At 34.7% G+C, this 72089-nt stretch overlaps 3 protein-coding genes, 2 long non-coding RNA genes and 1 other non-coding gene across 6 annotated transcripts in view; 4 read left to right on the forward strand and 2 right to left on the reverse strand.

Annotated features, from left to right (window-relative positions):
- Nucleotides 1–7802: 7802 nt before the first annotated feature.
- On the reverse strand, nucleotides 7803–9133 carry LOC122194524 (uncharacterized). Its single transcript, XR_006183534.2, has 2 exons — nucleotides 8461–9133; nucleotides 7803–8095 (listed from the first exon to the last, which is right to left on the reverse strand). It is a non-coding gene; the product is annotated as an uncharacterized LOC122194524 (long non-coding RNA).
- A 3404-nt stretch (nucleotides 9134–12537) lies between these two features.
- Nucleotides 12538–13501, reverse strand: LOC111908804 (uncharacterized). Its single transcript, XR_002855989.3, has 2 exons — nucleotides 12907–13501; nucleotides 12538–12819 (listed from the first exon to the last, which is right to left on the reverse strand). It is a non-coding gene; the product is annotated as an uncharacterized LOC111908804 (long non-coding RNA).
- A 15338-nt stretch (nucleotides 13502–28839) lies between these two features.
- On the forward strand, nucleotides 28840–30031 carry LOC111908795 (thioredoxin-like 3-1, chloroplastic). The gene is made up of 5 exons (XM_023904599.2): nucleotides 28840–29274; nucleotides 29382–29456; nucleotides 29540–29606; nucleotides 29700–29717; nucleotides 29811–30031. Exons 1-5 carry the CDS (start codon nucleotides 28967–28969, stop codon nucleotides 29907–29909), a joined length of 567 nt encoding a protein of 188 aa, XP_023760367.1. The 5' UTR covers nucleotides 28840–28966; the 3' UTR covers nucleotides 29910–30031.
- A 225-nt stretch (nucleotides 30032–30256) lies between these two features.
- On the forward strand, nucleotides 30257–30338 carry TRNAS-GCU (transfer RNA serine (anticodon GCU)). The gene has a single exon. It is a non-coding gene; the product is annotated as a tRNA-Ser (tRNA).
- Nucleotides 30339–66817: 36479 nt separating this feature from the next.
- On the forward strand, nucleotides 66818–69006 carry LOC111908785 (uncharacterized). Its single transcript, XM_023904592.2, has 3 exons — nucleotides 66818–67941; nucleotides 68498–68577; nucleotides 68687–69006. Exons 1-3 carry the CDS (start codon nucleotides 67072–67074, stop codon nucleotides 68778–68780), a joined length of 1044 nt encoding a protein of 347 aa, XP_023760360.1. The 5' UTR covers nucleotides 66818–67071; the 3' UTR covers nucleotides 68781–69006.
- A 2034-nt stretch (nucleotides 69007–71040) lies between these two features.
- LOC111908693 (uncharacterized) overlaps nucleotides 71041–72089 on the forward strand; it is a 1218-nt gene continuing 169 nt past the window's right edge. The window contains exon 1 of the mRNA XM_023904496.1: nucleotides 71041–72089. This exon is cut by the window's right edge and continues 169 nt beyond it. Coding sequence (XP_023760264.1) covers nucleotides 71041–72089 — 1049 coding nt within the window.

Genomic DNA, 72089 nt, shown 5'->3' on the forward strand with positions numbered 1-72089 from the left:
AGGCCCAACAATAAACCCAAGTGAAATTAGGGTTTCACATAAAATGATGATTAGGGTTAAGTTTCCTACTTAACCCATTAAGGACTTAATCCATTAAGTCCAATATTGCTTAGATTAATTTCCACCATTGATTATTATTTAATATTCCAAATTATTAAATAATTCTTGTGTGTCCCGATTAATTCCCCAAATTAGGGTTTATTGGCATTATGGTTTTCCAATTCAAATATTAGCCCATTTATCAATTTGTTGGCCTTTTATGTCAATTAGGGCTTTATTGGGCCTATTAAGCCCATAAAATATTATTAAGCCTATAAAGGTTTTATTGGGTCCATTAGAGCCCATTAAGCTTAATTGGGCCCATTAGGGTTTTAGTCCCTTGTCCAATCAGCCAAACGAGTCCAAACACCATCAAAGCACACTGCCACCCGACACGACAGCCGGTGGCGGCAGCCACCACCTCACGGTGGTGGTTTCGAATTTCTTTCCATTATTCAATTTGTAATTTACACTTTACAATGCTGAAAATCAAAATAAACACATACACTAAACAACATAAGCACACACACACACAGCCACCCTATGGTGGTCGGTGGTGGTAGAAAGTGGCAGCCACCACCTCACGGTGGTGGCAATGGGGTCTTTCTTCGGATCTCCGGCCAAGAAAGGCTCCTACAGCCCTAAACTGTCGCAACACACGCATCTACACACCATAAAACGCACACAGCCACCTCCCACGATGGCTAGTGGCGGTAATGAAGAAATGGCAGCCACCATGGCTGGCGGCCATGGTGGTTCTTCGCGGTTGTCGGCCATCGACCACACCTTATGCACGATATACGCGACGGCAGGAGAAGCACATACGTCACACCTGTGGCGTACAACGACTCGGCAGCAACAACGGTGCCTACAGCCGGCGCTGTCGACGGCAATAGAACTCTAGCCATGGCGATAGCGAACTCGACGAACATAAGAAGAAGAACACGGCGGCGCATAGACACGACGTCGATCGTTAGTATTCTCGGCTTCACCGGAGGCAGGAACTACGGAGATGGCATCTCGGTGGTCGTCCCGGTTGCTCACAACATCATCGACAACGAAACTATGGTGGTGGCGGTCTTTGGCAAGCAGTTACGGACGAGGGTGGCTCCATCACAGTGGCGGCTAGAAATTGAAGGTGGAGAGATGACGGCTGCAACCTTGTTCTCGGGTTAGGGTTTATATGGCATGGGTTTTATATGGAGGCTGCACACATGAGGGTGACGGGTTCACCCGTTTTTTTCACAAACTTCTGGCCATTTTGCCAATATCGGCCCCTCCCCACTAGAGTTTTCCCAATTTAAACCTAAATTTTACCTTTTAGCCCCCAGCTTCCTAAAATCTTTACAATTTAATCATAATAATTACCCTTTGAACCCTCACCATTAAAATTCCTTACAAATTAGGTACACAATTTACCAAACAGTCCCCCAATGTCTCAATTATAACATATTCAGCCCCTCTGCCTCATTTCTTTTTAAATTAATTCCCGATAACTACCACAGAGCCCCTGACTTCTAAAAATGTGGCAATTAACTCCTCGAACCCAACACCCTACATATATAATTATTTATTTTAGGCTACCATCCGTTCGTTAATTTATTTATTTATCTAATAAATAAACAGAGTATTACACCTTCCTCTTCTTTCCCTTTCCTTGTCCAATAGTCAAGACAGGAGCAGCGGGTGGATTGGGAGTTGGTGCAACAGACTTGTCCTTGAAGTTGCTCTCAGCGACCCTCAAGAGACCTTGGAGTTTGCTTAGGGTGACGTCCTCTTTGTTCATGTGGTAGGTTATCCTAAATTGATTGTAGCTTGGAGGAAAAGAGTGAAGAACCATGTCGATCGCCAAGTCTTCCCCAAAGTCAACATTCAACTTGCGAGGACGGTTGACATACCTTTGCATCTTTTGCAGGTGCACGGTAAGAGACTCACCATGACCCATTTTAGCAGAAATCATGTTAGTGAAAATCTCATAACGCTCTTGTCTCGCGTTTTGGTGGTATCTCTCCAATAAGTCTTGGTGCATCTCGTACGGGTACATGTCCTCATAGGACTTTTGGAATTCGGAGTTCATAGAGGCTATCATGATGCAATGTACCTTCGTTGCATCTCGCTCGTGAGTTTCAAAAGCGGTCATTTCAGTCGGAGTAGCGGTTTCAGGGTTGATTTTCTCGAGCTTCTCATCGAGGACGTACTCCTTATCCTCATAGCGAGCAATAGTGCGAATGTATCTTATCCATTCGCTAAAGTTCGTCCCATCGAAGGTGACCTTTTGACAAAGGCTCATCAATGTGAAAGAACTAGCAGCAGCGTTGTTTGCGTTCGACATCTACAAATAGAAAGGACAAAGATAGATTAGAATATGAATCCCTAATTATCACCCAATAAGAAAATTAGGGCTAGGATCCAACAACAATATTTACATATGAGAAAAGGGATGCCGTAATCTAACATGCAAACAATTTGAAGGTAAGTGAATGACGATTCACTAATTCTCCACCATGAAAACCTAACTTTAATTTCTAAATGAATTTGAGAATTCCTAGGTTTAGATGAGATTCATTGAAACTTTTCAATGGCATGTTTAAATCTCGATATGCCCCTCTTGTTTGTGACTGGGATGCCGATGATCACAAAGCGGGTGTGAATTACCATGCAAATTCACATGGTGCCTTCATTGTAACGATCACCTATTCGATGTGCCGGTAAACCACACACACTCCATCGAACTATGATAAACAATGAATCACCCTTTCCCACCTTTGCTTAGACCCAATTAGTGTGCCGGTAAACCACACACGCTCCACTAACTTCTTAGCAAGGGTGCAAAGTGTAATTTCATGGGATTGCATCAATTCACTTTTCCCGAAAGTAACTAAGATTGGGAAATTTTTAAAAACATATAGTTACTTTGTATTTCATATTATACTTTTAATGAGAGGATGAGGTTGCCCTATCCTACCCGTTCGGCTAACGACCCTCCACCTATCAAGCAAGCAGTGGGTGTGAGTGTACACCCATTAAGCGCCATTTTATAGGCCACAACCTTATACCCACCTTATAGATCGGCTTCGTGAATGAGACCTACTAACGGTAAGACTAGCATTTTAGTTATACATTTATATATATTAATCTTGTAATATTATATTAGTATAGGGTTGTACTTTAAACTTGTAAAATTCTAGGGTTTGAAATTTAAATTGTCTAAATTAAACTTTTAATCACAAAACATAAATTTCAAAACTTGAGGACAAGTTTTAAACATTTAAAACATGGAGGATCAAATAACAAATAATCTTAATTAACAATTAATTCCATAATTATCCATATTTGATTTATTTAAGATTTCTTGCATAATAATTTACCAATTTAATCAAAATAATTAATTAATTATCACGTAAGGAAATTAAATATTTTATTAATTGATAAATCTCTTTAATTAGATCAAGATTATAGTCATATATATCAAAAAATCGGATTAGGGTTGATCTAATATGATAAAGGCAAGTTTCCATAAGATAAATATCAAAAAATCCTGAATTTGGCCCTTCCTGACGCTCGGACTCGCCGAGTGCACCATGGGACTCGCCGAGTCAGGCCAACTCGCCGAGTCCATGACACAGAAACACAAATTTTGAATTTTGTAGGTAAGATTCAAACAAACAAGCAACAATTTAATAGAAACCAATCTAGTCTCTGATACCACTGATGGGTTTTGGCCATATGAACATTCCTATGTGCACATGCAAACCCTAATGCTTGGATCTAGGTTTCTCTAATTAAACATGCTTTGAATCCAAGACTTCTAATGACTAATTAGGTATAAGAACAATACAAAATCATATCTAGAAGTTTACCTTTGAATCTCTTGTTTTGATCTTGTTGTCTTGGAGCTCTAGAGTCACAATTGTCACTCCTGTAATGGCTTACAAACACCAACTAGCAAGGAGGATGATTTGAGAGATAGAAGAGGGATTAGAAATCGGCCAGGGTTTCTTTGCTTTTGCAGAGGTGCCGATTTCCCTTGCCCTAGGGGTCTATTTATACTTGTAAGGCTCCTAGGGTTTCACCCTTAAACCCTAGTTGGATAATCTTTCCTTAAAGCAATCCAAATCCTTTCCAAAGATAAGCCTTGGACGAATTTGAGGCTATCCCAAGCCCTAAAATTGTCCAACCCTTATCCCTTAAGGATTTACAGCCCAAAGTGCAACTATCAAACAATTGACAGTTTATACCCTCTTATTTAATTAATCTTTTTAAGTCACCAAATTAATACTAATTAATCTATGACTTATATTAATCAAATAACAATATTATTATTCCTTATATTATTCTCATAATATATTAATAATATTTATTCTCTCACAATAAATCATCCTATCAAGTTGCTATGGTGAAGGCAACCCAAAAGGACCATGCATAATCGGGTCAAATACTTGCCTAATATAGTTGCAGCCTTAGACACTATTCCAACAAAAAGTGCCACAAGATCATTAAGGTTAAGGTCTTGGTTCGAAATTGGGAAACTAGCGTTTGGAGATGGTAAATTTTCACCAACATCCAATTAAAACAAAAGACAATGCCAAAGTGATAGGTAAAAGCAAAAGACAACATGTATTTTTAAGCTTCACTGCTCTTGCATCCTTTAGAGTTTGCACGAGAGATCCTAATTTGCTTATTCAAAAGATAATTTTATAGTTTTTTTATAAGAAATGTTCTTAAATTTTATGTAATCTAAAATCTGAATAATTTGAAGCTAGATTGAAGATTAGTACCAAAATTACCCTTGAGAGCATTACACCCATTAACATATGCAGATATCCCATCTGTATTATGGATTATAATGTGAACTCACATCATAACTCATGTTGTTTCCATCTATATCACCCAAGGTTGTAAAACTCGTTTGGCGGTAGCTCGACGGTCGAGTGGTGTTAAGGGATTAATCGGTCTTGGTGGGGATTAATCGAGAATTAATCGGGGACCATAGATTATTAATAAAATATTAAAATTAATTAAATATTAATATATCTTAAGAAAAACAAGTACTTAAAAATTAGAAAATAAGAGAAATTGTAATTTGGAAATTTGGAAATACGAAAATATAAACATTTTGGTATAATATTTAAAATTTTGAAAATTTGAAAATTTTGGAGTAAAAAAAGAAAGTTGGTTTTTTGATTTTTTTTTTTTAAATTTTTTTGACTTTTTTTTTGACTTTTTTTGACTTTTTTGACTTTTGTTGACCGATTAGTCTCGCCAAACCCGATTAATCCTAAATTTCCGATTAGTGCCCTAATCCTCGACGGTTGAAGAACGCCAAGCGGTTAATCCACGATTAATCGCCGATTAATCCTGATTTTTGCGACCATGATATCACCTAAGAAAAAGATAGATCAAAGATCATACGTATTTGATGATAATCCATAGCAATTAGATTCTCATAATTTTAACTTTTAAACAAATGGGTCAACCTTTTCACCTACAATAAATATATTATCGAATTAGAAATCAGTTTAAGAATGGAAAGAATCTCACCCATTGGAAGCTTGTGTAGCAGTTCAAGATACTACAAGAAATGGAGCTTCCACTCATCAAAGAAGAGTGGCATGTAAAATCGTTGTAATTATGTAATTTATGTGAAAAGGATCGAAAATTACATTTAGATTTCTATATACTAGAATTTACTTGAAAATAATCAAAAGCTACATTTAATTTACTTGAAAATATTGAAACCTGAAGAAATTCAAATGTACTCAAAATCAACAAACATGTAAAAATTCAAATGTAATCTGAAACCACCAAACTTGTATTGTATAAAAAAAATCCCTAACATACAGCTAAGCTGGATCCGCAGTCGATCTGATTACACAACTAAGCATGTATCTGGTATTTATAGCTAATTAGGATGGAATGATAAGAAATATAATAAATTTTAAGAAAATGGAAACAAAACCAAATTGAAATCAAGATTACCTCCAAATGTAGCAATGAAATTGATTTGTATTAAATGTTAAAAGTATAATATTCCAATAAGATGTAATGAAAACATGATGTTATTATAAACATATATATGCAAGTATGTTGCTATTTCTTATACTTAACCCTTAAAACGATACCTTACGAATATGAAGTGTAGAATTTTGTGATTCAATAGTCGGAGTTGGTGGCCTTTAATGTTCTCCTCCAAAACCTTTATATCCAACCAATTTGTTAAACACAAATTATACTAAAACCTTTAAGGTCTTTCAGTTCTGACTTCCTTGAGGCATACATCTAGCCACCACACTGGCTTTCTTGCACTTCTACATTTTGATATCAAAGTTTCCATGGCAGGTTGTCTTAGGGTCTTCACTGAACATTTGTATAATAAAACCACCATCAATGCTTTTTTTGAACTTTTTTTCTTAATTAAAAGACCTTATACGTACAGTAATTTGTTTCATTACGAATTGCCTTAGATTGCAAAATTTGGGTAAGGACCAATTTGATTTTGACCGAAGACCAAGATAAATGCCCTTTGACCGTAAACCTTGAAAGTCAACCATTGACCGAGAACTCTCATTGAGCGAGATCGTTGACCGAACACAATGTCAAACAGAAAACTATGATCTGAAACCTTGTCTGACCGAAAACTAGATGTTTGACCTAGTTGTTGACCGAGAACTCTAGTAGCCGCCAAAATCACCCAAGCTAAACCAAAATCGATGATTTTGATCGCAATTTCCAAATAAACGAAGAACACGATGAACACTTATGAGCAGCAAAGGTGATTTTTTTTTTGCCAAAGGAGACCCAAAAACTTCAAAAAATTGATGGATTGTTTTGAAAACTGATTGATACTAAAACAACTTTAAGCCGTTTTCAAGCTCTGATACCAATTGTAAAACCCCGATCTAGGTATCAATCTAAAACATGAGATTAGTGCGGAATCCTAATCAAGTGATAAACACAAAACAATAAATATGAAACAAGAACATAAACATCAATCTTCAATGCACACTATTATTGATTAATAGTCAGGTACATAAGATCAAACGATTTATCTCTAACTGTTAATGCTCTCTAAATCTCTCTCTGATAAAACCGAATGACTAACTCTCTTCACGGCTGACAATAACACATTATATACTAATACATAATTACTAAAGCCCAGCCTAACCGAAAACATCATTAAGCCCACCAAAATTATAGAGATTTCGGTCCTAAACCGAGAAGTCTAAAAGCCTTGAAAAACAAAGTATAAACCACAAATTTATGTCCTAACACTCGTCGATCTCAAAAGCACCACATACTTCTATCTCTTGTACACTTAACATGATTTTCACTTGCGACTACAAACCCTATGCACCATCCATCGTAATTTCTCAGATTTGTCTCTCTTCCCGTCTGCCTCGATGCCCAAACTATAGTCTCCTTGTTCGATTTTAATCTTAACATCATCGATAATTCCCTAATTAATTTAGTCGGTTGCCTTTTTCTGGTACTTTTTAATTGATTACCTTTTATGTGTTTATGAAATTAAGGGGTCGTTTGATAGATGCTAATTGGGTCAGAGCTGATTGGATTAGAAGCTGACTCGGTTAGAAGTTCTGACTAAGTTAACTTCTGACTGAAATTTGTTGTTTGATTTTGCATTTGACTAATTGTGCAAAATGACTATATTACCCCCAAATAACATTTTTTAATAATTCCTTTATGCTTTATCATTTAATTTATAACATTACATTTTTATAAAAATGTTCAAAAATAACAATGAATTTGATTGAATACTCAAAAACAAGATGATATAATATACAAAATGATGTAATTTACAACCATTATTTAAAAAAGATGTATACAAGCACATAACAATTTTCAATACAAATAACCATTAATCTACAATATATAATATATACGTTTGTAGGTTCATTGAGTGATTGAGAACTTCTTGGTTTCTTTGGGACACCATCAACCATATTTGACAACAAAGATGCATATTCTTTTCCTTTTTTTCCACAATGTTGATCAAAGATGCTTCAATCTTGATTGCATTCGGCTCAAAATACAGTCACTTTCACAACAAAAAATCCTTCACTCTCACCACTGAATGGCTTGGCTATAGAGATATCATAATATATTCTTCTAATATAATAAATAAAGTCATATACCTCTAAACAAATATATATGATGAAGGCATAAATGACAGTGGCGTTTTGTCGAACACATAGAAGGCATAAATGCTTTTAAGCACATTTAACTAAAAACATATCTAGGTCTAAACACCAACAGAGCATGAAGCGCATACGAGATTAACAGAGACAAACATGAAATGAAATCAATTGCAAAAATCGATTACAGACCCTACAAAACTCGATTGCAAAAAATTGAAAAGTTTTAACAAAGATACAGGGATCAGAAATCGATTGTAGGACTTACCGGCAGAGATGGAGGATAAGGGCGGTGATGGATGACCTACGATGGAGTATGTTGAGTCCAGATGCGTCGCTGGGTAAATGGAGGAGAATCGTTACGTTGGAGTACGTGGAGGAGGAGGGTTGCGTCGACAATGGTAAAAGGGGGAGAAAATTCCAGAGAATACAGAAACTGGAGAGGGAGAAAAAGTTGTCTTCGGTTGCTTCGTCGGATGAAGAAGACGACTGGACGTGAAAGGTAATAGAAGCAGTCGATAACAGCGAGCAACTTCAGTGGAGGCGTGAAAGAATAGGGCAATATGGGAATTGATTACTTTTGTTCTCGTTCCATCAATAGAAAAAAGGGGACCGAATCTGATGAAAACCTTGGATCGAGTCCATGTTTTGGACCGAGTCCTTGAATTTTAGATCAATATCAAACATGCCAATTGTCTTTTTTTACCCAATCCCTCTTTGGACCCAGTTAGAACATATATCAAACAGCCCCTAAGTGTAGGTGAAGCGGTCTGGTTGCTATCCCAAAACAAAATTCATACACCTCTAGTAAACCTTCAATGCACACGAGGAAGCTACTTGGATCGATGGATATCTTGGAATGGTAGAGTTTGCAAGCATCCTCGTCTGGATTCTTCATCAGTTTTGCATACTTTATTTACATTGGTGGCGAGACGTCAAAGGTAAAGGTGGTAGTGGGTCGATCGACCTGAGTTGGGTTTGGGTTTAACCCATTTAATAATTGAGTTGAAAATTTCAACCCAACCCAACCTCTTTATTTAAATGGATTGATATTTCCAACTCAACCCAACCTTTTAGATAAATGGGTTGTCATTGGGTTGACCTATTTATGTAGTTCTCGACCCAACCTATTAAATAAATGGATTAAACTTGGGTTAACCCATTTAAATCAATTAAATAAATTATATAATTAACTATTATACCAATTAAATTATAAAACGTAAATAAAACTTCATAATTATGACAAAAGCAAAATCCTAATTCATAAATACAACTAAATTGTTCAAATAACATTAAAAATGTTTAGTTTCACAGTGATTTTGGAGAGTGACCAGTATTATCGACACTAAAAAGGATGTAAATTATGATTGAATTTTATTAAACATAGAAAATAATAATGCAACATTATAATTTGAAAATTAATATTTTGATTAATACATGATAATATTCAAATAATATTAAATTATATATATATATATATATATATATATATATATATATATATATATATATATATATATATATATATATATATATATATATATATATATAGATTAAAGTTAAACGGATTGACGGGTTGAAAACGGGTTGATAATTTTTACCCAACTCAACCTATTTAATTAAATGTGTTAGACGGGTTGACCTATTTAAGTTAAACTAGTGAGTGAGACCGTGGTGAACCACAAGTCACTTTATTTATTGGTTTTCTACATTTTCTTCATATATTTGGAATTCTAATCTAAGGAGGACATACATATTAACAATAGATATTACATGAAAAGTTTGTTACATAGGGAGATGGGGACATATTTGTGGAAATGGAAGATGGGGATTACTCGTTGTGTAAGTTTTGCGATGTTCTTTTACGGGTACAAAAAAAATCAAAATTATAGAATTTATAAATTGCTTCATCAAAACATATTAACAGCAAAAAGCATACAATTTGAGGTCAACCCCCCTTTTTTTGTCCAACCTAAGACTTGGTATTTTTTTACCCCGATTGAAAGTTGTACTAGAATCATACAAAAGTAATGCCATTAGGGATGAGGGAGTCATTCCCTCCCACCCCACTCAACCCACTGTCATACCAATTTTTCTCTTTTATTTTTCTTCATCTTTCCCAACCCACAACACACTGAAACCCTATCTTTTTCAACCAATTCAATTAAAAAATACAAAACAATCAAGGTAAAATCTTAATTAGCAATAGAGTTACCGTTGGTACCTCCAAGATACCACTCCCTCTTCAGTGGGTTGGGGGTGGTGGGTTGTTTATTTGGTTTCACTAACCAGCTTCATCCTCTCTCTACTTTCTCTCATTTTCTCTTGTATCATGTGTTTTAAGACTTGTACCTTAGTTGTTTTGTATTTTTTTTATTGAGTGGTTTGAGTTGATTGAGAAAGATAGGATTTTCGTATGTTGTGGGTTGGGAAAGATGAAAAAAGAGAGACAAAAACTGATGTGACAGTAGGTTAGGAGGGAATGACTCATTCCTCCATTAGTGATCACAGTCATACCAGATTACACAAAATAGACATTCAAAGTGCCACAAGATCATTAAGGTTAAGGTCTTGATTCGAAATTGGGAAATTGGCGTTTGGAGATGGTAAATTGTCACCAACATCCGATTAAAACAAAAGACAATGCCAAAGTGATAGGTTAAAGCAAAAGACAACAGGGTTTTTTAGCTTCACTGATCTTGCATCCTTTAGAGTTTCCATGAGAAATCCTAATTTGCTTATTTAAATAATATTTTTTATAGTTTTTAAGTAAATGGGTCAACCTTTTCACCTACAATAAATATATCAACGAATAAAAAATTATTTTAAGAGTGGAAAGAATCTCACCCATTGGAAGCTTGTGTAGCAGTTCAAGATACTACAAGAAATGTAGCTTCCACTCATCAAAGAAGAGTCGCATGTAAAATCGTTGTAATTATGTAATTTATGTGAAAAAGATCGAAAATTACATTCAGATTTCTATATACTAGAATTTACTTGAAAATAATCAAAAACTACATTTAATTTACTTGAAAATATTGAAACCCGAAGAAATTCAAATGTACTCAAAATCAACAAACATGTAAGAAATCAAATGTATTCAGAAACCACCAAACTTGTACTATATAAAAAAAATCCGTAACATGCAGCTAAGTTGGTTCCGCAGTCGATCTGATTCCAAAACTAAGCATGTATCCAATATTTATATCTAATTAGGATGGAATGATAAGAAATATAATAAAATTTAAGAAAAGGGAAACAAAACCAAAATGAAATCAAGATTACCTCCAAGTGTAGCAATGAAATTGATTTGTATTTGGATGACACTATTATAATTGGGTAAAATGTTAAAAGTATAATATTCTATAAGATGTAATGAAAACATGATGTTATTATAAACATATATATGCAAGTATGTTGCTATTTCTTATACTTAACCCTTAAAACGATACCTTGCGAATATGAAGTGTAGAATTTTGTGATTCAATAGTCGGAGTTGGTGGCCTTTAATGTTCTCCTCAAAATCCTTTATATCCAACCAATTTGTTGAACTTAAATTATACTAACACCTTTATGGTCTTTCAGATCTGACTTCCTTGAGGCATACATCCAACCACCACACTGGCTAGGGGTGTCAATTTATGACACGACACGACAAAAATACACGACACGAAACGAAATCGGGACAAAATCAAAATTCGAATTCGTTTTCGTGTTGTGCTCGTGTCAAGTTTAAAAAACACGATGTCGTGTCGTTTTCGTGTTTGCAAATCCACACGAAATTGACACGATTGAGTATGTATTTATCGTGTTTGTCGTTTTTATCGTGTTATATATGATTAAATACGAATTAAATAAAATAATAGTTATGTAACATTATCTTTGTCGTGTTGTCATTTTTTAATAAGTTCGTTTTCATGTTAATGAAAAAAAAACACGACATCGTGTCGTGTCGTGTTCGTGTTACAAAAAACTTTGTCGTGTCAGACAAAAACACGATACGACGGCCTGATTTGACACACCTAACACTGGCTTTCTTGCACTTTTACATTTTGATATCAAAGTTTCCATGGTGGATTGTCTTAGGGTCTTCACTGAACATTTGTATAATAAAACCTCCATCAATGCTTGTTTTGAACTTTTTTTCTTAATTAGAAGACCTTATACGTACATTAATTTGTTTCATTAAGAATTACCTCAGATTGCAAAATTTGGATAAGGACCAATTAGTGTTGATCCAATGACCTGAAGTAGAACTCCACAAAGTCAGTAGGTTCATATTTTTCCAGTAACTTACCTTTTTTTAATCACTATAAACATAACCACTTCTATAGGAAGAAAACAATGGACAACTATTGACTCATATAACAAATATTCAGAACAAAAATGACATCCATCCAATACAGTCATATTAATTGGTTATGAAATGATAAGTTATAGGTGAACTATTATGACAAAATGGAAGAAGTGGCCTAAGCATTTCATCGAATAACTGGTGGGCAGAACTTTAACCCTATAGTGAACATGTTACTCTTATCGACAAAACATCCGGCTGTCATAAATGAAATGAATATCATATCATGGTGTAATATTGAGGATACTCGCACCCCTTAAGAACTTCACATTCCTGAAAACATAGAGAATCGATCATTCAGTTCAAATTTAGTTCGATTAAAGTCATTGGATATGCAGAGAGTTATACACATGTACATACCTGGAACAATATGTCACCATTTCCTATCAGAAGATATATAAATCAAACAATTTACTTAAGAAACTCCAAACCAAAGACATTAATACGAGAACGGATGGAAAGACCAACAAACATATACAGTATGTGATAATAGTAAAAAAAAGGCAACAAAACTCCAAAAAAAGACAACAAAACATCGAATTCCACAATTTCACTTAGAACGGATGGAAAGACTCAGACAACGGCGATCAAACACCGATATGGCTGCAAACACCGGTTGCATATTCCGGTCGGATATGCCTTCCGAGTTGCTCTGCTCAAAAACAATGATGGATCTGAATTTTTTTCGGAGATAAAACTCATCATCGCCTCAATCTTGCTATAGAACAATCAAAATCGGAACCCATCAATGGAGTCACAAATCAAATACATCATCGCCTGGTAAAGAATAATCAAAATCGGAACCCATCAAAGGAAGCAATCAAAATCGGAAGACATCAAAGTATACAATATTTTGGTTAATTGATTTTGGCTACATACCGAAGAAACCAAAATCCTGAGAAACAAAGAACGATGGAAGAAGGAATTAGAAAATAAGAGAAAGAGGAAGCGAGATACAAACATGAAGCAGTCAATTGCTGATGCAGACCTAGAATTAAAGACGTGTGTCCCCATTGACGGACGAAGACAGACGAAGAATGAAAGGAAACACAACTTAATGGTGGGGTGGTCAAAAACTAAAAGGAAAGAATCAAGGGACTAAAACTTATAAATCAAAAACTACCGTGGCCAATTTCCAAAGTGCACAAAATGCACTATTCATAAGCATTAGGGGTTTAATATATGTATATAATGGGTTGAAAATCTCAACCCAACCCGTTAATTTTGGGTTGGGTTCGGGTGGAGTTGGTGGATTGGGTCGATTTTTGTCGGCTCTAGTCAAAGGTATCCAATCTTTTCTCTAAACTACTTAGTTAATCCTGATCTCCTTCTTTGCACAAATCGTTTGATATTAGATTTCATATTCTCTTCTTGATCTGTTGACTTTTTCCCTTTTTACTTTTGAAAAGCTCTGGAAAAGATTTAGTGCAAAAACTACAACTGAAACCAACCTTCTAGCGGAGAACTGGAAGTATGTTATGGGCTTAATTTCCAAGGTCTTATTCTTCTTAATATTGAATTGATGATATTTTTTTCATCATTTTTATGAAATTGAGCGGGATGACTGTATCAATTAAACAAGTTCACCAATCAACTCTTTTATTCCTTACCGTTTGGTGGATAGAACAGAACAGAATGGTAACAAAATTTTTCAAATGGCGTTTGGTAGGGATAGAATAAGCAGAAAAGAAGTTTTAGTCCTACCCAAAAAGGTGGAACATAATGGAACTAAAAACGATAGACAAAAATAGGGAAAATGTCTTAAAAGCCCAACGAAGTTTCCAAACCATTAAAAAAACCCAATCATGTTTTTTTGTTTCAAAAAAATCCAACGAACTTAACATTTTATCTAAAAAGTCCAACAAAGTTCCAAACCGTTCAAAAAATCTCAATTTTGTTTTGTTTAAGTTTGTTGGGTTTTTTTTTTAACAGCCAAAACATGATTTGAGTTTTTTAAACGTTTTGAAAACTTTGTTGGTCTAACAAGTCATTTTCCCGATACGGTAATAAGCCACGTCATCTGTTTCTCTTATTTGACTTTCAGGATAGCGTAACTTAGTTGGGCTTTTTAGACAAAATGTTAAGTTTGTTGAGTTTTTTTGAACAAACAAAACATGATTTGGGTTTTTTGAACGGTTTGGAAACTTCGTTGGGCTTGTAAGTCATTTTCCCGACAAAAATACCCTACAGTTCTATTATCTTCATCATACCGTCCATCATTATTTCCCCCTATTTCGTTATTTATTTTTATTCCTTTTTTGCTGCATTCTGCCTAATCTTCATGTTAACATATTCAAGCTTGATGAAGATAATAGGGGGAAGATAATAAAATAAAAATAAATAACGAAATTTTTGTTATTGTACAGGTCTTTTAGCAAAAAAAAAAGAATTTCACAATAGAAAATAAAGACCTGTCTATCATACCGTCCATCATTCTTTTTTTCGTTGGGCTTGTACAGGTCTTTATTTTCTATCGAGGGTCTTCAACGTTCTTTAAGTGTTGAACACGTGATATTGACTTGGTCTAATTCTTTTCCTTTAAGTATTAAGTCCCTAAAAAGATTTCACAAGAGAAACTATGGCATTCCAAGATAATGAATAAATCCAAGATCTTGGACTTGTTCGGGATGTTAGTTCAAGTTCAAGATGTAATAAGTTAAAAATTCTACCTATAATAATTGCCCTTAGAAATCTCCAATCCAGGAGGGATTTGGAGATTTCTTGGTTTTGGAAACTTAGTGATCATTACACGCTGAAGCGATGGGTTAACTATTTGATTTCCCAGAAGATTTGAATTTTCTCCGGTTGATTAGGTATATTCCTATACTATAAATTGATTTTGGAGGTTTCTACTTTCTAACGAACAACTTATTCTTCTAGGTGAGTTTACTCATTTCTTTCTTTTGTTCAGTATCATAGATAAAACTATTGTTATCTCTAAAGCTGATAATGCGGGATTTGTCTATAAGGATTTTAGCGATTAATGCATTCTTTCTCGAAGTCAAAAGGAAATTAGTAATTTTTTAGATATCAAAATCGAGTCTCTTTGTTCAGGAGGGAGGTTTCCTTCACAAACAGTTTTCAGACCTTATGATGTGAGGCAAAGAACTGAGTTTATATCAGCACCTTGGATATGTTTTTATTATCTCCCCTTTCAAATATGACTTTCTTTTCCTTTTCTAACTCTAATATGACAATTCTTTGAAATAACTCATTTCTCTTGTGTCCAAATAATGCCTATGGTTTGGCGTGTGTTGTTGTGGATCAACCATCTTAATGAGGTTGAGAACCTTGATATTGGATTATCTGAGATCGCTGACGTTTATGACCTTAGAAATTTTGGTTCTTCCCACATTAGTTTTAAAATAATAACCGGGAAGGACCATCTTTTCCTTAACATATCTTGTCATAATGTTGGCGGCAAAGAAAGTATTTCTTTGTCAATAGGAAATCTTTGGAAAATGGGGATTCTTTTCCTACCGTGTGGATCAAAAAGGGTAGGACCTTTATTTTGTTCCAAGTTTTTCAAACCATGAGAAGGTGATCTTAATTACTTTCTTTTCTTCCAGGAATTTTTAAGTGGTCTCTGGAAAAATGACCTTCCAAGGTTCTTGAAGAGCAGCAATTAAAAGAAGGTCCAAACTCTCCTTCTGTTGATCGGAATCATACCATGTCTACCAGTAAAGGCTTCGATTTATTCTTTTCCAACTATTTTGATCTTTATTAGATAATAAATGTTAATCTAAGCTAATCTTGATATTTGTTATAAAACGACAAACAAATCATTCCTAACATCTTCATTCCTTATATCGTTTTATGACAAAGAAACAGAAGGTTTTCATATACATACAACTGAAAACTCACTACAAATAGCCTAATCTACTCTCAACTATGAACACTCAACCTAATCTACTCATCTTCTTTATACAATATGTTTATCACAAACGGATTACAACGAAAACAAAAGAACAAGATCTCGATATGAATGAGAGAGACTAAACTGCTTCAAAACCCTAATGTTCAGATCTAAAATCGGATGAATGACTCACTCTATCTCATCCAGAAAATATCTCCTCTCTTTTATACTCCGGTTTTACCCGGATATAAGAAAGATCCAACAATAGGATCCGCGTGTGTACCTGTACACCATATTTCATACAGCCCCCTGCAATCTTCAACTTATAACAAAATAATACCTTACATATAAATATTTGATTGACACACATTAATATTTCAACATCCCCCCTCAATCAAATATTTTATATTTTTCTATACAAAAAACATCAACTAGACCCAACCTTTTTAGAAAAAACTCATGTTGTTTAACACTTAATGACTTTGTAAGACAATCAGCATTTTGATTACAAGAACTTATTTTTACTAATTTCAACACACCACTTGAAATTTTTTCCCTAATAACATGAAGATCAACTTCAAAATGCTTGGTTCTTTCATGAAAAACCGGATTAAGAGCTAGCTTAATAGTTGAATCATTATCACAATATACTGATACAGGAATAATATCTTTAATATTTAATTCAAATAGAACTTTCAAAACCCACAATATTTCACATGTAATAGAACCTAAGGCTCTATATTCTGATTCAGTTGATGATCGCGATACTGTAGATTGTTTTTTACTTTTCCAAGAAATCAGAGAATTATTGAAATAAACCAAATAACCAGTTACAGATTTTCTGGTGGTAAGACATTTAGCCCAATCTGCATCTACAAATCCTTTTAATTCAAAACCATCATGTTTTGTTAAAGCAATACCTTTCCCAGGACTGTTTTTTAAGCATCTCAAAATTCTGAAAGCAATTTTTAAATGAGATTTTCTAGGCTTATGCATGTATTGACTAAGAACTTGAACTGCATAAGAAATATCAGGCCTTGTGATAGTAAGATAAATCAGCTTTCCAATAAGTCTTTGAAATTCAGTTTTATTACTCAACAATTCATCCTTTTTATCAAAATCTCCTGAACTTATCACAAAATTAGTTTCTAGTGGTGTAGTTACAGGTTTACACCCAAGCATACCATATTCATGTAAAAGTTCAAGACAGTATTTTCTTTGATTCAAACACAACCCACATTCAATATTTACTACTTCTATTCCTAGAAAGTATTTGAGTGTTCCTAAATCTTTAATTAGGAATTGACTTTTCATAAATTCTTTTACTTTCTTAAGTTCAAATTCATCACTACCAGTCAAAATAATATCATCTACATACACCAAAAGAACAATAATAGAACTATCACATTTTCTAATAAACAATGAATAGTCATTAACACTTTGTTGAAAACCAAACACAAACAATGCAGCACAAAGTTTTTCATTCCATTTTCTAGGTGCCTGTTTAAGACCATATAAAGACTTAGTCAATTTACAGACTCTAAGATCATTTTCAGAATAATAACCAGGTGGAAGACACATATATACATCTTCAGAAAGATCCCCATACAAGAAAGCATTATTTATGTCTAATTGATATAATGACCATGAGTAATGAACAGACAAAGAAATAACAATACGAACAGTTACTATTTTTGCAACAGGAGAGAAAGTCTCCTCAAAATCAATTCCCTCTCTTTGATTATAACCTTTTGCAACTAACCTAGCTTTATATCTCTCAACCTCACCATTAGATTTATATTTAATTTTATACACCCATTTACATCCAATTGCTTTCCTGTTTTTTGGTAAATTAGTTATTTCCCAAGTATTATTCCTATGTAAAGTTTCCATTTCCTCATTCATAGCCTTGACCCAATTTGGATCAGTTACAGCTTCACTAAAATTTTTAGGTTCAATTGTTTTATTCAAATTTGAAACAAAACATTTAGTTTCAGAATTAAGACAAGAATAATTCACAGTTCTTTCAATACCATACTTATATTTACCTTCTACCACATAATCAACAAACTTAACTGGCATTCTTGACTCACGTCTAGACCTAGAGGGACCTAAAGATTGCTCAATTGAAGGTAAAAAATGAGACTGACTATTTTCCTCAGACACACTAGAAGAAGAAGGAACCGAGGACCCAGTAGGAGGCACAACTGCCTCGCCACTTCGGTTAATAGCCTCATTACTGACATCATCCAAGTCAATGGCTGCATCAGCACCATCCAACCGGGATTCAATTCTCAACTCATCGGGATTAATAGAATCATTTTGATAATCATTAGTGTCAAAGTCATCATAGGAAAAAGGATCACTAGGGCCTGAAACACTTGTCACTTTATCAACAGAAGTTGATTTTAGTTTAAATGGAAAGACGGATTCATAAAATTTCACATCCCTGGATATAAAAGATGAGTTAGAATCAAGACTGAGAAGCTTATAAGCATTTTTATCAACAGAATATCCTAACAAAACACATTTCTCAGCACGTTCAGAAAATTTATCACCTATATTAAGTTTAACAGCAAAACATAAACAACCAAAAACTCTAAGATGATCAAAATTAGGTGCCCTTTTAAAAACCAACTCATAGGGAGAAAACCCATTTAAAACAGAAGAAGGCATCCTATTTATTAAAAAAATTGAAGTTAAAATAGCATCACTCCAATATTGAACAGGAACTCCTGATTGAAAAAGAAGTGATCGTGCCACATTGAGAATGTGTCTATGCTTTCTCTCCACAACTCCATTTTGTTGTGGAGTGTAAGCACAAGAAGTTTGGTGTAAAATCCCATTTTCAATACAAAAATAATTCATTTGATTATTAACAAACTCAGTCCCATTGTCAGATCGAATCAATTTAACTTTTACATCAAACTGAGTTTGAAGAATATTCACAAAAGATTTAAAACAACAAAAAACTTCACTTTTTGATTTTAAAAGAAAAACCCAAGTTGCCCTAGTAAAATCATCCACAATAGTCAGAAAATATTTAAAACCTTCAACTGAAGCGAGTCTATATGGTCCCCAAACATCTAAATGAACTAATTCACCAATCATAGTAGAAGTATGTTGACTATGAGGAAATGATTCCCTGGTTTGTTTAGCCTTATGACAAACATCACAGGGTGGAAGTGATTCATTACCAAGTTTTAATTTTTCTTTCAGATGTCCTAGAACTTGATCAGCTGGATGACCAAGTCTACTGTGCCAAGTAAATTTAGAAACATAACATCTAGTATTAGAAAAATCAGAAGAGTTACCTGAGGGGATACAGTCAAGATAGTACAGCCCCCCAGATTCCCTACCACTCTCCACCATCTCCTTTGATAGTGAATCCTGGATTTTGCAATTATTCTCAGAAAATACAACTTCACACCTACTATCTTTGCACAACTTATGTACAGACACAAGATTAACATTAAAATCAGGTACAGCAAAGACATTAAACAAGGTGAGACATGAAGACAACTAAAGATTTCCTATTTTATTCACAGGTGCAGATGACCCATTGGGATGTTTCACAAACAGATTAAGACCTGACACATTCACTGCATCTCTAAGTTGGGACTCAGAGGAAATCATATGTTGATTTGCCCCTGAGTCAATAATCCAACTTTGAGAACTATCAGTACTAGAAAAGGAGTTACAACAATGAAACAAGGATGTACCTGCCATATTACCAGCTGCAGTAACATCCTCACTGGAAGACTTCTCATTTATCAACCGAAGAAATTTATTATATTGTTCACTAGTGAGATAGTGAACATCACTATTATGAACAGACTCAGAGTGAACATTAGAATTAACATTATTAGACTCAATAGTAGAAGAGTTCACAGAAAAAGTTCCAGTTTTTTTATTATTATTTCCATTTCTGAATTTAAAATCTTTTGGATAACCAATCAATTTATAACATCTATCAATAGAATGACCTTTAACACCACAATTTTTACATTGCAACTGATTTCTTGACCTATTCTGATCCTGTGACTTCTTAAATTCACTTGTTTTACTATTGAAAGCTGACACTTGAGTTTTAGAAGAACTTGAAACCCCTAAAGAACCATGTTTTTGAAGAGACTCTTCTCTTGATAAAATAGAAAAAGCAGATTTAACATTTGGTAGCGGTTCCATTAACAGAATATGACTTTTAACTTGATTATAAGTATCATCAAGACCACTAAGAAATTGTATTAATTTCATTAGTTTAGAATGATCACTAAGTTTGGTAGCAGCATCACATACACACTCTGTTAAGCTAGTTAAACCATCAAATTCTTTCCATAACGAATCAAGTTTATTATAGTAATCTGAAAGAGAAGAGCCATTTTGTTTTAAGTTGTTAATCTGCTGATGAATATTAAATATTATGGAACCATCAGCTTTGTTATAAGTTTCAAACAATTCATTCCAAATATCCTCAGCTTTATCAGAATACACATGACTAGCATAAATTGACTCAGATATTGATCCTAAAATCCAATTGCAAACAACAACATTGACACATTCCCATTTAGAGGACTTAGATGACTCAGTGTTATTAAGAGTAAGTGTACCATCTACAAACCCTAGCTTATTTCGAGCCTCAAGCCCTCTTGTCATAGCACTACGCCATAGGCGATAGTTCTCATTACCAGTGAGTTTAATAGTAATGATAGAGGTTACAGCATTATCAGAGGGGTGAATATACAATGGATCATCGAAATCAATTGGGGTACCTGGGGTAGTAGAATCTTTTTCTTTGGTAGACCCACTACCCTCTGGTATATCAGCCATTATAGATCAAATGAAATAACAAAAACACACAAAAGAAATGACAAGAAAACACAAAGGAACAAGAGTGTTGACTTAATGTCCAGATGGTCACCACAGTGTGTCGGGGCCCAAGACAGTCAATCACCAAGTTCAACCAAGATCAAGGACTAAAATTAGCACAAAAAATAGAGACAAAACAACCAACCGATGTATACAAGACACCAGAATATCTCACAACCACAGTCAAGATTCAGATAAAAGAAAGGAACAAGAAACCTTACAATGCACTAATCCGGATTGTTTGTGAGATCGACTCCCTAAATCCGTTCTCTTCGAGGGTTTATCAGTGATGAAATCTGACCCCAAGAGAGTTATTTCAGATAAGGGATTAATCGATCTAGCTTCAACATTTTGATACAGATCGTCGAAGAACTTCCAATCCAGATCGATCCTTACGAACCTGCACAATCCAAACAACAGCTAGTAGTACCAGGATCTTGATGACTAGTTTCAACAATCAATCGGGTATTACGAAGAAACCCTTAACCGAATAGAACACAAAAAACAAAAAACAAGTTCAAAAAAGTGAGTAGTGATGGATACCTTTTACTGATCGGTTGATAAGAGCTTCAAAAAAACGATCGGAATGACAAGATCAAAAACCTTCAACCTTACGCTCTGATACCATGTTATAAAACAACAAACAAATCATTCCCAACATCTTCATTCCTTATATCGTTTTATGACAAAGAAACAGAAGGTTTTCATATACATACAACTGAAAACTCACTACAAATAACCTAATCTACTCTCAACTATGAACACTCAACCTAATCTACTCATCTTCTTTATACAATCTGTTTATCACAAACGGATTACAACGAAAACAAAAGAACAAGATCTCGATATGAATGAGAGAGACTAAACTGCTTCAAAACCCTAATGTTCAGATCTAAAATCGGATGGATGACTCACTCTATCTCATCCAGAAAATATCTCCTATCTTTTATACTCCGGTTTTACCCGGATATAAGAAAGATCCAACAATAGGATCCGCGTGTGTACCTATACACCATATTTCATACAGCCCCCTGTAATCTTCAACTTATAACAAAATAATACCTTACATATAAATATTTGATTGACACACATTAATATTTCAACAATATGTTTAAGAGTCACCCGTTCTGATTCCTTCTTTTCCAGTTTTAATGTCGACGAGTTTCTCTTCGGTGAGTCTTCGGCAATGGTTGACAAGTTACCTCCTTCAACTCTAAAAAGGGCGGTAGTGAATGTCGTGAGTCGTGGTTCAAAGAAAAGGAAGCTTCCACAGGGTTCAAGCCTAGAAAATTTTCATGGATTCCCAATAGAAGTTAAAGAGAAGTTGATAGCTCTTATGCAACAACTAAGCGAAATGGAATTTAAACACACACACACACACACACACACACACACACACACACATATATATATATATATATATATATATATATATATATATATATATATATATATATATATATATAGGAGGGTTCAATTGAGAAAAAAAAAAGGTTGAGAATGGGGGAATCATTCTCAGCCAATCATTTAATTAGCATCTTAACTTAAAATACACAGTGACAAACTTGTAAATATGATATGATATCCTTCAATCGCAGATATGTAACTGTGGATAATTTGATAACAATTCAAATTCATTACTACTCGATCGTTCATCATCCAAATTTCTTTTCCAACGTTCAAGGATCATCCAGATTTCTTCAATTAAATCATCGATCAACATCATCTAGTGTCAATCAATCATCCATTTTCATCAAAACCACGTTCATCAACATCATTCAACAGTAGACCAAAAAAAATTGTTTTTGGTTCTCTCAATCCAACCTTTAACTATGCTTGAATACGAGAATATCTTCAACATCTACGATTAATTTTACTCCCAGTGTCATTAGATCAATATCATCGATAATCAACAGCAGTTTCACTTTATATCATTCATTCAACATCGATCATCAAACAAAACTTCGAAATTAAGGTTAGAAAAACATCAAATCATCTTTTTTTTGAAAAATTTCATATAATTCTCTATCAATCTACTATTTTGTAAGTTTTAAATAGTCAAAGTATCATGTTTTTAGCATTTTTAGGAAAGCTTACTTGTATGCACTCCAACTGTTTGATGAAATGCATAAACTAAATTATCACGTTATATTCACATATGAATATGTTTTCGCACCTTAATCAGTATATGATTATTAAAACACAAAACAAATATACAATTTTATATGCTATTCATATGTGAATAACATATAAAAATTATATATTTTTGTGGATATATCTTGTAATATGCATATGTTAATATTTTGTGTAATATTCATATGTGAATAAACTGTATAATATTCACATATGAATATATCATCTAATATTCATAAGTGAATATATCATCTAATACTTACAAGTGAAAATATTATGTAATATTCACAAGTGAATGGATCGTTTAATATTTAAATATGAATATCATGTATCATATTCACAAGTGTATATATTATATATTATTCATATGTGAATATACTGTGTAATATTAATAAATGAATATATACAATGCAATGTTTAGATGTGACTAGAATGTGTAATATTCACAAATAAATATACCATATAATATTCACATGTGAATCTACCATATAATATTCATATGTGAATATAATATGTAATATTCATTTGTGAATATACCATGTAATATCACATGTAAATATACAATACAAACAACATATATCATATAATATTCACATATGATTATACATTCATATGTGAATATACCATGTGATAATTAGAATGTGATAAATCGCTATTATTATAAACTAAAAGTATATTTTTAACATTTTTTATGTGTATTCACATGTTTTTCAGGCATCGTTATAACTCAATAAAAGAATAACATTTCAATCAATGGTTCGTTCATATCTCGGTGGTTGACGATTCGTTGACGTAATTGAGAAGATATCATTGACGAAGACAATATATTTTTATATTCACGTGTAAATGTTATACAATTTAATATATTTTTCATTTTGATCGTATTAAATTCAAATGCAAATGATATTCATTAACTAATACAATGTTGTTTGTCTTAGTATAATGTTGATTTTACATGTAAAATAATATTGTTACATTATACAAAAAAAAAACTATGCACAAACCAATTCTTATAGTGTATTATTTATTTTTATATATAAAGGTTGTATTCACAAAATAAATAAATCAACATGTATAGTTTATTCACATAAATAAATATAACAGATTAAAATAACGATGTTTTTACTAGTGGGATTGAAGTTAGTAACGTCATCAGTAAATATGTCGTAATAATTTCTAAACTTTATTCATATATGAATAATGATGATGTCATCACTAGTAGGAATGAAAATTTAGTGACATCATCAAAACAATTTGCCGCAATAAAGTTTAGTCTCGGAATTGGATGAAATTCGCATATTTGATGTAAAATGGTGCGATTTACAAAACTCACAGCTTCGCCATGACGTACGGTGTTTTTCGGCCATTCGAGACTGTTTAGGGCCTCAAAATGACGTTTTTCTATTTTTATAATTTTCTAGAAAAAAAGTTATCATTTATTCACAAATGAATATAACATTAATAAAAATATATATGCTTATATAATTATTTTATTAACCTAAAAAGATTAGTTGTATGTGAATAAATATATATTCTTATCAAATATTTTTTATCTTTAATTTTATATATTTTATAGTCCTCGGTTTTATTGACAGTTTTATTCATTTGTGAATAATACATATATATATATATATATATATATATATATATATATATATATATATATATATATATTCACATTTAATTATTACATATATATTCATTTGTGAATATTACATATGTTTACATACAGATATAATTATTATATGTTATTCACATATGAATTACAAACTTGATTAGGACCTTAAAATGACATATTACCTGTATTCATTTATGAATATTACCTGTATTCATTTGTGAATATTACATGTATTCGCATGTGAATATATTTTTTATATATTATTCACATATCAATTACATAATTGCTCTGTGTTTTTAAAAGATATACATTGATTCTCGTATAAAGGCATATTCACTTGTGAATATGACGTGATATATTTAGTTTATGCATTTCATTGAACAGTTGGCGTGCAAATAAATTAACTTATATAACTATGGTAAAAAATTCACAATTGAAACCAATAATTACAAAACAAATCAAATCCTATCTAAATTGATTAATAATCAATAGGTTTATATCAAAAATTGTGGAAAAAAAATATATATGAAAAACGAAGTTTTTCAAACTTGAAAAACGATTTTTAAAAAAATCTTCAAATATATGGTTATGTTGATGAACTTTCGATTGATACCTGTTGTTTGATATTGGCGAAGGTTCCTTTGATGAAATTTCGATAATTGGTGATCACTAAATGATGTGACATCGATAAGTGTGGATTATTTTAACGATTTTGCTTGATGTCAACGAAATTGGACAAGATTGAATCACGAGTTACACTTAATAGTACAAATAAATGTTTTTAATGACGAATCACAACATTTTGATGAATAAACGAAGATTTTTAATGAAGAATTGATTTTTTTATGAAGTGTCGATGTCTTTTTTTATGAAGAACATGTGATTTTGATAGCGAACAAGTAGTCCACGTATGATGTTGATGAAGAACACAGAGGAACAATCGAGATGAATGAATAACAGATGGTGTTGATGAATAATAGATAAACGATCCAGAAGAAATGGTAACTGTGATTAAAGGTTAATATATCATATTTACAAATTTGCCACCGTGTATTTTATGCTAATATGCTAATTAATTGATTGACTGAGAATGATTTCCCCATTCTCAACCTTTTTTATTTTCTCAATTGAACTTACCTCTCACTCTCTCTCTCTCTCTCTCTATATATATATATATATATATATATATATATATATATATATATATATATATATATACTGTCATTCATTGTATAATTTGTTGTCTTCCTTTTGTCTTTAGGCAACCAACCTTATTTTGAAGGGTACCGAGGATATCAAGAGGGAATTGCTTCGAGAACACAAATGGAAAAGAGCCTGGAGATGAGGGGGCGAGAGATCGATAAAAAGGGCGGAGATTTATTATTAAATGAGAAGGATCTTATGGAGAAGGACAAGGAGTTGTAACAGTTGAAAGAGAGGAATAGGGAGCTGGAAGAGAATGTTGAGGAGGTAACTAAGGAGTAAGGTTTTTAGTGCCAAGGAGGTGCTAGAAGAAAGAAAGAAGATGTTTAATGATGTTAAATAAAGCAACATAGCATCTTTGGGATCTTGTGGCCTAGGAGAAATCTTTGAAAAAATTAAGTGGTGAAGAATAAGTGAGTTCTAAGATTGAGAGGATTGGTGAGAGTGAAGGAATTACGAGGGTAGATGAGAACAAGAATGTTGATAAAACATAGAATACATTGTGTGTTGCCCGAGGGTCTTTTATTTGTAATGCTTCGAATTTTTTTAATGAAACTTTATATTTTGGGTTAATTGAATGAGTCGTATCATCAATAAACAGTAAGTAAATCTTTAATTAAGATTTAAGAATAGGATTTTAGGTTTTTGATAAGCCAAGAAATGATTTTATGAATTAAGGAATGTCTTGAAATTTATTTCTTAAGAAGAAATTTCACGATAATTTTCTGGTAAAATAAGAAAAATATGTTTAGAAGAAGAGTAATGAACTTAGATAAGTCTAAAATTAGATTCTTGGTCCTACCTTTGAAAAATAGGTTCAAAGAATGTTTTTAGGAGCAAAAGATGAGAGAAAATGTTGGATAATAAGACATTGACAAAAAATAAATCTTAGAGCAAAGATTTTGGGTTAATAATAAAATATACTTTCAAAGAAATTCATGAAGGAGAATGTGGAAACCACACTTGGCTCCGACCTTGCCTCCGCCTCCGAATTTTTAAAAACTATACCACCTATGGAATATGGGTCCCACAAGTTTTTTGACACTCATAAACGAGTCTATTAATGTGTGCATATATGCATAATCATATGATTATGGAAATAAAAAGGTGTTTCACATGCATACAATCTTATGACACTAATTAAATAGGTTGTCAACAATCTACTTTAATAAATGAATATCTATTTTGCCACATGTCAATTTCTCATAAGTTTTGACACTTGTCATTTTGTGATATTTTTTAAATAAATAATATCAATATGTCAATTCCTAGATTTTTTTAATTTTTAAAATTAAAAAGTCACATAATACATATAGTTATATTAGTAAAGTATTAAATGTAATAAATGTGATCATAAATTACAATAAATATGTTTTTTCCTTCTTTATTTTAAAATTTAATTTTAAAAAATAGTTAATATTACATTTTGATATTTCATTTTTTTATTTAACCCATGTAATACATGGGTCTCACACCTAATCTACTATTAGAACGACTTAATTTATAAAGATATCAACCAGTAAAAAAATATCATGTACAGCTTAAAAAACTTTTGTAACGACATAAAATTAATAAATTAGCATGAAATACTCAAATCAATAGAAATTATCATATATCGGATGACAATAAAAACACTAATACACATATTTATCCATGCTTCAAAATTGTATAATCACAATTATATCATAGTGACTAAAACAAATTACCCTATTTTTTTGAAAGGGAATTTTAAACAGCTGAACCTATCTCTCTCTCTCTCTTTATATATATATATATATATATATATATATATATATATATATATATATATATATATATATATATATAAAAGAAAAACAAAAATATAAAAGTAATGGTAATATGTCTTTTTAAATGGACTAATGATGTGCAGTATAATTTTTTTAAACTATAAGGATGTATTTTGTCAAATTTTTAAATATTGGACTGAAAGTACAAATCTAAACAAACCACAAGGACCAAAACTATAATTTACTCTTAGAATTTTAAGCTCGGACCATCTTTAGTTGTGAACATAAAACTATGTCTTATTTTTTGGAGTCAACTGTAACCTCTATTAGCACAAAAACTATATGGTGATAAGTTTTTACATATCTTATCAAATCATTACAAGTCAAATGTTAAAACTTATTTGAAGTTATTTAGCTAAAAATCTCTTTTTATTTGTTACCCCCATAAACCATGAAGATACGACACAAATTCTCAATCAATACATCATAATGAAAGTGAGCACATGTATATGTATACAGTTTTTGCAAGTACATAAACTTATCTGAATGGTTCCTTCCTTGTTTTTGATTTTAGAAAGACTTAAGCAAATTCACATTCATAATCATTATTGGCATATTCTCATAAGCAAGCAAGTTTGTTTAACTTAAATATGATTAATGTTATTACGGTGACATTTTTATCGACTTCGTAACTCTGTTCATAAGAGTGCATATTACATTGACATTTTTATCAACTTATGAATCATTATATTCTATTTGTAGGTATTTTTAATATATGTATGTGGAGCCAGAATTTACAAGGATCCATTCTCCAACCCATCTTTTGGATAAGCTTTACTAGCTTTCAAGTTTTTACACATCTCCCATCAATCCAAAGATCCCAATTGATCTAAAAATTCCTAAAAATCTTTAATAAATTAATATATTTTCAATAAATCTCCCTCGGCCTAAAATATCTTATCTATTCAAAAGTCTCCTGTTCACGGAAAAAAAATGTCAATTTTAGCCCCAAATTCTCATCTTCTCTGCAGAGAAATCCCTCACAGAGACCAGCAGCAGCCACATCAACCAAATTGGAGCAATGGGTGTTGTTCAAATCCGATAAAAACTTGTGGGTTTGGCTTCGATCGAAGAAAAATCGAACAATCGAAGAAAATCGTGAAAAGGGATTGCAAAGTCGAAGCCTTTTGGGACGTATCAAGACCTGCGTTTGTGGAAATGGAGCCTATCACTGATTCTGATCATTTGGATCTCATTTTAGACAAAGCAAACCAAGCCTCTCAACCCATCATCATTGATTGGTATCCAATTATCCATACCCGATCATTCGAATGAATTTAAGCTCTAAAACACGTATTTCTCGATGCTCTGTTATCAAGTTATAAATTTTTCTTTGTTTTTTCTGTAGGATGGCTGCTTGGTGCAGAAAATGCATTTACTTGAAGCCTAAAGTGGAGAAATTGGCAGCTGAATACGACACCAAGTACTTTCGTTAACTTTATTCGATTTATACACACTTAATCGAACTGTTTAACATGGCTTCTTTTTTATGACTTTACTCTTTAGGCTCAAGTTTTATTGTGTGGATGTGAACAACGTACCTCAAACACTCGTGAAACGTGGAAACATCTCTGTAAGTAAAATTTCCAGAATTCAAGTTCGATAAATTTGATTGGTTTTGAAACTTTGCAATAACTCAAGTGGTTTTTTTACTTTTTTTATGCAGAAAATGCCAACTATTCAGGTGAGTTAACTACCTTCTAATATATAGTTTATGTTGAGAATTGATATTCTACTTTGTAGATGTATAATTTATATGAATGATGAATTTATACAGTTGTGGAAAGATGGAGAGATGAAAGCTGAAGTAATCGGAGGGCATAAAGCATGGCTTGTGATCGAAGAAGTTAGAGAAATGATTCAGAATTTTGTATGATTTCATTTTCATCCTTTCTTTTTGTTCTAACTCTTGTTCATATATATTCTCGATTATCAAATATCAAGTCTATCATCGATGTATAGATTTTTTTTCATATCAAGTAAAAGCCAATACACATATTTTCAGTTGTTGTGATTGATTAAAATTTAATGAATAATGAAGATGAATAAATTAATTACTTAATTGTAAAGCCCAATCAATTTATCGGATTCATGCAAACCCTTTTTTAAGAAAGGTTATTGTTAAATCATAAATGTGTAATTATATAAATGTTTATGAACTTCTAATTAGCATGATAATGTACTTATAGATATATTAAATAAAGTAAGTGGCATAAACAAGAAGTCGCTTTGGCCGAGTGGTTAAGGCGTGTGCCTGCTAAGTACATGGGGTTTCCCCGCGAGAGTTCGAATCTCTCAGGCGACGATTTTTTTTCATTCTTGAACATGATCATGATTGGTTTATTTATTTACTCTTTTTCATTATCAATAATTTTGTTAGAAACAAAATCCGTGCTTGAATTATATGTGAGAAATTTAAATATAATTTGAACCGGTACAAATAATTTCTGTAAGAACATCACCAATTAGAAAGTTGATTATAAATGTCAAATACATTTGCAGTTATAACTTTTTATGTTATTTGTGGAAAAACATTTTTTTTATTATAATAGCATGAGTCAGTTGAGCAAATAAAATAACGTTGCATCTTCTGTACTAAAAAAGATATTTATTTTTAGTTTTATCATAATACATATTTCTATTTTATTTAGATTATAACTAAAATTATTTGTCTATTTGCAATAAGTATAAGCTCATCTAGAGTTTTGCAAATGAAGTCCAACATAGTTAGGTGGATACATCGGGTTTAATACACATATGGAGTGGAGATTGTAAAAACCGATAAAGATTGAATTTCACTGTGTGTTTTGATACAAGAGAATACATTGGTATAAATACAAAGGTGAATAAGAAATATACGGTACTAGCTAACCACATACAGATGACTAGGTAAATAGGTGTAGACTAGTTCAATAGAACTCCTATACTAGTGGAAGTATTTTACACGTTGTTAGCCCCCCGCAAGCTCAAGGACGGGTCGAAATTGAAGCTTGGAACGAAGAATAGAAAGACGATCCTTTGGGAGTGGTTTAGTAAATACATCAGCCAACTGGTCCACAGAAAAAACATGACAAATTTTTAAATCTCCAGATTCTACTTGTTCGTGAATAAAGTGAAAATCCAATGCGATGTGCTTGGAACGGGTGCTGATTACAGGGTTCTTGCCCATGAAGATTGCTCCTACATTGTCGCAAAGTAACAAAGGAGGTTGATTTATAGGAGCATGAAGGTCAATAATGAGTTGTTTCAACCACAAGAGTTCAGCTGTTGTATATGCCAAAGACCTGTATTCAGCTTCAGTGTTGGAACGGGTAACCACTCTTTCTTTTCTAGAGGTCCAGCTGATAAAATTATTACCATGGAAGATAGCATAACCGTATTGTGATTGACAGTCTTCATTATCAGAAATCCAACCAACATTAGAGTACGCTAGTAAGCAAGTTGTTGTGGTTGGAGTGAATCACAAACAATGATTATTAGTGCCTTTTAGGTATTGTAATATCCGTTTCGTAGCTTGCCAATGAAGATTGGTTGGTGAGTGCATGAATTGGCAGACACGGTTAACTGCATATGCTATGTTGGGACGAGTAATTGTAGCATATTTAAGTGAACCAACGACTTGTCTGAACAACTTAGTGTTGGATTAGATGTCTAAGCCCATAACTATTATTGGTATGTATTCGACCCGACTTGGCATGGTCCATTTGGGTTGCACTTCACCGGAACAATTGGATTAGACAAAATAAGAAAAATGATACTAGTGATTTATATTAATGTATTATAAGTTCTAATATATTAATATGAAATCATATTATTTAATCAGTACTAATCAATAATTAATTTGAATTAATCTAGTGATCAAAAAGGAACTAATAAAATATGGACTCTTATATATATATATATATATATATATATATATATATATATATATATATATATATATATATATATGTATGTGTGTGTGTGTGTGTGGTGGACCAAGTTCATTTAGGTTGGGCTAAGCTTTCATGGATAGTCCATGGAGTGTTTAACTCATGGATCCTATGGAAATGAAAGGTCATGAGTATTAGGGTTTACATGAATGTAACCCTAATCCTCCACACTATATAAAGAGATCATTGGTTCATGAAAATGGCACTAGTGAAAAGAAATGAGGGCAAGGCCGATTTCATAAGAGGAACCTAAGAATCCGTATTCTCTAGTTATTCCAAGTTGGTTTTGGTGATTTGTGATTCCACTTGAGGCTTCCACACTATTGGGGCTAAGCTCTTAAAGATCAAGACTTCAAGCTTCATCAAAAGGTATGTCTTATAACTTGTTTATATTACCCAAGTATAAAAGATTGTATACTAGTTAGGGTAATACCTTGGAAAGCTCAAGTTTGCATGTATAATAGAGAAAACATAGATCCAAGGTATTTAGGGTTGCATGTACACCATAGGAGTGTTAGAATGCTCAAAACCCTTCAGTGGTATCAGAGCCAGGTTTGTTTTCATTCATACTTGATGCAAACTTGTTTTTCAAAACCAAAAACTGCCCAGACTGGAAAACTCGACGAGTTCCGGCCAAAAACTCGCCGAGTTCATGTGTTAAGGCATGAACTCGACGAGTTTTGCTTCTAGTTTGCAGATTTTCGTGTTTTTTGACTGAATTTGGACTAGGAACATTACCCTAAGCTGTTTTTGAACTTGTAAACTTATTTTTGATGTGGTAATGTTCATGCTAATCCAATTTCATAGATAATTGTCAATAGATTCATGTTTTATATTAGTTTAATGGTTAGGCTAATTACATGAAAAGTGTTTGATTTGAATTATCTTGTTCTTATGAGTTGATTAGATTAATAGAAAAGTTATGTGATAATATGTTTTCAATCCAAATTAATCTAAAAGTTGTTCATAATATGTGTTTTTGTAACTTGTCCTCAAGTTATATTAAAAGTCACATTTATGATTATTAAAACTCATAAGATTTCCATAAGTTATGAAAAATGGAGAGTCTCATTTTTAAATGTTTTAAAGTCTTCCATAACTTGTACTCAAGTTATGGAACTTGAAGAGTTTTCCATTAAAACTACTTTAAACACATAAGTTATGGAATTGAAAAGTTTTTGAATAGCTCAAAACTTGCCCTCAAGTTTTGGAATTTGTAAAGTTTCCCCTCATGAATACTTTAATTCCAAGTTAAAACCCTTAGAATTTTAAAAGTTAAAATTCAACCCTTATACTTTATAGTATTATAAGTTAATATATATATATATATATATATATATATATATATATATATATATATATATATATATATATATATATATATATATATATATATATATATATATAAGAACAAAGTCAGTCTTACCGTTAGTAGGCCTCATTAACGAAGCCGGTCTATAAGGGGGTATAAGGTTACTGCCTATAAAATGACAATTTAATGGGTGTCCACTTTCACCCACCGCTTCCTTGACTGGTGGAGGGACGTTAGCCGAACGGGTAGGACAAGGACTAGAATTTAAAAGTATTAATGATAAATACTAAGTAACTAAACTATTATGAATTCTCAATCTTAGTTACTTAGGAAAATGTGAATTTGGTGCTAAACCATGAAATTACACTTTGCACTTTGCTTAAGTCGGTTAGTGGAGCACATGTGGTTAACCGACAAACTAACTTGATTTAACAAGGTAGGCAAAGGGTAACTTAATGTTTATCATAGTATCGATGGAGTGCGTGTGGTTAACCGGCGCATCAATTGAGTGATAAATATTAAGGGTACCAAGTATATTTTCATGGTTATTCACACCTTGTTTTGTGATCATCGGCATCCCAGTCACAAAATTTGAGAGGGCACAATCGAGATTGAAACATGCCATTGAAAAGTTCAATGAATCTCAAAAGATCTAGGAGTTTCAAATCCAATTAAAACCTAATAACTTATTTCGTTTTTTTATGGTGGAAATTGGTGAATCGTCATTCGCCTACCTTCAAATATTTTATAGCTTGGATTACGACATCCCTCTTCCAAGTTATAAAACATTGTGTTGGGTCCTAGCCTTAATATTTCATATTGGGTGTTATATTAAGGGGCTTAAATCAACAAACTTGAATATCTCCCATATTAGATGTCTGGTTCAGACAACTATGATCTTCCCAAATCTCTTGGAACAAGCTTTCCTAATGAAGATGATTTCCCGCGTATGGTTCATGGAAATCATACTTCCCTTCCTGCACCTCCTCCATTTATTCTCCCTGACCCACAAGTTCTTGAATAGTTCAAGGTCACTCAATCCCTATTGGCAAGCAAGGTCTATGTGTGCTCACATCTTGGAGATGAAGTCACATATTGACAAGCCGGGAGAGTTGGGTGTCAAAGTCTTGAAGAAGTTGGATGTTCAATCACTTCCCAAGTCACATAGTCAGTTCTTTAAGGACTGCTATGTAATAGACTATGACATGACCCTTAATGATCTTATCTATTTGCTTGGTGTTGCTGAATCAGCAATGATTTGGAGCACTTGAAAACAAATTTGATTAGAATATCAACTTCCCAAACTACCATGTACATTGACAATGGTAACATTGGATATCCAGAAAAGCTTTCTCTTCCCAATGGAAAGGCATCGGCCATAGTCGACTCGGTTGACCAAATGGTAAAGAGAAAGGCTAAGTCTGAGAAATTCCCATGTACCATTCCCAAAGGGTCCATATGTTTCTATTGCCAAAGGAAGAGGCATTGGTTGCGAAGCTGCCCTAACTACCTGAAAGATCTGAAAAAAGGTCAAATCAAAAAGTTTGACTCTACTTCAGATATAGGATCGATTGCATGTGCTATAATATTCATCATTTCTAAATTTTCCAAATGCTCAGGGCATTAATATGGGAAAAGTCTAGAAATGGATATGACTAAAATGATTAAACAATTGTCGAGGACAATCTAAGGTTACAAAAGATTGGTTGCTCAAGGACAGTTGGAAGTATATTGTTAATTTTGGGAGGACCATTTTTGACATATTCTGAAAAGAGGCAACTCTTGTTCAGAAGTGATAGTCAGAATGGAAATATGGAAATGACTCCATAGGTGGAAGTTATTCAATCTGTGGAATATTAGGCTCTTAGGCTCCATGGAATCAAGCTACATGAAAAGGTATGCCTTCTAACTTGTTTATATTACCCAAGTATAAATGGTTGTATGCTAGTTAGGGTAATACCTTGGAAAGTTCAATTTTGCATGTATAATAGAGAAAACATAGATCCAAGGCATTTAGGGTTGCATGTACACCATAGGAGTGTTAGAATGCTCAAAACCCTTTAGTGGTATCAGAGCCTAGGCTTGTTTTAAATTATACTTGATGCAAATTGCTGAAAAATATCGAAAATTTTGATTTTCTGCTGTTGTGGACAGTGGACTCGCCGAGTCCACTGATGGACTCGCCGAGTCCAGGCATAAAATCATCCAAGTCGTCGATTAGGTTTATGCACTTGACGAGTTGGACCCCCAGACAACATATTTTCGAGGTTTTTGGATGGAATTGGACTAGGAACATTACCCTAAGCTGTTTTTGAACTTGTAAACTTGTTTTTGATGTGGTAATGTTCATGCTAATCCAATTTCATAGATAATTGTCAATAGATTCATGTTTTATATTAGTTTAATGGTTAGGCTAATTACATGAAAAGTGTTTGATTTGAATTATCTTGTTCTTATGAGTTGATTTAGATTAATATAAAAGTTATGTAATAATATGTTTTCAATCCAAATTAATCTAAAAGTTGTTCATAATATGTGTTTTTGTAACTTGTCCTCAAGTTATATGAAAATTCACATTTATGATTATTAAAACTCATAAGATTTCCATAAGTTATGAAAAATGGAGAGTCTCATTTTTAAATGTTTTAAAGTCTTCCATAATTTGTCCTCAAGTTATGGAACTTGAAGAGTTTTCCATTAAAACTACTTTAAACACATAAGTTATGGAATTGAAAAGTTTCCCCTCATGAATATTGTAAAGTTTGATTGGAATTTGTAAAGTTTGATTGGAATTTGTAAAGTTTCCCCTCATGAATATTGTAATTCCAAATTAAACCCTTAGAATTTTAAAAGTTAAAATTCAACTCTTATACTTTATAATATTATAAGTTAATAATATGTATATGTATAAGACAAAGTCAGTCTTACCGTTAGTAGGCCTCGTTCACGAAGCCGGTCTATAAGGGGGTATAAGGTTACTGCCTATAAAATGGCAGTTTAATGGGTGTCCACTCTCACCCACCGCTTCCTTGACTGGTGGAGGGTCGTTAGCCGAACGGGTAGGACAAGGACTAGAATTTTCCCTTCATTAAAAGTATTAATGATAAATACTAAGTAACTAAACTATTATGAATTCCCAATCTTATTTACTTTAGGAAAATGTGAATTTGGTGCTAACCCATGAAATTACACTTTGCTTAAGTCGGTTAGTGGAGCGTGTGTGGTTAATAGGCACACTAGCTTGATTTAACAAGGTAGGCAAAGGGTAACTTAATGTTTATCATAGTATCGGTGGAGCGAGTATGGTTAACCGGCACATCGATTGAGGGGTATATATTAAGGGTACCAGGTATACTTGCATGGTTATTCACACCTTGTTTTGTGATCCTCAGCATCCCAGTCACAAAAATTGAGAGGACACAATCAAGATTGAAACATGCCATTGAAAAGTTCAATGAATCCCAAAAGATCTAGGAGTTTCAAATCCAATTAAAACCTAATAAATTATTTCATTTTTCGTGGTGGAAATTGGTGAATCGTCATTTTCCTACCTTCAAATATTATATAGCTTGGATTACAGCATCCCTCTTCCAATTTATAAAATATTGTGTTGGCTCCTAGCCTTAATATTTCATATTGGGTGTTATATTAAGGACTTAAATCAACTAACTTGAATACCTCCCATATTATATGTCTGGTTTAGACATCTATGATCTTCCCAAATCTCTTGAACAAGCTTTCCTTTTGAAGATGATGTCCCGTAGTTGGATCATGGAAATCATACTTCAATTCCTCCACCTCCTCCAATTATTCTCCCTAACCCACAAGTTCAAGGTCACTCAAGCCCTGTTGGAAAGCAAGGTCTATGTTTGCTCACATCTTGGAGATGAAGTCACATATTGACAAGCCGGGAGAGTTGGGTGTCAAAGTCTTGAGGAAGTTGGATGTTCAATCACTCCCTAAGTCACATAGTGAGTTCTTTAAGGACTACTATGTAACAGACTATGGCATGATCCTTAATGATCTTATATATTGGCTTGGTGCTGCTGAATCAGCAATGATTTGGAGCTCTAGTAAAGCAAATTTGATTAATAGATCAACTTCCCAAACTACCATGGACATTGACAATGGGTAACATTGGATATCCAGAAAAGATTTCTCTTCCAAATGGAAAGGGATCAGCCATAGTCAACTCGCTTGACCAAATGATAAAGAGAAAGGCAAGTCTGAGATAGTCCAGTGTACCATTCCCAAAGTGTCCATATGTTTCTATTACCAAAGGAAGGGGCATTGGTTGCAAAGCTTCTCTAACTACCTGAAAGATCTGAGAGAAGGTCTAGTCAAAAAGTTTGATTCTGCTTCAGGTAAGTCCACTATCTAACTCAACTAAGTTTCTATTTGAAGATTCTTAATACATTTTTATGTATGGCATGATCAGGCAAAGGAAAGGAAACTTAATGGAAGATTATGTTGAATCTGATCGCGAAGATGGATTTCAAACGCATGGTTCGAAGATCGGATTCTTGAGCTATTACTTAAGGAGTTATGATAGATTGCTAGGAAATATGTAATAGCATAGTTTTCATTTAAAGCTACATTGTAAGGAAAAAGTTTTTCCGCATTTTATAAATAAATAAAATTTTGATTTTATTTTAGTTTATATCTCCTTGCAATGACTTTTATTGAAAATTGATATTTGTGTGTTTCTAGCAATAATGGAAATGTGAATTTGATTCTTTCATTTGTGATAATGTCTAAATTTACCAAATAAGGAAATATTCTCATCACCCAAGTTCTCAATTGGACCGAAACTTGGAATCATGCAAGTTGTATAGTATGATGAATAAGAACTTTCAGCTTTGGAAAATTAAGACTAATTCCTTTTTCACATGTATATGTGAGTCAAATGAAGGACTAAGGGATCGAGTACACATTCTTGTGCACTGATCAAGTCCACCACAAAAGACCGATAAGACTATTCGTCATGATTTACTAAAGTTTAGTAAATATGGTTATACTTACAAGTTTAAGTATAATTATGAAACATTGGAAATGTTTCGATGTATGGAGGAATGAATAAGAAGAATCAAATTAGGCAGAAAGATAAAATTTTCTCAAATCTGAAAAGATGGGAGAGTCCTTTAGTATCATGTTTTGTGATCATCTTAATGATTAAGAAACCATATCACAATTGGTTCTCTAAGGACATCTTAGTGCATTCCTATAGCTAAGAAGAGGGATCGTGAATTGTTGAAGTGGTTAAATCAAGAAGATGAGTCATACTTCGTTCCAAAACAAGTCTTAGAGTCATACTCCAAGATTGTAATTTGAGTGACACATCTTAAACAAGGTTTATTAACACTTGTCAAATGTAAGAGTAAAATGGGTCCTACTCTTGTATATTTGAAATAGGTAAGTTGTGATGCTTTGGATGAAACAATGACCAACTAAGGCCAATTGTGTGAAGTGTTTGTCTTGATAAAGAATCTGCATTATCTCTTGAATATTTGGCAAGTGAGTCTTATATGTCAAGAGGACAGTGGGAGTCTTAAAAATCCTGAAAGAATTTCAAGATTAATCAAGAGTAAAACCTGTAGTTTATCACCAACTCACGACTTGAGGTTTATAACCTATCGTGTTGACATATTCCTATTTTTGTGCCCATTCCAGTTAAAGTTGGCTTTGCATATGAGTTCTGAGAGTTCTCAATTGGTTTTATAACAACTTGGAAGCAATGACAGACCCTTGAGCTGCCAGGTGGCAAGAAGTTAAGACTGCACAAGTTCAGTCCATATGAGTTTAGATTTGTCATTAACCTTGTCTTGTGATTTTGGTTTTGACAAATTCACATGGATAGGAACACATACACCATAAAATCTAAGTGTCATAAGGTTTCTCTCTGATTCATGAAAATGATGGTGAGGAAACGCTTTCACTAAGTAGATTTTAGGTAGATAGCAAGTGTGATATTTGCATTCTCAAAGTCGTTAGTGGAGCGTGTGTGGTTAACCGGCACACTAACATGGACTTGTGAGGAATGCCAAAGGTCTAAACAATTGAGACTATGATTACGACATCCCTTTTCATAGTTCTGAAATTATTTAGACAAACATGTGTGATATCTAAGGAAAGGTGTATGATTTCGATAAAGTTTTATCAAAGCATCTCGTATCAGAAATCTGAACTTTGGAAAGAAAGTCAATAAAGTATTGATTTCTAGAAGTCCAGCTGATTTCTGAGTACATGTCAAAGCTAGTGGGAGCATAAGTGTTATGCTGATAATTCTCATGTTAGTGGGAACATGATAATTATGATAAGTGTTGCAAGTTAGCAATGTTAATTATAGAAACAAAAATTTCAATTGAGAAAAGTTGTTTTCCTATAATTAAAGAAGAGGGAATTATACTTCATTTCAATCCTAAAAGCTTAGATTGAGGTTTTAATCATCTTTAGTCAAGGATATATATATATATATATATATATATATATATATATATATATATATATATATATATATATATGAATTTTATGTTGGAATGGCTCAACATAAGGAAATTGTATATATGAGTCCATTATTTGCGTTCTAAAATTCAATTATGATTACGACATCCCTTTTTCATAATCTAAATTATGATAACTTGGCAAATAAAAATAGAATATTATAGCAAAAAGATTGGTCTAGTATCATGCCCTTATGTGAGACATCATGAATCGTGTCCCATATACTTCAGATATATGATCGATTGAATGTGCTAAATTTTCCAAATGCTCAGGGCATTAAGATGGGAAAAGTCTAGAAATGGGTAAGACTAAAATGATTAAACAATTGTCGAGGACAATCTAAGGTTTACCAAAGATTAGTTGGTCATGGACAGTTGGAAGTATATTGTTAATTTTGAGTGGACCATTTTTGACATATTCTGAAAAGAGGCAACTCTTGTTTAGAAGTGATAGTCAGAATGGAAATATGGAAATGTTTCCATAGGTGGAAGTTATTCAATCTGTGGAAGATTAGAAAACTTAATGCAAGAAGGATGTTCAAAGCAATGTACTTTGAATATGAGACTTTGGTACCATGGAGTTGATCTCCATTGGAATACTATGTAATGTCTGTTGACAAGTCTTTATGGCTTTGTGCATAATCATTACAAAGGATCAATGCACATAAGTTTAAAATCTAACGGATTTCGGTAAATGGCAGGAATTTGGAATTCTTGCATTTGTGGTAAGGATTTGGGATTATGAAATGAGAATCATTGGAATTATCTTCAATCGATCTATTTCACAAAGTAATGATCATAGACAAACTTAGTGTGCATACTTAGTGTATGGCATAACTATTGTTTGGAAAAACATGGTGTGCATACTTGGTGTATCGCATAACTAGTGTTTAGAAAACATAGTGTACATGCTTGGAGCATGGGACAACTAGTGTTTTAATTCAAGTATTAAGTTGATAAATTTGAAACATTATAATGTGTAATCAATATGGTGATAAATAAAAGGTGTTCTATTTATATTCATAAGTTCTGAGACCATATTGGATTCAATTATTCTTGTGTTTCACTTTGCATGTTTTGACTTCCAGAATAACTAGGTCGTTCTTCCTGAATGACTAAGTTATTCAAACCATCCACAGTCGGTCATATGTTGGAAGTAGATACGAATCAAGACAGTTATGAAGCCGGTTTGCAGATGTCCAAGGTAGTGGACATAACAAGAGTTGCTGCAACATTCATGAGTGCTCATAAGTTCTGAGGCTGGATTGAACCCACGCTCATTTGACTCACTTCATGAATTTTATAACGAGTGATCATGAGACGATAATATCTTATATTCTTCAAACCTAGAGATACGAGTTGTTGCCTATGAGTTGGTTATGCATTGATTGTACAAAAATGCATTGGTAACTCGATGTTATAAAACGTGCCTTTGTGTATGATTCAACAAGTAGTAGAAAAAGCATATGGGTCGAAGTTTATCCATTCCTTTTACCCTTGGAGGTATAAAAGCGATATATGTGGGCCCCTCGATGATTTAGTGATGACTCCCCGAAGTGCTTGGCCAAGCCTGGACTGATTTGATTTGTTCAATTAGTCGGTTGTCATAAATCGGAAATCGAGAAACAACAGATGGACAGAGAGAATGATTATAATCCATGTCTCAGTCCATATGATATCTAGAATGGAGGAATATATGATCCCTTATCTAATGGACGCGTCATTGATTTGTTCAGAGTACGGCAGCGGCTTTAAGAGCTACAATTGCCAGTCAGGTTTTGGAGTTATACGCAATGATAGTTTTAGACTTATCCAAGTGGGAGACTGTTGGATTAGATGTATAATCCCATAACTATTATTGGTATGTATTCGAACCGATTTGGCATGGTCCATTTGGGTTGCACTTCAACGAAACAATTGGATAGACAAAATGAGAAAAAAGATACTAGTGATTTATATTAATGTATTGTAAGTTCTAATATATTAATATGAAATCATATTATTTAATTAGTATTGATCAAGAATTAATTTAGAATTAATCTAGTGATCAAAAATGAACTAATTAAATATGGACTCTTATATATATATATATATATATATATATATATATATATATGTGTGTGTGTGTGAGTGTGTGTGTGTGTGTGTGGTGGACCAAGTTCATTTAGGTTGGGCTAAGCTTTCATGGATAGTCCATGGAGTTTTTAACCCATGGATCCTATGGAAATGAAAGGTCATGGGTATTAGGGCTTACATGAATGTAACCCTAATCCTCCACACTATATAAAGAGGTCATTGGTTCATGAAAATGGAACTAGTGAAAAGAAATGAGGGCAAGGCCGATTTCATAAGAGGAATCTAAGAATCCTTATTCTCTAGTTATTCCAAGTTGGTTTTGGTGATTTGTGATTCCACTTGAGGCTTCCACACTATTGGGGCTAAGCTCTTAAAGATCAAGACTTCAAGCTTCATCAAAGGGTACGTCTTATAACTTGTTTATATTACCCAAGTATAAAAGATTGTATGCTAGTTAGGGTAATACCTTGGAAAGTTAAAGGTTGCATGTATAATAGAGAAAATGTAGATCTAAGGTATTTAGGGTTGCATGTACACCATAGGAGTGTTAGAATGCTCAAAACCCTTCACTTAGGATCATGAAAGAGATCACCCTGGCTATGAAGGGAAGATTGCGGATTCGCAGGTGTTGTAACAGGGGATGCTTCAGTCATATTCGTGTGATGCAAGACATCATCAATGTATTTTGCTTGAGACAAATTTATTCCCTTCGAGTCTCTAGAAATTTGTATCCCCAGGAAGAAATTTAGATCTCCCAGATCTTTAAGGTGTGAAGACCTAATGAAGTTGATTGATGAATCGCTGAATCTGATCAGCTTTTGACCCTATGATTATTAAATCATCCACATACACGAGACTATATATGATAGAGGTAGTAGAACAATAAACGAATAAGGATGTGTCTGACTAGCAAGCCCTGAACCCATGAGTCACCAGATAATTTTTGAGTTTAGTAAACCAAGCTCGTGGGGCTTGTTTAAACCCTTAAACCGCCTTGTGTAAGCGACATACATGATTGGGTCGGGATGGATCTTCAAACCCCTGTGGCTGTTTCATATAAACTTGTTCCTTTAAGTCACCGTGAAGGAACACATTATTGATGTCGAGTTGACGGAGACACCAGCCTTTGGATAAAGCAATAGAGAGGACCAAGCAGATGGTTGTTGGCTTAATAACTGGACTGAAAGTCTCGAAATAATCAACATCAGCTTCTTGATTGAAGCCTTGAGCTACCAACCGGGCTTTAGGTCGTTCAATTTTTCCATCCGAGCATCTCTTTATCCTGTATATCCACTTACAACCAACAAGATTTATGTTACCAGTACAAGGGACTAAAGACCATGTTTTATTTCGCATAAGGGCATCATGTTCAAGTTGCATGGCTTGAAGCCAACAAGGATGTTTGATAGCTTGTGCAAAAGATTTAGGTTCAAACTCAGTATCAGAGGAGATGAGAGATGTGGTGAAGGTTTTGGGCTTTAATGATTTGGTGCGAGCTCTGGTAGTCATGGAGTGAGTATTGAGATCAGTTGCACGATAATGAGATGTGGAGGGTTGTTTTTGCTTAGATTGAGAGCTGATGGTGGATTGTTGGTGGGAGGGCGTAGAGACAGTCGGGGTAGGAGATGGCGATGGTTGAGGTGAGGGTGGTTGTGGTGAAGGGGGTGGAGGTGCTTGTGGTAGAGTGGCAGTGTGTGCTAAAAGGTCAGTCGAAGTAGATGAAGGATGTGTGGGAGGAATAAAATGTGAGATAGATGAGATGTTTTATATGGAAAAACTTCTTCATTGAAGACAACATGGCGTGAGACATGGAAACGGGAAGAAGGTTGATGAAAACATACGTACCCCTTATGGGACGTACTGTGCCCGAGAAAAATACAAGGTAGAGTTCAATAATTGAGCTTGTTCTTGTTGTAGGGTCGAAGGAAAGGATAGCACAAGCAACCAAACGTTTTGAGGAAATCATATTTGGGGGGGGGGGGTTATGATACAATTTCTGATATGGAGAGTTAAACTGAAGAAGAGGCGTGATGGTGCGATTATGGAGATAAGTAGGGATGAGCAAAATGACCGAACCGGACCGGACCCGGGAACCGGCTTCGGCCAAAATCAAGAACCTAACCGGCCTGGCGGTTCTACCGGTTCTTGTCGTTTCTTCAAATATTGGAATCGGTCCTCGAAAAATAGCATCATACGGTTCCGGTTCCCAGTTCCAAAAATCCACAAAAATAACGTCCAGGTCCCGGCTTGACCGGTTCCATCGGGTTCCGGTTCCGGTTTTCGGTACCGGTTCTGGCCGGTTCCCCGGTCCATATGCTCATCCCTAGAGATAAGTGGCAGCTTTGAAGGCGTGTTCCCAAAACACATGCGGGAGGGAAGATTAGGCTAATAGAGTAAATCCTTTTTCAACAATGATACGGTTGTGTCTCTCGACTGCACCATTTTGTTCTTGGGTATATGGGCAGGAAATTCGATGCTCAATGCCATGGTGGTGAAGAAAAGTAGAAATGTTTCTAAACTCACCACCCCAATCAGATTGCACACTCTTAATGTCACGCTGAAATTGAGTTTTAACCATAGTTTTGAAATGCAAGAATGTAGAGAACACTTGAGATTTATGAGATAAAAAATAAATCCATACGAATTTTATGCAATCATCGATAAATAAAACAATAAACCGATTTCCATTCATAGACAATAGGGGCGATTGTAACAACCCGAAGTTGTTCATCGCCGAAAACCCATTCTAACCGTATAACTCGTCGGAGATCGAAATGTCCCGATATCGTTTTTGGGTTTAGTTAACTAAAATTATATGTTTATTATCATTCAATGAAGGTCCAAATCATTTAAGAACTCATGAATTTATCCCAAAACATTTATTTCATAAGTTTTAGAAATATCCTCGTCGGGTGACGGAAACTCAATCGGGTGCGACCTAAAGCTTCGTTTAAGGCCGGTATCGGGTAGAATTCCACCGTGTCCAAGTTTTAGGAACTATATAAACGTGTTTAACCTCTCATTTGAAGCTTTTTCCTTCTCTCTCTACTCTCTCTCTAACCTCTCTCCTAAATCCAAAGATTGAGGGTCCAAAACTCAATTTTAAGGCCTCAAATCCCTAAGGTACCTTCCTAGCCTTAATCTATAGCATATTTGGCTTCCAAATTCGACATTTAATCATGAAATAGGACAACATATGTGAGTTTACGGCCCAGGAGGCTGCCTAGGCCGTAAACACCAATATGAAGGGTTTTAAGCCCTTAAACTCCTTCCTAAACTCATTTGGACTTTAGATATGGCTAAGGGACTTCAAGATATGGACTTAGAACATTTAAATCATGAATTTTGAAGACTTTGAAGGAGTTTACGGCCAAGGCACAAGCTTGGGCCGTAAACTCATATTTAAGGGGTTTTCTTGACCTTAAACCCTTCCAAATCACTAGTATGGCTTAGATATGAATTATAGAACATTGATTTTAGCATTTGGACACTTGAAACATGATTTTTGGGGGACTTATGTGAGTTTACGGCCAAGGCATGTGCTTGGGCCGTAAACTCCTCAAAACATGGCATAAATTCAATTCTAAGGTGTTAGAAAGCCATCCAACACCACCAAAAGCCTTGGAATAACTCATAGGACCAACCAAAAATAGTTTAAGGACCTTAAACACATTATTTGTGGGATTTCTAAGAGTTTACGGCCAAGGCTTGTTCTTGGGCCGTAAACTCCTTGATTCATGGTGTTAGAATGCTAACTAAACACCCCTAAAGCCTTTAGATGAATTTTAGAAGCCCTTCCATGCAAGTTTTAGGCCTTGAAACACTTTGTATCACCCTATAGAAGAGTTTACGGCCATGAGGGGGGTCTCATGGGCCGTAAACTCCATAAACCCCTCAAATGTCCCTTGCAAACTCATGTTAGGCCTTGGAATAATTCTATTAATCACATGTGATTTGTTTTGGAACCATTTAACACCATTTTCATGAGAAAATAGGAGTTTACGGCCATGAAGCCATGCTAGGCCATAAACTCCCATAAGTGGGTCTATTTGATGTTTTAAAATCATTTCAAGTCCTTAAACCAAGTCTAGAATTTATCCCCTAAGTGTTTGAAGTCATTTAGCACCATAAACCACCCCCACCATGAGTTTACGGCCGTAAACTCATGGGGAATGAGTGTTTTAGACCAAAAACTCTTATATTAGTTTACTCATGGGGAGTAAACTCAAGTCCCAAGTCCCTAGTGTCATTTCACGTCCTTAAACGCCACCCGGATCCCTCCAAACACTTGTATCGGAGTGTTTTCGCGACTTGAAGCAAGTGTCCCTAACATATAAATAAACTAAGTCCTAATTAGATACAAATGTGTATATTTACATTATAATTAGGAACCTCGTGTATTTACAAGCCCGGATCAACTCTTAGCGTCCAAATCGTCATACTTCTCGTCCGGTGAGTTCATACCCCTACACCTTTTTCACTGTTTTTAACTGTTTTCAGGGGGGGGGATACAAGCAAACCATAACTGTTTTCAAATCATAACATTTATGTGTTTCAAATAATATCTGGCAAACTTATAAACTCTTTTACTCCTTATGTATTATGTTGATGCATAAGGAATGATTTATCGATTACAACTAAATGGATTTTAGTTAAGAAAATAATCAAACTAATCAAATTATTATGGGAATAATTTGGGGTTCTATGTTTCTCTTTATATCATGTACTGATATCTGTATTAAGTTATTAGATAAACTATGTCTGATTCAGTTTATCTCCGTGTCATTTGAATGTTTTGCCAGATAGTTTCATTGTATGTATCTATTTTTCACTGTATCTATTTTTCACTATATCATGTCTTAAAATCTTTGTATGTTTGGTATCGTATGAGAATCCTGTGAATAGTTTAATACTAGCTTGTGAGATAGTCACTACCCTTTATGGATGATCAAGTAAATCCTCTCCGAAAGTGTAACCAGAGTCTCCTGGAGGGAGAGCGGGGAATTTGTGAATAGATCTATTCGGGACTGACAACCCCACACCTTAACTGCTAGCTACAGTTAGGCGGGCACGCCTGGGGTGACAAATTCTGTATATCGTCCGACGTCTGACTAACGTCAAGGAGGTCTCGTTGTCGTATCAGCATGGTTACCCGACTCACAATACGTATTAATATAAACTTATTCACAGCTATGATTTTGTTTAGTATCTATATCTCGTTCGGGATGATAATCCCATGGTTTTATGTCTATATCTTGTTCGGGATGATAATCCCATGGTCTTGTGTCTATATCTTGTTCGGGATGATAATCCCATGGTTTTATGTCTATATCTTGTTCGGGATGATAATCCCATGATCTTGTGTCTATATCTCTTTCGGGATGGTATTCCTATGGTTTTGAAACTAACTCTTATACGGAATGATAATCCCATGATTTTATCAATCTATCTTATATCTAGTTTCGGGATAGTGATCCCATGGTTTTTATCCAACTATCTTATAACTGGTTCGAGATGTTAGTCCCAAGGTTTTCAAAATACCTTCTATTTACAGTTCGTCTAATTTATAGTTTTGTATATTAAACTATACTCTGTGTTATTAAACAATCTTACATTTAGGAAAATATGGGATTTTCCTGGGGTTAACTTATAACTTATGATAGAACTGTAACGAAAGATAACTAAATTACTTTATATAAGAAAATATGGGATTTTCTTGGATAACGAACCTTTTTGGAAAACTAAAGGAAACCGATACTTTTTCACAAAACAAAACCGCTTATGAACTCACCAGCTTTATGCTGATTTTCAAACTGCTTGTATTCTCAGGTCCAAGTTAGACAGGTACCCGGCGATATCTTTTGGTGAAGACGGAGTGCTCCGAAGACTCGTCTCTTTTGTTCATATGATATATGTATAACTTTTGTACAATTTACTTTTGAACCAAATGTAAACTTTCATATATATGTAATGTAATGGTTGTTTACTGTGATTACTATATACATTGGATTTGATACTCAACGTGGAGTCAACCTCGGGAACGTTTCCGCCTTTGGTTTTCGGGGTGTGACAGCGATGGCCCCCAAACATCAGAATAAATCAACTCAAATGGTGTTTGTGATGCAATGTGAGAAGTGGGGAGAGAATCGATGACTCTTTGCTAATTGTCATGATTCGCAAACATTCGGGAATTTATTGGACAAAACAGGAAGCTTAAACAAAGAAACTAAATGACGCAAAAGCGGATCATGTGGGTGAGCAGGTCTTTGATGCCAGCCATGAAGAGATGTCCAAAAACTAGAGAGGGCCATGATGGAGGGCTGCTTATTGTTGCTGGAAGGAGGTAGGCGATATAATCCATGCTTAGTGTCCCCACGGAGCATGGTGTGACCCTAAAAATTCTTAACAACACAGTAAGTGGGCCAAAATTCCACAAAAGCATTATTGTCAAGAGTTAATTTTGAGATACTAGGGAGGTTTTTGGTAAGCTTTGGAACAACAAGAACATTAGGAATATTAAGTTGATGCAATTTACATGAGCCCATATGAGAAATAAAAAGGTTTTTACCAGGAGGGATCCACGTATCGAAATGGTGCAGTCGAGAGTAACATGATTGAACCGAATGAGCTTGGAGAGACTGATCACGTGGGTTAGCCTTGCGGGAAGGAAAACCAGCTTGATTATTCATTGCTAGCATTCAATGACTTCGTGGCCACGTTTGCTACAAAGTTGACACATTGGGCGTCGTCTGTGATTGTCAGTGTTGCGGTTGGGAGAGGAGACAGGGCCTGGATTGGGGGAAGTAACCTTCCTGGGAGAAGAGTGATTTGCAGAGTAAGTCGATGCATCAGAAGTAGCAAATAAAGATTGTGTATTTTGTTGGGGGTAGGAGAGTACCCTGACGAGTAATCTCTTGTTCCAAACGAGCCTCTTCTTGAAGGAGAAGACCAACGAGTTCATCAACTGAGATAGGATCAAACTTCATCATGACAACAGTGTAAAATGGTCCGTAAGAGGAGTCGAGGCCAGACAAGATGTGACCAACGAGGTCCTCTTCAGATATTGGAAAGAGGTTTTCTGCAAGGGAGTCAGCTATTGATCGTTTCTGTTGAAGATAGTCCATCATAGATAAAGAGCCTTTGACAAGAGTTTGCAACTGAACCCTCATAACCATTCTTCGTGCCCTAGTGTGTGACTAGAAGGTCTTCTCGATGGCTTGCCAGGCCATGTGTGAAGAGGTAGCACGAACAACAAAGGCTAGGGCACTCTCAGATAATGTAGACTTAAGCCATAGGAGGACAAAACGGTCTCGTTTCTTCCACATGGTAAATTCAACATTGGGTTCGGTGGTGGTAACACCTTTATCATCAGTAACAAAAGTGGTTTCTGGTGGAGGACGAGGATGAAGAATGAAAGCCTCAAGATCGAAGGTCTCTAGGGCTGAGATGATTGTGGACCACCAGAGTGAGTAATTTTCGCGATCGAGTTGGGTGCTGATGGAGGGAATCTGAAAATTGAGAGTAGATGAATTTGCGATGGCAAGATTCAGTAGAGATGAACTTGGGTGAGCCATTGAACAATAGACAATCGGGAGAAGATGAGAAAAATAATTGTGTGGCTCTTGATACCATGTAAAGACTGACAAAGATTGAATTTCACTGTGTGTTTTGATACAAGAGAATACACTGGTATAAATGCAAATGTGAATGAGAAATATACAACACTAGCTAACCACATACATAAGACTAGGTAAATAGGTTTAGATTGGTTCAATAGAACTCCTATACTAGTGGAAGTATTTTACACGTTGTTAAAGATGATAGGTTCAATCCTTATATGTTAGCATATTAGATTTTTTTTTGAAACGACAAACAATTAAGTGAAAGTCTACTTGCAATATTTCAGTAAGCACCTTGAGTTCGAGCTCATTTACATGACAAACTCAACCCATAACCTATCAAATTAAACGTTACATTTTCAACAAACTATGTATTTTAATATCAATTTTTTTGTAACTTTTCATATTCTTGTTTGTAGTACTAAAAATATTTAAAAATCTTAATTGAGATAAACTATAAATGAGAAAATTTTGTATAACATATAATTTCTTATCTCGTTATAAAAATCATAAACCCTGTTCTTTTCTTTTGTATTGCCTAATGTTTATGCATTACCTAATAACGTATAAAATTTAACATAACTGTGAATTAGCATTTATACTGATAAATAAAAAATAATTTTTTCAAATGTCATATTATTATTGAATTTGCCAATTTGTGATTGTTTTAAATGAATATAAATCTACATGTCATTTGTGGTTTTTTTGAATTAAATTCAATTAATATTCGACGTAATACTAATATTTATATATGAAATGTATTAAATTCATTGAATGTGATAATACATGCAAAGAATCTTAGAAAAAATATATATATATGTAACGTATTAAATATATTGAATATGATAATAAATGCAAAAAATCTTAGAAAAAATAAGATGAAAACTCAAGGCCGGTCCAAGCCAATCTGAGGCCTGGGGCAAAATAAAAAATGAGGCCCTTTAGGGCTGTGTTTGGCGCGCCACAGCTAGCTGATAAGCTAGCTTATTTTTCGAGCTTTTTTATGTTGTCGTGTTTGGTAAGCCAAAAAGTAGCTTATAAGCTAGCTTTTTGAAAAGCTACTTAGACTAGCTTTTTAGGAGCCTTTTTAAAATTTTCCAAATACACCCCTTAATTAATTATAGAAACACATATTCTTACATGTCCTTTTATGTAATTTTATATATTTCAGCTAGTTTTAACAAACGTTATTTTTTATCAACTAGTTTTTCAGCTATCAGCTAGCTTTTTATTTAACAACTAGCTTTTCAGCCATCAACTAGCTTTTCAGCTAGTCCGCCAAACATAGCCTAAATATAAAAAGATATGGAAAAGAAGGTATCTCAAAAAAAATATTAACTAAAAAAATTAATACAAAAAACAGAAAATATTTGTATGTAAAGATGTTGGACTTAGATAAAATGATTCTTGTAAACCCATCAAGAACAAACATTTAAAAAAAACACAAACGATAAGTGAGTTAATTACAACAAATTTTAGCTCTTTTTTACCGATTTAGTTGAAAGACATTACATATCTTAAGTTCAAAAAACCATTGAGTCAAGTGAACCTACTCTTACAACACCAAGGAGTATTATAAAAAAAACTACCCCAAGGGCAAAATGGTAAAGACACCAACCAAAAAGAATCAGGCCAGCAACATGAACATTACGAAATGAATTTTTTGTAGGTAACTTAACATTTTCAGCACATCAACAACATCATATTAGGCCCAGAACGCCTCTAAATAGAATCAGGGGTAAAATGGTAACTGGTAGGTAAAATACATCAAACTTTATGAATTAACATTGTAAATGCAATTAGAGATCCAAGATTGTTTTAACTCTATACACAACAGCTCCAGGTAACACACAACAGGACCGAATAATCCCCAAGGACAAAATGGTCCTAACCCAAAACAAAAATAAAAAACCACCAGAGTATGCTTTGCTGGTTTATAGGAAGGAGCTTTTTATGAGGCATTAAAATGTTGCAGCAACACCAACGAATTTGAGTCATAAGCCAAAACAATTCCTAAGGACTTTTATAAACTGAACAAGATTTGTAAGAATAACCGAAGACCATCTATGCAGGTAAGTAGGATTCAGAAACCAATCTAAATCAAAATTAAGTACTTGTAGTTTAATTTATCAATAAAAAACTAAAACTCGGATTAAGCAATAATGGATATGTATGTATTAAAAAAAACTGCACAAAAAGAAACAAAAGAATGGAGAAACAAGATGGCAGGTTTTCGATTTTTTTTTACATATTTATGAAACAAGCAAGATGTCATGATGAATTCACTTCTTGAAACTATTGTGAAGTCATGTATAACGAGGGGACTTCATCAGACATTCATGATGGATTCTTGAAAAATGAAGCGTCATTAGTGAAGGCACACCAAAAAGAAAAAAATAAATAAATAAGTGAAGTAAAAAAAACAAGACAAACGCAGGGCCTCTACTATACAAATATATGCGCATAACCATCTCAACTGCCAATGACTTTGTATCTTTTCTTCTGATTATAATTTATATTATCCAAAACTATATATATACTAGTAATCGTAACTCGTAGGGCCCCCCGATTTTTGTGAGGCCCGGGGCGATCGCCCAGCTTGCCCGTGCTCTAGGGTCGACCCTGTGAAAACTAGGGATGATATTTAGAAGCGAAACGGTTCGAAACCGAAACCAGTTTTCCTATATAATAAGAACCGGGAACCGGACCGCCGGTTCCGGTCCCGGTTTTTCGGTTATTTTTCAAGCTAGAACCGATTGAAATATTATAGATGATATGTTATCTTTCGGAGCGTGTAAATGATTCAATATTTAACCAATTATGACTTTTTATATTCTAAATTGAAGTACAAACACTAAATTACACGATGAAAAAAGAATCAAGTAATTTTGAATTCATATGAGTGACTTATGTACATTTCAAAAGCGGGACAAATCCCAAAAAAAATGTTGAAACAGAAAATACACAGCATTGATATGTTGTCTTCCAAGGTCTATAACTGATTCAATGCCTAACCAAAATATGTGTTTTTATAGTCTAAAATGAAGTACAAACACCATATTACATGCTGGAAAAAAAATTAAGTAATTCTGACGTCATATGAATGAGTTATGTAAATTTAAAGAAATTGAACAAATTCAAAAAAACAAAAAATGTTGAAATAGAGAAAACACAACATCAATATTCTTTCTTTCGGGGCATGTGTTTGATTCAATTTCTAACCAAAACATATGTTTGTACAGTCAAAAATGAATTACAAACTCCAAATTACATGTTGGAAACAAATCAAATAATTCCAACTTTATATGAGTGAACTATACACATTTTAAAAAACGAGAAAATTGTCAAACCGGTTCCGGTTTTTAGAACTGGGACTGGTTTTCATAAAAATGGAGAACCGGTAACCGAACCTTGTTACCAACTCCGGTTCCGGTGGTCCTAATGCTCATCCCTAATGAAAACAATTTGCACAATAATTATTGTTGTATTCTCGATGATATATATGTAAATTCATATCTATAGTAGAACCTCTATAATTTAATACTTGATAAATTAATAACCTCGATAAAATTAATAATTTGTTCGGTTCCAACTTGGGATCGGTACAACATTTGACCCAATCGATAAAATAATTAAAATAATAATTTTTTTGAAATCCCAATGTAAATATATTAGTTCCAGTGAAACTATAAATTAATAATTATTAAAATATTCTAAAATTCTAGAATTGCTTAGTAAAAAATAAATTTATAGTCACTTTTTTTTTTTTGAACTTCAAATCTATATTAAGTCCATCTTTCAATCTCCAAATTACATGTAAGAGTTGAGGCACTGTATTCTCATATTGCAACAAAAAATTGTGAAGAGTTGTTGCTGCTTGTAGTACTTCTTTCCGAGTGACCGGTTCCAAAGGCACTAAATATAAGCCAACTCTTTAAATTAATAATTTAATAATTTATCGATATAATAGTATCTTGCTAAATTAACAAAATATCTCAGTCCCAACATTATTAATTTATAGAGGTTTTAATGTATATATATTTGTGTTTTCTAATCTTACATGTTAAAAGACTAATTATTGGACAAATATAGAAAACACATATTTTAATGTATTTTTTGGTTTATAATTTATATTTATAAGATCATTGTTTTAAGGTTTGTAGATTAGAAAACAATTATTAAGTTTCACTTTGAAAAAGTGAAAAATCATTTCTTTGGCATATTTATAAGTTAAAAGATCTCATTATTTAAAAATTATCCATCAATTTAAAGTTATCATATTTAATAATTACATTTAAATTCCACTAACAAAGCAAAAGCCCAAAATTTAGGATTGAATTATTGAAGGAGACATCACACAAATACTTTTATATTTGTAGATCTTTTACCAAATAATGCATAATTAATGTTGGCTACATCATTTATACAGTATTAATTTTGCAGCAAAAAAAAAAAGAATTTTTGGGTCTTTTAAATGTTTATTCACATGACAAGGATCCTATCTAACAAGTTTGTGAATATTTTTATTCTCAACATGTTGCCTCACTTCTTAATGATTGTGCAATGGTTCCAAACATCCTAATATATTATAATTTGGTTCATAATAAGCAATAAGGATCATTTAATTTTTATTTTCACAATTAGTGTCAATTTCATTTATAAGGTAAAAAAAGTCGAACATTTATGTGAATTTGATAATGCAAACATATCATTTCATAGTTGATGTAAATACTTAAGCATATTTTTCACCATGTGATGATGATATGGGAAGTGAAATGAACACTTGCAATTTCATGATTTAGTTTAAGTTATAGCAAACTATGGGTTGATGCTTCAACGATTTGCTATTATTAAAGGTACTTATTAATTTCTCATTTCATGATTACTAGAGTGATTTGGTTGACACTAACAGTGTGATTTGGTTGCCAATATAGGACTATCCCAGTTAGTAGAGGCTTTGCATCATAGATTGGAGGCCCCGAGTTTTAATCTGGGTGTTGGCGAATTGTACTAACATGGTGATTGTAACATCCGGATTCTTGGAGGTACTTTAATTTATTATATGTTGGGTTTTGGGCAGTACCACGTCGTGGTGAAGGAATCCCATGACGTGACGATGGTTGTTGTATTGCAGGTTTTAAAAGGCCGCCACGGTGTGGCAACTGTTTAATGAGAAACCTTAATATCTAGGGTTTGCGCCATGTTTAATGAGAAACACTCTCCCAACCTCCATTTTTACTCTCTAAAATTTATTGTGATTTTTGAGATGTTACAAGTTTGTATCAGAGCCTTGGTTTGAGGGAATTGGATGAACATTCATGTGAATCCAGACTCAAACTAAGGAACTAAATTTTTTTAAACAAATTTCAAAATTGTTTTCAAAAGCAACCAACGAAGGATGCGATGTGTACGATCAGCCGGAGCAAGAAAGTATACCCTAAGTTACCACATTGTTATTTGATATGATGTCTATGATAGAACAACATGCTAGTGATAGGATAGGGATCTTTAGGAATTGCATAATATAATTTCCTGATGTATGATGCCTGATAGCCTAGGGTTACTTCTTGTATGGAATTGACATCATTACTGCAGTTACTTAGTGTATGCATCATAGTTGTACATAACTAAGATTTTATAGTCTAAGAATGTTTGTTTTAGCGTTATTTCTAGTTCTTGTTTCATGAAGGGCTTAGGGTAGAACCAAGCATTCGAATGTCTATAGGATCCAATGTTACGTATGATTAGCATACGCGAGCGTTGCAGGGTTGGCAGAAGTATCATGGATGAGTATATGTATGGGCAGCCGACCAGATATGGAATGTTTAGCCACTCTCAAGAGATTGAGGATAGGATGTATGCATATCCTAGTTGTTATATTTGTGTTGGGAGGTTGTGATGATCCTTGAGACAAATATGGGTAAGTGTGGAAGGTAGTATGGGCCCATACTACTGAAAACATAGGACTCGTACTCGTAGCAAGGAAGTCACAAACCCCAAAGGGTTTAGTCTCATATCATGATTATAGCTATGTGTATAGTGGCATTTCTGAATTCTGATATATTTTGGTTTATTTTTAGTATGGTGCTTATGAGAGGATCTGGTTCCGGGTTTGGAATGAGTGGCGACGATAAGCCAGGTTTGATTGATGATCAGATTCGGGAGATCATTGCCACTGAGGTGGTTGCTGCTGTCTGGAGGTCTATGTCGGAGATGTTTGGGTCTATCAAAACCGCTATGATTGAGCTCTTTGACAATCGATATATTACTCTTTCTGATGCTACTTTTGCTACAGGTACCGCGATTGTTTATGTTATAGGGGTTCGAGGGGAGAGATCTTTTCAGTACCAAGACTTCGACAATACGAAGCCCCTGGTGTTTGATAGAGTTTAGGACCAAATCGTGGTGATGAGGTGGTTGTATGATATGGAGGGTTGTTTCTTCACATGCTCTTGCCCTGCTGACCAGAAGGTCAAGTGCGCCCAGAACCTCCTCCAGTTAGGAGTGAAGGATCGGTGGAGATTGGTAACTAGTTTGTACACTCCTGAGTAGAGGGATGTTGTGACTTGGGAGCAATTCTCTGAGATGTTTCACATGAGGAATCTTCCCTTGGCGGAGAGGAAGAGGTTGGCTCAAAAGTATCTGGATCTGAGGCAGGGGACTGAGATGGTGACGGAGATCACCAAGATGTTTACTAAGAGGGCTCTTTTCTGCCCTGAGTTTTCTTCTTCTAAGCAGGCCCAGATGACTCGGTACTTAAGCATGCTCAAGATGGATATTCGATAGTTCATATCCACCCAGTGTTATGGTACCCTCACCGAGCTACATGATGCCGCAAGGAGGCGGCAGATTGAAATAGAGCTCTAGTCTATGGAGCTGAGGCAAGCTCCTGTTCAGTCACAACCTATAGCGAAGCGGTTCAAGCCCGCTGATTTGAGATATGGGGGAAAGAGGAGTTGTAATTGTGGAAAGTATGGCAAAGTTCATGATGGCGTTTTCCGATCTTCATCTAGATGCCACAAATGTGGCAAGGAGGGGGATTATGCCTAGGATTGTTGTCAGTAGGTCCCAGTACCGAGTACTCGGATTTGTTACCATTGTGAGTAGGTTGGTCATGTGAAGGCCGATTGTCCCTTTCTTGTTGCGAGGTCAACGCATGCTCTAGAACCGGCTACAATGAGGATCACCGATTGACGTTAGGGTAGGAGGAGCCCAAATGGATCGAGGTCGTGCTTTCCAATTCACTACAGAAGAGGCCAGGGCGGCGTTGGACGTTGTTACCGGTATGTTTCTAATTATTATTTTGCCAGTTATTTTATAGTGTGCTTATGTTTATGATTCTGCTAGGTACCTTCTTAGTGAACTCCTTGCCTACTCTTGTGCTTTTCAACTCGGGTGCGAGTCGGTCTTTTGTATTTCAATCTTTTAGTAGGGGTTTTGATATGACTCTTGGAGAGTTGGAGTGTCCTTTGCGAGTTTCTATCGCCGACGAACATGGGGTTTCTGCATCAAGGGTTTATCAGGGTTGTGTCCTGGAGATTTTTGGGGTGCCTTATTCGATTGATTTGATTCATATCCCCATGGGGGATGTGTGTGTTTTGGTAGGGATGGATTAGCTGAGCATATTTGGAGATACGATTGACTATGAGGGTCAGCGGGTGGTAGTTCGAAACCTGAGTGGGGGAGAACCGTTTATTTTTAAGAGGGTACCAGGATTGGGTCAACTTTTTGTTCTGCTGCCAGGGCTTGACAGTATATCCATAATGGTTGTATGGGCCATCTTGCGTATATGGTGGATACTCGACCTGGGAAGAAGGTTTCACTTTCAGATGTGCCTGTTGTTAGAGAGTTTGCAAATGTGTTCCCGGAGGAGTTACCCGGCGTGCCTCCCGAGAGGCAGGTTAAGTTCAGGATTGATTTGGTTCCATGTGAGACCCTAATTGCCAAAGCGTTGTCCTTTTTGGCACCACATGAGATGCAAGAGTTGTCCTATCAGCTTTAGTAGTTGTTGGGTAAGCAATTTATTACACCGAGCAGTTCGCCGCGAGGAGCATCGATTTTGTTCATAAAGAAGAAGGATGGTTCACACCGGATGTGCATTGATTACCTGGAGGTTAACAAGTTGACGGTGAAGAACCATTATCCCCTTCTGTCGATTGATGACCTCTTCGATCAGTTGCAGGGTGCATCTTGGTTCTCCAAGATCAATTTGAGGTTGGGGTATCATCAGATGAGGGTTAGAGAGGAGGATGTGGAGAAGACCGCGTTCTGGACTCGTTATGGTCATTAAAAGTTCTTGGTGATGCCATTTTGGGCTCACCAATGTACCTGCGACATTTATGGATTTGATGAATCGGGTATTCAGGTCGACACTCGATCAATTAGTTATTGTTTTCATTGATGATATATTGGTATATTCCAAGACTAGGGAGCAGCATGAGGAGCACCTTAGAGACCTTCTAGGAGTTTTGAGGCGCGAGCAGCTGCATGCCAAGTTCTTGAAGTGCGAGTTTTGGTTACTAGAGGTCTAGTTCTTGGGGCATCTCGTTAACCAGAACGAGATTTTAGTCGATCCACCCAAGATTGAGGCCGTGATGCAGTGATCAATCCTCGCTTGATGTACATACAAACATATAAACAAATGCATAAAAATCACATAGATAAATAACATACAATATAATCATCAGGCCCCATCCAACATCGGGCCCCGCCCGGTAAACATATAAACACATAACACATACAAGAGTCATGCACACAACTAGCATACTAAACATAATAAACCATGGGTTGGCATTGGTGCCTTTGACCTGCTCAACGCTGTGAGTTTAACGCTGTGAGGAAACTCACCTCAAGCTGTAGAATCTCTCAGATAAAAATCTCAGTTTGCTGATCCGGAAAATCCCCATGCTAACATCATCAAATAATATCCAATTAATAATTGGATCTCCACCCATAATCGAGAATCTATGTTACTTGTTACAATATCCAAGGTAAAAGACCATTTTACCTTTTTTATTACTTGGCGCATAACCAAGGCCCGACCCATCTACTTAAAAGGCCCAAATTCCTTAAATGGCATCCCAAGGCCCAATGTGGCGAAACTTCCTAATTGGGGCCAAAAACTATCATGGACCTAATCCCAAGGAAGTCCATAGTCTATCCATGGCCCAACAAGGCCCGAACCCTAAAAAGCCCAAAACATGGCCAAACCCGATGAAGTCAAACCGAAAGTCAATCTGCTGAGTACGTGGGGCGTACTCAGCTCATATGCTTAGCGTACTCCTTCCGGGACCAATACGTGCAGCGTACTAACTGGGTATGCCCCGCGTACTCCCCAAATTACCAACCCAACTCATTAAGCACTTATTTGATTAAGCCAATAATCCAAACTTCCAGATCTAATCCTAAATGGTGACTTAGCATGTAAAGTTGGCAACTTTACACCCATGCATGACTTAATAAGGCTCAAAACTCAAAACGAAGCTTGATAAGAATCTTAGACTTGCATGGACCAACATCTTACATAAAGTTTGCATTTTTATGGACAACGGACCTTAAAGGAGCTAAGATCTAACATCCATGGCTTATGGAGTAGACCATAAATTCATCTTTAGATCAAAATACCCAAAAATACATAAACAAGGCCCTAAACTAGATCTAGCATAATGAATCATCAAGTAGGGAACTTTATACCTTAAATAGCTTGCAAAGATGATGATGAGTCTGGCTCTACAAGCTCAAGCTATCCCAAGGCAATCTCCAAGAGTTCTTCTTCATTCAAATCACCATAAACACAACCAAAACTCACTTCTAAGCTCCAAAAATCACAAAAAGGCACTAGGGTTTTGTTATTAGGGTAGAGGGTGATGGAGGCCGATCAATAGAATGTACAAAGGTAGTTTATGTTGCTTAAATAGGGTGCAAACCCTAAAATTTAGGGTTTGCCCCTGCATCACATACGCCATACGTACTCTGAAAGATCTAGTATGCTTAAGAATCATATTAAAGTGATATTTCTGTTTAACATATGATCCTAAGGGTCACACTAACAATAACTTGATATAATTAATTATTTATTGGAAATTGATTTTAATAAATATTCAATAAAACTCTTCTAATTAAATTGGAAATTATTTATTTCATGGAAGTAATAACTTTCATTAGCAAGGAACATATTATTTCATATGATATGAATTAATAAGGCATGTACAACATTTTGGACTAGATAAATTCTTTTGTCTTTTACCAAAAAGTTAAAGTTTATATTTTATAAACTTGGTTTATAAAATATAAAGCTTTTGTCTTCTTATTTTTATTATTTTAATAAAATAAGAGTCAAAAGACAAGAGTATGACTTTCATGTTAATTTATTCAAAAGTAATAGGTATGGGAGAAAGCATGGGGGAAAAGCTTGTCTAAAGGGATTAATGGTTAAGGACCTTTAGATTAAGTCTTCACTTTACCTAGCTTAGAGGTTTTCATGTTATGTGTCCTCTTTTACATGCAAATTTCGAAATTCCTAATATCTCCCTCTTTCTCTCTTGTTTTGTTAAGAACACTTGAAGATTACTTGCATTTATACTCTCTTGAAGTTCATACTTTGGTTAGGAACTTCAAGCTTAAGAGTTAAGAGTTTATGGACTAGCATCTACATCAAGTTGAGTCATTGGTGGTGTTTTAAAGGTTCCACATTCTTCATCAACTTCCATGCCTCCCAAGAGGACCAAAAGAACAACAAAGGTTGTTATTTCTTCACCCTTTCTTTGGTTGTTGTTTAAATCTTTCTATAACTTGCAAGATGATCCTTGGTGGGTATAAAATGTTTATGTTATTTTCGAAGTTTAGAGTCTTCTGTTTGCCATGATATGGGTTTTTTGAAACTATTTTTGAACTAAAACCCAACAATTGATATCCGAGCGCCACCTTGCAAGTTTGGTTAGATTTTTTGATTTTTGGAAATCTTAGTTTTTTGAGAATACGGATAACTTGCTTTTGTATAAAAACAAGTTCATACATATTTTCTATCACAAATTTATATTTGTTATTTTATGTGACAAAAGTTTCATGCATCTTTTGTCATTTAAAGTTGTATTAGAAAAAAAGGTTGTGTTATGTGTATGTTGATGTATATTATGTGCATAAACTAGCCAATGACCATTATGATTGTTGTGCTGTTGTGTTTGTTGTTTTTTATTATAAAAATGGTTATAATAATTTATTTATTCATATGGTACGTATGTATATTTGGTCCCTTTAAATGTCCCTTTAGGAATGGACTTGGCATCTTTTGTGTTGGCTCACAAAAAATGTCATTAGTTGATTATGTTTATGAGCATATCTTTTTATGCATGTGTGTGTTGTTTATTTTATGCAATTATTATGTGTGGTTGGCAAATTAGTTTTTCACATGCTAAAATAATTTTAGACAAAATAAACATCACATAGAGTTTGAGTTTCAAAATTTGACATAAGATGTAACAAGTTATTATCTTTAAAAATAAAACTGTAACGACCGAAAATTTCAACCAATTTAAAATTTTTCAAAAACAACCTAATTCCATTAAAGTTATTACAAAAAGGTTTTCAATACAATTTATTTAAATTATTCCCATAATCACATCACGACGAAAACATGAGGAGCGGTACGATCACGCCTTCGCCTTGCCACAGTCTCCTGAAGAACCTGAAAAACATTAAACCACAACTTTAAGCCCGGAAGCTTAGTGAGATATCCCCAAAATACCAACCACATATACCATACACGCATAACATGTCATATCATATCCGATCACAGAACAGCCATGCACTTCGGGTCTACTGTGTGACTGGTCCGCCGCACCGGCCAACAATCCACCTGGTCCACCCTCCGAGTCTAGCCATATACATCGAGTCTGCAGTGTGATTGGTCCACCCGCACCAAACCTTCAATCCACCTGGTCCACTCTCTGAGTCTACAGTATGACTGGTCCGCCCGCACCGAGCCTTCAGTCGGCCTGGTCCACTCTCCGAGTCTACAGTATGACTGGTCCGCCCGCACCGGGCCTTCAGTCGGTCTGGTCCACTCTCCGAGCCTCGGCACGTCTGGTCCGCCCTCTTGGGGCCTACAGCCTATCCGGACCGCTCGCTGGGCCTTCGGGACAACCGGTCCGCCCTGGGTATCTTGGCCTACAGCACAAAGCAGGACCCACCTCAACCCAACCCCAGTCCAACAACCATGTGCACATAAACATACAATCAATAACAATTTACAGTCAAGCCGATCTAGCAGATCACATAACATATCATCATCCTAACCAGGATACCGACCTAACCGGTCACTAGCATAGCATCATCCTACGTAACAGGATACCGACCTTCACCAGGTCTCTAACATATACCATCCTAGCTACCAGGATGCAAACATATCAAAGCAATAACATAACCACAAATACCCGGATCTCAATCCGATAAAGGGTCGGGCTTGGTGCCTTAGACCCTGTATATATAGTGAGGATAACTCACCTCGAAACTGCCGACTGAACAGATAACCCAAGCTGCTCCGATCACTGATATGGTCTCCACCACTGGACAACCACCAAGGCACTAAACTCAAAACAATATCCAACAATTACCAAAATGCCCCTGGAAATCACTAGTCAACCCTTGGTCAAAGTCAAAGTCAAAGTCAACCCCTGACTGACTCTACTTGCCGAGTTAACCCGATGACTCGCCGAGTCCCCATGCTCAGAATTCCCCAATCCGCGACTCAACTCGCCGAGTCACCCCGAGACTCGCCGAGTCCAACAACTCTGAGTCCACTCACACACAACTCACCGAGTCATCCCTTGACTCACCGATTCTCGGCTCAACCAGAAAAGATTGGGACTCTTCGACAAGACTCGCCGAGTCCAAGAACAGACTCGCCGAGTCTAAGGCTATCTTCAACTTACTCGTCGAGTTGTTCTTCCAACTCGCTGACTTCCAGGCCATCTTCATCCAACTCACCGAGTTGTTCTTCCAACTCGTCGAGTTCCAGCCTATCTTCAAGCAACTCGCCGAGTCCACCCATGTGACTCGCCGAGTACCACCTGGTCTGAATCCATACAGAGGCTTTCCAAGCCATGCAGATGATCCAACTAATAGATCTACCCTTCCTACGGCCATCCATCACGTAAAGTGGCAAACTTTACATGAATCCAAGGAGATCTAGGCATTTTCACTCTAGGGTTTGGGTTTGGGACAAGATAGCTCCTTCAATCACTCATCAACAGGGACTTTATGACATACAAGACCATCCCAAGCTTAGATCTAAGGTAGCATCCTCAGATCCAAACTTCTATCTCAATTTAGATGTCATATCAACCACCACACATGAACCCATGAAGAAAATAGCTTAAGGAAATGGTTCCTTACCCTTAGAATGAGCCCAACCAACTGTAGATTCCTGATTCCCCCAAGCTTCCTGATACAAGCCTCCAATCTTCAAGCTTAAAGCACCAAATATCCTTCTCCAAGCTCTAATTCACTCAACAATGGGGTCTCCTCACGAATTTAGGGCTTCTGGAACTCAAGAAATGATAAGGAGGCTGGGGAGAAGATATGATGTTCTTTATATAGGGCTCAACCCTCGAAATTAGGGTTTTTTCCACTCAGCACCAACTCGCCGAGTCCACCCATGCTACTCGCCGAGTTGGTCACTTAACACGCGTCTAGAGTCGCGACCCTACTCGCCGAGTCCACTCGTGGACTCGCCGAGTTGCCCTTTCCCATTTACTCTTTTAGCCCTTCAACTCTACTCTTGATATTCCGGGATGTTACAAAACCCCTATTTTATAAAATCATTAATAACGGTAAATTTTGAAATACTTCATTATAAGTTTTAAAATGGTGATTTTTGTAACTTATACAAATTCCAAATATATAAGTAATAAAATGAAGTTTTATTAAAGATGTAAAAGGTTCAAATGCACTTAAACTTAATACCAGTTATTAAAATTGAATTGCGTCAAATTATATAAAAACTAGATTTTTATGTAGAACCTTTAAAAGTGATTTTCTTTTGAAAATAGATACCATGGTTTATTATATGCATGTAATAACCATGATATCATATGTTTTTAAACCAGAATTATAAAACATACAAAGACCTTTTTTTTACAAACCTTAAACCTTAATGTATGCACTAGTGGGATAAAGGATATTTAACCACTTAGTGTTATATTTTGATGGCCAGGGTGTCTTCGCGATTTCTATAACCAAGTTATAGGCCGATTACACATGTTTTTCAAATTGGACAATTTGATCGGAAACCTTTTGTGATAAAGGATACCTAAGCAAGAGAGTTCCGAGGCATAGATGAGATCAAACATGTCTAATTGAATTTATTATTAGAGATCCCATAAATCTAGAAATTATATAGCAAGATATAATTGATAATTGATATCTACCGGGTTGGATTCAAATGGATGGGATAAAGGATACCAAACCATTTATTTGTTTTGCAACTTGGATCCTAAACTTTGATAATTAATGTTTTTAGAAACTAAAAGGGTATTCATTATTAAAGATTAAATATTAAAAATACTAAATGAATTTTGTTAAAAAAAATTTAGTTAAATAATCCATTCTCATTATCATGAATTGTCATTTTCTTTAATGACTTAATGAAACAATAACATTCAATAGATACAACTTCAATGAATAGGTTCATATCTTAATAGACAATCTCGTAAGAGATATGAAATTGTATACACTTAAAGGTCCTAGTCATAAACTATTTGTTTTGAGCAATAAACCTGAACATGATACCTAGTGAAGGCATCACTGTAATGCTAAAGACGCTTCTAACATCGAGCTAGGAATAGTTATTTATAACTTCTAGGAAGTCTTGGATAATTTAAACATATATATGATGATATAACAGGTCAAGAAATATTCCAATAAATAGAGTGATATTTTATTTAAAACTAGTTTAAACATTGGAATAATGCAAGGCTAAAAGAGTCACCTAGTGTGATCTAAGAGACCTATGTTTTATTGACTGAACACCTTTAAGCCCAAGAAATCTACTAAAGCCCACATAGATGAATCTTGTTTCTTTTGTGAATAAACTGGACATTGAAAGATGATTTACCCCTCTTATTTGGAAAGAAAGTCTAGAAGAGACTAGTACTTTTAGTATCTACTAGATAGAACTCACACTTTTCATATAACACTTAGTTACTTGGTACTTGAATGTTAATCAAATATTTGTAAATGACTTGTAGATATTTAGTGAAGAGTAACCAAGCTGAGCACAACCAAGATGGAACTACACTCTCGGAGTTTAGTTTATTATTTATGTTTAAAACATAAAGTACTTGTAATGTAAAACAATATTTGTTTTGGAACAATTTTGTTTTAATTTAGCATGTCTAGATTTATGTCTCAGTTATTTTATTCAAATGTTTGATAATTACTCAATCGTTTTTTATAACGATAATATTCATATCTTCCTTGACTTGATGTTAGCTCTATGTAGGATGAGAATTGTCCTTTTTATTGACTGGTTAGAAATTAGCTGCAATGATATCCCAATTTGTAAAATTCATAGTGAATTGTAGGGATATTGTATTAACCTGTGCAAGTAGTCATCAGAAAGCTAAAGGACGAAACTTTTGGAATATGGAAAATATTATAGCTTTGTCAGGCTTTGGTGGTGTCAAAGTAGTCTTGAATAGACTGCTGTTTCGGGACAAAATCTAGAAAATGAGTCTAGTAGCTTATCTATATGTTTAGGGTTAAGAATACCCATTTTTAATCTTGATTGCTATTATAGGAGTGTTTCAAAGTGACTCGGAGTAATTGGATTCTTGGGCTACTAATTGTAGTCTACTCTGCAACTCGTGGTGAGTTCCTCACTACATGACATTAGTGTTTTATAGTATTTGCTATAGCTCGTATGATTTATTAGGACATGTATGATTAGCACTAGATTGTATGGCTTGTATTGATTGTATATGGTATGTTGGGTTGAAGGCTGTAAGGCCGAGCTGTTTGACGAAGGTCATGACACCAAGTCAATAGACTGAAGGTGGTGACGCCGAGCCTAAGGACCGAAGGTAGAAATACATAGTCCTCTAGGAATGCTCGCTTATTGATGTGTTCTTGAACTAACGTGTATTGTATGAAAGTGTTTGTTTATCTGTGATGCATGTTAGATTATTACCTGATGACATGACATATTTACCTGTATGGTAGGAGTAAGAATGTAAGATATATTACCTTGATGTGATGTTGTGCTGGAATTCACAAAACTTTGTGCTTACCATTTCCCTCTTAAGATTACTGTTTCAAGAATTGCAGATGCTAGTAAGGGGAAGACATAGCTTTATGATTTTTATAAACATTGGACCCCTAGTTTTTATTTCTACTATTTGATTTCTGGTTTGTGAACAAAGTGGATGTTATTACTTATTATTATGGTTGTTTAATATTTAAAACTTAATGGATTTTGGTTAAGTAACATATCGAATGAGATTTTATATTAATCAAATGTGTTTTTAAAAATTTAAATTTATTATAATTTTTGGGATGTTACATTTACATCACATCTTGTCAACCAAAACGAACTTTGGAACGGACTTTACTATTTGGAATACAACATTCCAAAAATATTAGTTATTTTCAGTTTCCGAAAAATAAAGATTATTTTTGTTAATAATCTTGTTAGTACGAGTTATTAGTTAATATACCCAAAAGTAATCTTACAAGGTATTATAATTAGACATGAAAAAAAGACCGGTCTCAGACCGGTTAAGAAAAAAGATATATACTGAATCAATCTAATACAAGACTAGACCAAAAAAATCCCGGGCCGGTTTGAAAAAAGAACAGACCGTTTCGAAACCGATTCCAAAAAGATCAGACCCGTTCTAATACCGACGCAAGACCGCTTTAAGACCGACTCGAGATCGGTCTCAAAACGACCAAAAGCAAAAATTTATATAAATATAATTTTGTGTTAATTACATATTTTTTATTCACACATTACCCAACTTCTTACATTATTTATTTTAATAAATTTTAGCGTATGTGTTAATCATACACTTGTTAACTATATTTTCAAAACCGAAACGAAAAAACAAAAAAACATCAAAATCGAACCGAAACACCCAAAACTGATTGTAAAGGCGAACACAAAGAACACGAGACCTAATTGAAAAAGACCGAAACCAAAGACCGAAAAAAAAAATTAATTAAAAAAACCAAATCCATAATTTTTAAACCGACCCGAAAGCCGATATACACATCGTCTAGACTCTAATCACTATAAGGCGGGTTGACCCAGCAAAACTCAAATCATGGTAACCAATCAATTAAGATTGTTTAGAAACCCAGTAAACGGATTCTGTTAGTCTTCTAGATTCTTCTTTGGCCTGCTCACCACTATATCCATTTGAGTTCATTCACAGATCTAGGGTTTCAAAACTCTAGAATCTTCCACTCCTTGAACCCTCTAGACATTCCTTTTCTTGCCCTTTATCTCCTCCATCGACATCCCATAGCCGCCGCTTCTGATTTCCATAACGAGTACCTACCCTGTCTCACACTTCAAGTTCTCTGTTCTTCAGCAACAGTAATGGCGAAATATGGAGAAGGGGATAAGCGTTGGATCGTTGAAGACAGACCAGACGGAGCGAATGTTCACAACTGGCACTGGGCCGAGACCAATTGCCTTGAATGGTCCAGAAACTTACTGTCGAAGCTCCTCGCGGACCAAACAATACTCGACGGCGAAGGCAACCTCTTCATCAAAACAAAAAAGATTGAAAAAGTGGAAGGAGAGGCTTACGTTAATGTTCGAAAGGGGAAAATTATTCCAGGTTACGAGTTAAGCGTTTCTATCAATTGGCAAGGCGAGGCGCGAGATGCTGAAGGGAAATCTCTCTTGATAGCCGATGGAGTTGTTGAAATTCCTTATATTGCGGATGAAAACGCCGACGAGGATCCTGATCTTAGGGTTATTGTGAAGGATGAAGGTCCGATCGGGAGGAGATTGAAGGACGCCTTTCTGGCGAAGGGGAAGGATTTTGTTTTGAAACAGATTCGGGTTTACGTCGATGCCATGGCAAAAGGTGGACCTGCAAAAGATGAATTGGAGGTGAAGAAGGTAACTTCCAAGCAAGCGGCAGCTCCTGTGTCGGCTCCACCGGTTGCTGCACCTGTCAAGAAAGTGGAGGAGAAGAAGGAGAAGAAGAAAGAAGGGTTTAAAACGATTAAGCTGACAGAAAAGTTTAGCTGTAGGGCGAAAGATATGTTTGAGATCTTGATGGATGACAACAGATGGAAGGGTTTTACGCAAAGTAATGCTAGAATCAGCAAAGAGGTTGGTGGGGAGATTAGTATCTTCGATGGATCGGTTACTGGAACAAATTTGGAGTTGCAGGAGGGCAAATTGATTGTTCAAAAATGGAGGTTTGGAAGCTGGCCTGATGGCATCCACTCTACGGTATGTTTGTTTTAATTCAGTATCTTCGTTCTTTTTCATGCCACCTAAAGATATTATTCGATAATTGTCTTCTTAAGGCGATATTCATGTAAGTGGCAATATCTGTATGGTTCTGTGTATTGATCTATACACTTATTGACATGACAAAGGAGTTTGCAGGTCTATAAGAATTAAAAAAAACAGAATATTAGTGTGCCCATGTGCCTAGACGAACGTAAAGCTTCATTCTTTTCACCATGAAAATCAAGAAAAGAATACACCCATGAACATGTGTCATGTGATTTAACAGAAAAACCCAAGGAATCTGATTTTTAGGTAGAAAGGGATTTCAACATTAATGGTTAGCTCCATGTTTGCATCATATATGGGAATTCTTTTGTAGATCTTGTTTTATTCTGAACATTTGATGATTTGATTAAACCAAAGTTTCTTTATTCATGTGGGGTTCCTCCTATCTCACCACTCAGATCAAATCTTGAATCTTCAAACATGTTATTGACCATAAAAATGTCAAATGACTGAAATGAGTTGCAATTTTTTGTTGTTATTTTTACAGGTTAGGTTGGTTTTAGAGGAGCCTGAACCTGGAGTCACGGTTGTGAAGTTGACACAGACTGATGTTCCAGACGAAGACAGGTTTGTTCTTAGTCCGTCATCAGAAACTTTTTAATTTTTAGGATGAGATAGCCAGGGCATTTATGTCTTTTCATATATAGCATAACAATATTTGGAAGCTGTGATGCAGGTATGGTAATTCAACTGTGGTGGAGAACACAGAGAGAGGATGGCGGGATCTAATTTTCCACAAAATAAGAGCGGTTTTTGGGTTTGGTGTTTGAAAGGTGCACGACTTAATTAATGTATTTGGTGAAATGTAGAATTATCAAGTATGAAAGTTGGAGTAATAAATTTGATTATTGTGGATTGGTTGAAGGACACTGAATATTAATGTGTCAATTCATCAATGCGTCGAATTGAATTTGTCTTTCTGTCAAAACTCTAATGCTTTTGTGTTTCAACATTACAACACAGTTGATTTTGTGGGTTGGTTGTCTTTGTCTTCAATTGTGCGTTTAGATCAGCTCTTTTGAAAATGTTTTCTTTTTTATGTTAAAAAATGTATTTACAATATTTATCTAGATAGTGTTTATGTTAGGTATAAAGTGTTTTGACTATATCTGATTTGGTTTTGTTTGAGTTGAACAAGTCTTGAGTCTCTAGGTGAGGCTATTCTTAAGGCAAATCACAAAAAATCAAGGGATATTTATTTGTTTAAAGGGGTGTTTGGCTTAGCTTTTCAAACCCCAAAAGTCCTTTTTGGAAAAGTTACAAAAAGTCAGGATTTCCTACTTTTCCAAAAAGTTCCTTTTTCTTATGTAAAAACTTTAAAAGTAGCTTCTAAAAGTAAGTTTGCCAAATATCTTTTGCTTTTTTTTCTTTTTCAAAAAGAATTTTTGGCTTTCAAAAGCTAAACCAAACACCCTCTAAGTTTTATGATAATTATAGATATAGCCTTGTTCTGTTACTTCTTGTTACTTCTTAAATAACACATTCCTTCCCTAGCTTTTAACTTGCCCTAGATAAACTGACCAACAACTTAACCACCTGGAAGTTTGGCATGTAATTTTCTGTCTAGTTACCAACCCATCCTCCTTCATGGATTTACAAATGCTGTCCTAAGCAATCCAGTGGTGTTTGTGCTCATCATTGAAATCCCATAATAAATTAGCCATAACACTTTTCATCTTAAAAATTTGTGGGAGGGTCAAAGTTGTGTTGCCAGCTAGCGAATGCTCGGATGGTTATCAAGTCTGTAACGAAGCTGCTGCCACCACCTCAAGTCTGTAACGAAGCTGCCGCCACCACCTCAAGTCTGTAACGAAGTTGCCACAACCTGTTGCCATGCCATTCCTTGAAGAACCATCTTTGTTCAACAAAAGGAGGCGGGGCACATTTGATCCATTTGCGCTTTGCGCCTCGACTTAGTACTTGATAGACAATCCAATGAAGAATCTGCGGATCCCAAGAAATCCATATCAGTCTACTACATGTAAATCCGAAGAAGTTATCACGGATGAGCCATGTGTTGGGAAACTTTAACACACAAAAGATTCCCTACCTTAGGAGTGGGATGAGTGATCCATCCGACGAGCGCCGATGAAGAACACAAGAAAAGCAGGAGCTTAGGTATTGATATATTCCATCAATATAGAAAGGAGGAAATATGGAATGAAAAGTATGACATTCGCTACTATAATCTCAAACAAGAACGGAGCGCATTTCTTTTCCTTATTGCTAGGCATATGTATAGAACTAATTTTGGGATTGGGCACAGTACAAAAGATCTTTTAGATGTACATATCCATCCGGCAGGGCGATTGAGACGTGGGCATAAGGGCTTTTATGACAATTAATAATTAGCTTCATTTTCAATTAGGTCTTACTATAAATTCTTTAGGGGTTAATACTTCTTTGGTAGCTCTCCCCTGTCTTAGAGGAGTAGGTTTTTTGGGAGATCTAAAAAAATATCCAAAACCTCCTCGATAGATGCTTGATTCTATTCCTTGGACTAGCTAACAAGTTAGTTTAACAACTTTCGGTAACCCCTAATTAGCTACTCCCTCCGTCCCATTTTTATTGTCCACATACAAAAAACACAAAGTTTAAGAAAACAATAATTACTGATTACTTTAATCAGTAAAATGACATTTATACCCTTTTTTTTTTAAATCTTACATTACTTTCTTTTAAAATTCTAGATTTTTAATTACTCTATATACAATAAAAACTTCGCGGTAAAATATTTACTCAACAAAAGTAATATTCCTATTTTAAAATTTTTGTTTTCTTTTGGTAAACAAATGGAGGTAAAAGTGCTGCCATGTTTTAATGTCAAAATGATCTAAATTTTTGACTATTCCGTATAAGAATTTTAATCGTCAACTTTTTTTCAATCACTTTTAAATTTCATATTCTTTTGGTGGCAAATATGCCGCCATAACTACGTACATAACAATAAATTTGGCTGTATTTATTTGCATCTAACAGTTCCTAATACACCATATTCAAGTTTATTCTCATTTCACACTTAAATTTCATATGGAGCATTCCACAAATCCACTCACTAAAAAAAACACTACCATTGCACAACGTCAAACTATATTCCAAGTCTTATTGCAAGAAAGTTTGGATGGACGATTAAAGAAAGGTTCCGCAAGTGAAGTAGCTTCACTATTCTCGGTTTCTAAACGGACCGTTAGTCGTATTTGGCGTCAAGGTAAAAATCAAGTTGACCAAGGATTACCGGTTGATTTATCTTTAAACATGTCAATGGTTGTCGGGCGGAAAAGGATACAAATAAATTTGAATCAAGTTTCAGAAATTCCGTTACGTCGTCGATCCAATATACGATCTCTTGCAAAATCTTTAAATGTTTCAAAATCAACTATGCATAGATGGATTAAGGAAGGTGTGCTTCGACCGCATACAAATGCCATCAAGCCGACTCTAACTCATGAGAATAAAAGAGCAAGGTTAGAATTTTGTTTATCAAAGATTACGTTGTCATCATTATTTAGTCCACTTCCTACATTCTATGATATGTTTAACGTTGTCCATATTGATGAGAAATGGTTTTACATGTCAAAACCATCAAAACGTTACTATCTAGTCCCCGGTGAGGATGAACCATTAAGAACATGCAAAAGCAAAAAATTTATCACAAAGGTTATGTTTCTAGCGGCAGTAGCAAGACCGAGATTTGATTCATCGGGCAACGAAGTTTTTTCGGGAAAAATAGGTATCTATCCATTTACAACATTGGTACCCGCTAAACGTTCAAGCAAAAACCGTGTTGCGGGAACATTGGAGACAAAGCCTATTCTATCGGTAAACAAAGAGATAACAAAGTCATGGTTGATAGAAAAAGTTCTATCGGATATTAGAGCTAAATGGCCGCGAGGTCATACGGGTCCCATATTTATTCAACAAGACAACGTAAAGCCCCATGTTGATGTTAATGATAGCGAGTTTCTTGAAGCGGCATCTCGAGATGGGTTTGATATTCGACTTTGTTTTCAGCCCCCAAATAGCCCGGATTTGAATGTGTTAGACCTTGGATTTTTTCGGGCAATACAATCACTTCAAGA

This window comes from Lactuca sativa, chromosome 5 (assembly GCF_002870075.4).
Source record: "Lactuca sativa cultivar Salinas chromosome 5, Lsat_Salinas_v11, whole genome shotgun sequence".
Taxonomy (NCBI): domain Eukaryota; kingdom Viridiplantae; phylum Streptophyta; class Magnoliopsida; order Asterales; family Asteraceae; genus Lactuca; species Lactuca sativa.

Bases quoted from the DNA above. Each gene is read 5' to 3' on its own strand.
- LOC111908785 (XM_023904592.2), top strand. From the start codon at position 67,072: ATGGCGAAATATGGAGAAGGGGATAAGCGTTGGATCGTTGAAGACAGA. The intron at 67,942-68,497 runs GTATGTTTGTTT...TTATTTTTACAG, and splicing joins CTGATGGCATCCACTCTACG to GTTAGGTTGGTTTTAGAGGA. The intron at 68,578-68,686 runs GTTTGTTCTTAG...GCTGTGATGCAG, and splicing joins GATGTTCCAGACGAAGACAG to GTATGGTAATTCAACTGTGG.
- LOC111908795 (XM_023904599.2), top strand. From the start codon at position 28,967: ATGTCAATTTTAGCCCCAAATTCTCATCTTCTCTGCAGAGAAATCCCT. The intron at 29,275-29,381 runs GTATCCAATTAT...TTTTTTCTGTAG, and splicing joins CAACCCATCATCATTGATTG to GATGGCTGCTTGGTGCAGAA. The intron at 29,457-29,539 runs GTACTTTCGTTA...TTTACTCTTTAG, and splicing joins GCAGCTGAATACGACACCAA to GCTCAAGTTTTATTGTGTGG.